The sequence below is a fragment of the Lissotriton vulgaris genome, chromosome 10, assembly GCF_964263255.1.
Source record: "Lissotriton vulgaris chromosome 10, aLisVul1.2, whole genome shotgun sequence".
Classification (NCBI taxonomy): domain Eukaryota; kingdom Metazoa; phylum Chordata; class Amphibia; order Caudata; family Salamandridae; genus Lissotriton; species Lissotriton vulgaris.
Genome location: NC_141698.1, coordinates 689,239,200 through 689,311,288, shown reverse-complemented (window position 1 = coordinate 689,311,288; position 72,089 = coordinate 689,239,200).

Below are 72,089 nucleotides of genomic sequence, written 5' to 3'. Positions count from 1 at the left end.
AAACATACAGTCACTGGATGTTGTCATCAGTGATGTCATCAGTGATGTCATTTGAGATGTCATCAGTGATGTCATCAGTGATGTCACTAACCATGTCATGAATTATGTAATATGTGACATCATCAGCAGTGGATTGCGGGTGCGCGATATATAGTTAGTGGAACTAACTATATATGAAATTTCAATGGTTTTGTGTGAGTAAAATAAGGTTTTGAAAAGGCTAATCCCTAACTATATATGGTCTATAACCAATGGTTTTTTCAGTGAATATATATATATATATATATTACCTACTGGCGGTCGCCAGTAGGTAGTTATAGTTAGGATCTACTTTCCATAGGAAATCTGCAACATTCTATTGGGAATAACTTTGGCGCCGGTGGACGAATCTTCGTGAATTTCTCAAAGAAGGTGGCCCGCTCCGCTCCGCTCCTTCCCTAAAAATGTGGGGGGGATTCGTCAAGCGGGGGCCGAGATAAAAGGGGGTCCCAAAACGTGTTTTCTCCATGTTAATTTCCATAGGGCGGTCGAACTCACTTTTAGCCCGAACGGCTGAATGGATTTCCACCAAACTTGGCAAAATTGTAGGGACTGGTAGCCCGATGTGCCTTTGCTATGTCTCAAGATATGTGCTCCAGTAGATTTTGAATAATTTAGGTTAAAAAAAATATATATCTATAAGCGCGCCGCGGTACGCGCACCAGGGAGCGCAGCGGGCGCCACACGCGAGGTGCGCACGGAAAGCTGATTGGCTCTCGGGTGTCTGTAAACATTCGAAACAGTCCGGAACGGCCGCCATCTTGTGTCTCGGTAGGATAGAGACACAAGAGGTGGAAAAAAAAGGGGGAAATGATCATAAGGGGCAGGGTAGACCCCCCCTGACCCCCTAGGTTTGATGTGCGGGACATAGAAGGGCCCCGGCGCTGAAAATAAAAAAATAAAAATTCGATTTTCGCGGGGGGAGCGACCGGTACGTGCCCCGGTACGCGCACCGGGGAGCGTACCGTGGAGAAAAAAGCATGACAGAGTTTCCCAAAGAAGTTGCTTTTTTTATACATTAGAGGTAGTTCTAAAAAGAACTGTTGTTTTTATTCTTTTTGTTGTTTTATATTTTTTTATTGTTTTTTGAACATTTGTTTACTTTTTTTGAATTTTCTGAACAGTTTTATATTTTTTTTGTATTTTTTAAGGGGTGAAACAAAAAACAGGGAATTCTAAAGGGCTCAACAGGAGCAAAAAAAAAGCGGAAAAAATTAATGTTTCCTTGGGCACTTGTGGTTATCCCAAGCACGGTTAATAAGTGTGATGCATTTCTCTCCATAGCTTATTGTTTGTCCACAAAAAATACAAACCATTTTAAAATTGGAAAACTTGGTATGTATGGTGGAGCACATCTCCCTAACTTCCGGTCCCAATGGGGTGGAAACATTAGTTTGGGAGGTGCTGGCAGAAGATTGGACAGGGTTTCTGGCCAGTTCCCTGACCTCTGCCATAGCATAGTTATTTGGATGCTTCCGTTGCATATGCCTGATCATGGTGTGGTTGCCAAAGGAGTATTTTTTGTTGGGATTCCCCCTAGACAGCTCCTGATGACATATTAAGCAGGTTGCCTTAGGCGCATTTACATTTTTTTTGTCGTTGGGGATTGAAAAAAACTGCCAGATGATGTGCTCTTTAGGTTTGTAGGTGATATTGTCCTCTGGGACGAATCTCCTCTCCTCCTCTTCCTCATCCTCCTCCTCTTCTTGATCTCCACCACTGTAAAGTTGTGGTGGTCCTTGTGGTGGTGGTGGTGGTCCAGAAGATCCAGCAGCTGCAGCTAATGTAGCCATTTTCTACTGAAATAGCTGCAGGTCTTCCTCTCTCAAAGCACAAAGGTAGAATGAGGAAATAAGGTGGGGTCTTTCATCATTTGGAAAAGAAAACTGTTCTGAACCAATGAAAAGTGTTATTTTTAGGTCACCTGACCTGGCCTTACATCATTAGGAAACCAAAAGTGAAATGAACCAATAAAAAGTTTTATTTTCAGGTCACATGACCCGACGCGCTGACACTACGCCCGTAGTCGCGCCCCGGAGCGCGCCCGGGAGCGCGTAGCGTAAGCGCGTCAGGACGTTGCTCGATCATATGCGCTCGCGTGCTCCCAGGTGCGCTTACGCAGTGCGTCATATGATGCATCACGCAGTTACGCGAAACGTCACGATGTTGTTTTCGTACGCGACAATAGCGCTAATGGGACGCTCACCGGGGCGCGCCAAAGCACTGCGCTTACCCGTGCGTTCACCGGTACGCGCCCCGGGAGCGCTCTGAGGCAAAAAATAAATATTACATAATTATACAATATAAAATTTGTTATAAAAATTTTTACTTTTTATACCTGTAGAGAAATGCTATTAAAAAACCATTGAAATTCACTGAAAAAAACATAGGTTTCACACCAGTTATAGTTAGGAATTAGCATTTAAAAACCAGTTATAGTTAGATGGAAATTTTACTGACATAAAACCATTGAAATTCCCACGTTATAGTTAGTTGGACTCACTATAACTTGCGCGTGTAATGCACTGCTGATGACATCACATATTACATCACTCATGACATGGTCAGTGATATCACTCATGACATCACTGACTCAATATATCACTTTTTAAATGCTTAAGCAATCCTATCTATAGAGCTCCATGGATGCGTTTATTCTAGCACAAAGAACCTTTGATATGTCAAAATCAAAGACGAAAGACAGCCGCAAAGGAGAAATGTTGTTACCGTAAGGGTAGACCCAATTAGAGTCCCTGGGACCTGGGTATTTAACAGTATAGTATGGGAGTGGTCCCAGTACAAAATTATTTACAATGAGCACAACATACAACGAAATCAAAAAGGCAATAAATGTAGTTCACTGTTATTTAATCACAATGAACACACAATGGAATCAGAACAACATTTGGATGAACAGAGTGCCCCAAGTGAAGAAGGGAGGGTTTGAGGTTCAAGTGATGATTGTGCAAGTGGACAGGTATAGAGCAAAGGTTAAAGTAAAATACAGATCTCGTGATCCTCATCTGAAAACCCATAAATGGCTTTACTTGAAGCAACACAAAAACAAACAATGTTATGAAATTACAAAGCCATGCTTAAAAACAGTCTCAGTTTCAAATCACTGATACGTAAGCTGGCAAGTCCAGAAGATGTTGCCGTTTCAACCCCACAGGGTTGTAGGGTTCTCAAAACCTTACGGGGGTCTTCCTCAGGACAGGGAGGAGTGGAGGGTGTGGGGGCACCTAGGATTAAAAACGGAGGGACTTAGTAGTCATATACAAAATGGAAATCAGGATTTAAAAACTTATATGAGTGACTAGGATTACTTTGCACAAAGCTCACAGTGGGGGAATCATAGGAAATGGGCGCTTAGGCTCCAAAACAAATGAGAGCGGAGGGAGAACACAGCACCTGAAGTACATAATACAGATTATCAGCAGGGCCATACTCGAAACTACATCTCAGTAAAATGTGGGCCAGAAATGCATGGCAGTAGCCCAAGACACAACTTACTCAAGGGGATAGTCACTTGTATGTCCCTTCAAACCATCAATACAAAAGGCCACCTTACTTGACTTGCCCAACCATATGAATCTGTAAGAACAAAAATGACAGGATCTATTCAAAGTAAGAAAGAATAAAAGTAAACACCCACAGGACCGACAACCCAATGGGTTGCCCGACCAGGTATTACCTTAAGACGAAGAAGAGAGGTCGTCCGGTTGGGATTCGCCACCTGGAAGGTAAAGGGCAAAATGTTCTGAGGCTGGGCACAAAGGTGAAAGAACTGGGGCCTAAGTAGTCAGTATTGTGAGTAGACGTGCTGGCGCCACTTACCAGAGTCCGCCATTGGCTGCTTCGACCAAGGAAAGGGAAGCGGAGGTGTAACGAGGCAGCTCTTATACGTAGCATAGCGCCATGCGTGCACGTAGTCCTACGGTGTCCGCCGCCGGTAACTAAGGAAACGTGAGTCCCGGAGCAGAAAAAGGGAGGAAAGGCTCGACCGGGATTCTTGAGGGAACAGTGTCAGTGACTAGAACGCCAACTTAATGGAGTAGCATAAACAAGAGATACTGAGTTGGTTCCATACCACAAACTGTCCGGGTGGCAAAAAAGCAGTCTATTAATAAAAATGGGCATTGACCTCTCACATATGGGGAGAAGAAAAACCTGACAAATCAATCATTAGGCAATAGTGACATAGGTATATAAGCACAGCATGTCCACGTGCAAAGGTGTCACTGATACCAGATTGTCACATAACTCTCAGATAGGAGGATAAGAAATGTGTCAAATGCCATAGCATACCATAGGTTGAAACATGTCAAAAACGAAAGGTTAAAGTAGGTGCCACGTACCTCTTGCACAGGAGGGTAAAGGTGTCAGATGAGTAAAACGAAGTAGTCAGGATCCGCGAGGCTACGAAACATATTCGTATGGCAATGAAGATGCCTGACGTGTACCTCTTACACAGAAGGGTAAGGTGTCAGGAAAGGCACTCAAATTGGCGCAGGTGTTGAATAACAGATATGTACACTGTACCCTCATACGCTGTTAAGTGCAAGGAGCGTCCCTAGTGGAACATTTCACAATGGGCAAACATGGTCCTGATGATTTACAGTGGTTGGTTTTGGGGAAAACGACCCTGGGACCTAGAGGGTCTTAGGTTGTATCCTGAACATCAGAGAATGCAAGTGGATGTCCCTTCTGGACTCTATACTAAATGGTCTCATTGAGGTCGATAGCAGTCATGCTTGTTTAGCAAACCCTGATTAAAGAAAAAGGAGTGACCCTGTCTCCCTCAGAACCTTGGTAATTATGGTTAAGTACAATAGTGGTTCTGTTGGGTAAGGCAAATCACTTTGAAAATGCTAATAAATGCAACTCAAACGTTTAGAAAATCTCTGAAACACATATGCAATGAGGAAATAAATACTCAAGCAATCTACTGAATCAGAATTCATTCATGTTACATCCGAATAATTTCATTGAATGGTAACATTAGATTCATAAAGAAAGACCGTCAAACACAAGTGAAAATTATGTGACAATTGGTGAAAAGTGATCGGTGCATGAAGCAATGTATAGTGAAATCAAGTAATATATATATATATTACCTACTGGCGGTCGCCAGTAGGTATATATAGTTAGGATTTTTTCTCTATGGGATTTTTGAAAATTCTATGTCTAATAACTTTGGCGTTTGTGGACGGAATTGGCTGAAATTTTCAGGAAAATGGAACATTTTGTTTCTGAGCAGCTCCTGACAATTTGGGGGGGTTTCATCAAGGGGGTGCCGAGAAAAAAGGGGGGTCCCAAAACGCGTTTTTCCCATGTTAATTTCCATAGGGCGGTTGGCCTCACTTTTAGCTCGAACGGCTGAATGGATTTGCACGAAACTTGGCAAAATTGTAGGGACTGTTAGCCCGATGTGCCTTTGCTAGGTCTCAATATATGTGCTCCAGTGGATTTTGAGTAATTTAGGTTCAAAAAAAGATATATATCTGGGCGGAGCCTAACCACACATCTGATCTGATTGGCTGTCAGCACTTCATCCAAGAAGTGTTGGCAGCCATCTTGGGACCACTATACATGATAGCACCTCATTAAAAAGCATTGTAATTAATAGAGGGTTTTAGGACTTTAGTTACATTATAAATCATTTGTTGATGGTACCATACTCGTTTTAGGAATTGTGGTGGGTTCTAAGGTGATTTTACCATGTGAAAAAACCTTCTGCTGTGATATCATGAATATTGTTTGAAAGAAAACTAATATCTCATGATTTTCCCACAGTGGTTTGGAAGGGGATCTATAAGCTAAACTGAAAGCATATTTTCTGTAAATTCACATTATCTTTCTCTGTCATGTGAAAATGAAGTCTGACATTCTCAGTAAAACATGTACATCCAACAAGGACAGAGACTGTCAGTTGATTCCTTTGTGTTCTACTGCAGCCTCCTAGAGTGTTCTAAAGAACAACTAGAGCGCTAACAGTCCTACTTATTACAAAGGTATGGCACACCTGAAGCCATCTTGATTGGAATAAAGTGGTAACTCTTAAAACATTTAATTTAAAAAGAAACAACATGAGGGGGTATATTTTGCCATAGAAAGTATGATTAGTGCTGCAGAATGAAAAATTAGGGCACATTTTGAGTGACTTCTCAAATCCTTTTCTATTTCATTAAAACATTCTGACATGCAGTCTCCCAAAATGGCCACCAGAGACAAAAGAGCCCAAATGTAGCCCAAATATCACCCAGATGTAGCCCAAGTATAGCCCAATGACAGAATGTCCCAGAGTGTTCTAAAGAACAACTAGAGCGCTAACAGTCCTACTTATTACAAAGGTATGGCACACCTGAAGCCATCTTGATTGGAATAAAGTGGTAACTCTTAAAACATTTAATTTAAAAAGAAACAACATGAGGGGGTATATTTTGCCATAGAAAGTATGATTAGTGCTGCAGAATGAAAAATTAGGGCACATTTTGAGTGACTTCTCAAATCCTTTTCTATTTCATTAAAACATTCTGACATGCAGTCTCCCAAAATGGCCACCAGAGACAAAAGAGCCCAAATGTAGCCCAAATATCACCCAGATGTAGCCCAAGTATAGCCCAATGACAGAATGTCCCAGAGTGTTCTAAAGAACAACTAGAGCGCTAACAGTCCTACTTATTACAAAGGTATAGCACACCTGGAGCCATCGTGATGGGAATAAAGTGGTAACTCTTAAAACATTTAATTTAAAAAGGAACAAAATGAGGGGGTATATTATGCAATAGAAGGAATTATTAGTGCTGCAGAAAGAAAAATTAGGGCACATTTTGAGTGACTTTTCAAATCCTCTTCTATTTCATTAAAACATTCTGACATGCAGTCTCCCAAAATGGCCACCAGAGACAAAAGAGCCCAAATGTAGCCCAAATATCACCCAGATGTAGCCCAAGTATAGCCCAATGACAGAATGTCCCAGAGTGTTCTAAAGAACAACTAGAGCGCTAACAGTCCTACTTATTACAAAGGTATGGCACACCTGAAGCCATCTTGATTGGAATAAAGTGGTAACTCTTAAAACATTTAATTTAAAAAGGAACAAAATGAGGGGGTATATTTTGCCATATGAATTATGATTAGTGCTGCAGAAAGAAAAATTAGGGCACATTTTGAGTGACTTCTCAAACCCTCTTCAATTTCATTAAAAAAATTCTGACATGCAGACTGAAACATGCACTTTGAATACCAGCAGCAGACGTCCTTGGTGAGCAGTAGCTTTACTACAGTGATCTAATGTGCAACTAGAGTGCTAACATTCAGAATTTATGGCAAATGTGTGACACATCTGAATGCCTTCTTGATGGAACCAAAGTAAACAAGCATTGAAAATGCAATAGATCTCGCCCTCGTTTAAGTTAAAGCCATTCTGTTTGTAATGAGGTGGCTTTTTAGCTTTGCTTTTATTAGTGTTTTTTCAACTTTCATGTAAATAACATGCATCTGTATGCATATAAGTATATGTATGCATGCATTTATGTTTGTATTTATATAGATATACAGATGATATATGTTTATATATGTATGTATATATATATATTCACTGAAAAAACCATAGGTTATAGACCATATATAGTTAGGAATTAGCATTTACAAAACCTTGAAAATTCACTGAAAAAACCATAGGTTATAGACCATATATAGTTAGGAATTAGCATTTACAAAACCTTGAAAATTCACTGAAAAAACCATAGGTTATAGACCATATATAGTTAGGAATTCGCATTTACAAAACCTTATTTTACTCACACAAAACCATTGAAATTCCATATATAGTTAGTTGCACTAACTATATATCGCGCACCCGCAATCCACTGCTGATGATGTCACATATTACATCATTCATGACATGGTCAGTGACATCACTGATGACATCACTGATGACATCTCAAATGACATCACTGATGACATCACTGATGACAACATCCAGTGACTGTATGTTTCTGTAAAGTTAAAATATGTCTTACATATTGAAGAATGAGTGGATGTATAAGTGTCTGGATGAAGGATTTAGTAGGTGCATGACTGACTGTATGAGTGAGTGATTAAATGTGTCTCACTGAGTGCATGGGTTAGTGACTAAACTGTCTTAATTTGTGCATCATTATGTCTGTTGTTCTGTAAACTGTTGCATGTGTTGATAAGTAGCTATATGAGTAACTATATGGGTTATTGATTGGTTGCCCAAGTATTTGTATGGGAGACTGAGTGTGTGTGTGGGTGGCTGGGAGGTGTATGACTCTGTGCATAGATGTGTGAGCAGTTGATTCACTAGATGTATGGTTTCAAAAGTGCATGTGGAAACAGCTGTATGGGCGGTTGACTGTGTGCATGAGTGTATTGGTGAGTGAATGGATATCTCAGTGCTACATGTCAAAGTAAGTACATATGTAAAACACAGTACATGTCAGAGTTGACATATATAAATAACTGTGCATAAGAGCCAGTGAATGTGTGAGTGGCTGTATGGATCATTGTGAACTTGTATCAGGGATTGTATAAGAGAGTAAATATGTGTTAGTATATGTTTGAATAAGTAAAGTTTGTATAACTGTATAGTTGAGGAAATGGAGGTGTGATTTATTCTTTGCATGACTGACTAGGTGTGTGAGTAACTCCATGGATGAGTGACAGTCTGTGAGTGTCTGTTTACACTGATTGTATCTAAGGTTATATTAGAGTCTGAAGAGGTTCATCGTATTATCACATGAATGATATCATCAGTGATGTGATCAGTAATGTCAAATGAGATGTCATCAGTGATGTCATCAGTGATGTCATTTGAGATGTCATCAGTGATGTCATTTGAGATGTCATCAGTGATGTCATCAGTGATGTCACTGACCATGTCATGAATGATGTAATATGTGACATCATCAGCAGTGGATTGCGGGTGCGCGATATATAGTTAGTGCAACTAACTATATATGGAATTTCAATGGTTTTGTGTGAGTAAAATAAGGTTTTGTAAATGCGAATTCCTAACTATATATGGTCTATAACCTATGGTTTTTTCAGTGAATATATATATATACAATTATATACAAGGGTTAAATTGGCCAGAATCTATTTCACAACCAAGGAGTCATAGTTTTCATGTAATGGCTCCTGGAGTTTCTGGACCACAGTGACCCTGGGCCTAATGGAAGCAAGCAAGGCAAACTGGGTGCAGGCCTGAGCACACTGCCTGGCTTCAAAATGGCTCCTTGACCCCCAGCCACATGGCCAGGCCCTGCCTGGACCCGGCCTCAAAATGGCCCCCACTCACATGGCCAGGCCCCAACACCACCTCAAAAAAAGGCGAAAAACACACAAAAATCACCACAATCCAATGCCATCCATGCCCTCAATGATGTTTAAAATAAAGACGCCCCACAGAAAGACTTGGTCCATGCACCACTCACTGCCCCATGGCCTAATGGAAGAAAGCAAGGCAAACTGGGTGCAGGCCTGAGCACACTGCCTGGCTTCAAAATGGCTCCTTGACCCCCAGCCATATGGTCAGGCAATGCCTGGACCAGGACTCAAAATGGCCCCCAGACCACCCCAAAAAGTAAAAAAACACACAAAAATCACCACAATCCAATGCCATCCATGCCCTCAATGATGTTTAAATTCAAGACGCCCCACAGAAAAACTTGGTCCATGCACCACTCACTACCCCTAGGCCTAATGGAAGAAAGCAAGGTAAACTGGGTGCAGACCTGAGCACACTGCCTGGCTTCAAAATGGCTCCTTGACCCCCGAAACGTCGACGCTCACCTGTGGTCCAGAAACTCCAGGAGCCACTACATGAACACTATGACTCCTTGGACATCCCTCGCCAAGATCACATCACCGGACACCTAAAAGACCTCCACTGGCGTCCCGTCAACAAGAGAATTACATTCCGTCTTCTCACCCACGCACACAAAGCCCTCTACAAACTAGGACCAGATGCCTCAACACTCGACTGTCCTTCTACACACCCACCCGCCAACTTAGATCGTCCAATCAAGCCCTCGCCGCAGTCCCGCGCATCCAAAAATCCACCATGGGTGGCAGATCCTTCTCCTTCCTGGCAGCCAAGACCTGGAACTCACTCCCCACTCACCTCCGCCTCACTCAAAACCACATCTCCTTCAGAAAAGAACTTAAAACCTGGCTATTCGACAAAAATTGAACCCCCCTTCCCCTTCCCCAAGCGCCTTGAGACCCTCTGGGTGAGTAGTGCGCTATATAAATCCCTGAACCTGAACCTGAACCAGTGTTGTAATATCCTGATTTTTATTTTTCGCTGGGTCTGGCTAATGTAGATTAGGTCACAGGGGCACAGGATCCCAGAGATGACATTGCAGGTGTTGCAGTTGGTGTATGACTTAAGGTGGATCGTATACTGTTTATAGTTTAATTGTTTAGTCTGCATTGTGGTGGCATGTGCCTTACACTGACCACATCTCTAATGCTCCAGCATGGGTTGCTGGTTACACAAGGATTGCAGAGTTGGAGTATCTGGGTTGTCTAGAAATGATCAGACAATGTGATCTTTGATACTTTTAGCCTTCTTGTATGAGTGCATAGGTAGGGTCTCCTGTTGCATGTCATCCGATATCAGGTCCCAATGTTCGTTAATTACCTTTTTGAAGGTATTACTCTTGGTTGAGAAGGTTTTGACACATATCATCCTCTGTGTCGTGATGCCCCCTTTCTGTTTGGGTTGCTGTAAAGTTTCACAAGGGTTAAACCAAACCCGTTTTCTTGCTTTTTTAATTAACACACAGGCAAGGGGTCATCCTTCACAAAGGACTTCACCACTGAACTGGGCAGTCTTACACCAGCACACAACAAACATCATAGGTGCATAGTCACGTCCTAGTACAAGAATGAAGAAAGTGCATGGTGCTGACAGTGCTCATTGGTGCTGAAAAGTCCAGGACACTAGGTAGGTAGAAGCGTCCTTTATTTGGCTATTGACACCAATTCCCCTAGGCATCAACTGTCACACCAGGAATTCTCCTCACCTCAACATTCCCCAGCCCAACATTCCAAACACCCACAAGAATCAACAAATTACTGCATTCTTCATGGAAATTTGAATTTTGAATTTTTAGTTATTTGTAAAGCGCGCATTCACTGAGCAGTTTCTTGGCGCTATAGGATTTCAGGACTGAGGAGGACAACAGGGACTATGGACTGAAAGCTTGCTGGAATAGGAAGGTTTTTAGAGCTTTACGAAACTCCAAGTAGGAGGGGGAGGAACTGAGGGGAAGGAGAAGGGAGTTCCAAAAGGTAGGTGCGAGTACTGAAAATGTCTGACCTCCGGAACTTTTTTTCTTGAACCGGGGAATGACTAGCAAAGATTTGGCCGTGGAACGTAGGTCTCTAGCAGGGCAGTAGTTGATGATGGCGGAATTGATGTACGCAGGGGCAGTGCCTGCCCGGGCTTGGAAGGTAAGGTAGCCTAGTTTGAAAAGGGCTCTTTGTTTGATTGGTAGCCAGTGAAGGTTGATGAGGAGGGGGGAGGAGTGGTGATATTTCGGTAGGCCATACACCAGGCGAGCTGCCTGGTTCTGCACCGTCTGAAGACGTTGAAGTGCATAGGCGGGGACGCCATTAAAAATGATGTTCCTGTAGTCGATCTTGGATAAGACCATGGCCATCCCAATCAGCTTGAGTGCTGAGGGAGAGAAAAACTGGGACACTTTCCTGATTATACGTAAGGTGAAAAAGCAAGAAGAAACAATAGTGCTAATGTGGGTGTGAAGTGTCAGATGGTGGTTGAGCATGATTCCAAGGGTCTTAACAGAATGGGAAGGAGTGGGAGGGGGACCAAAGGAAGAGGGCCAAAAGGAAGGTGACCAGGGATTGCTGCCACCTCCAGTCAGAATCAGCTCTGTTTTATCCGGGTTGAGTTTGAGATGGTTTGCATTCATCCAAGCCCGGATAAACAGCAGGACAGACTGGAAGCGGGAGGCTCCTAAAGAGGGGTCGGAAAAATAAAAAATGAGTTGGAGGTCGTCAGCATAATTGTAAACTGTGACCTCCATTTGTTGAAGTGCAAAAATGAGAGGAAAAATATAAAGATTAAATAAAAGAGGGGAAAGAGAAGAGCCCTGGGGAACCCTGCATTTCACCCTGCTAGGTGGGGCCAAAAATTCGGCAAGGTGTACCGCCTGAGTGCTCCCCTCCAGGAAGGATCAAATCCAGGTAAGAGCCTCGTCCCCTATGCCCGCCGCCCTGACACGGGACAGGAGGATGGAGTGGTCCACCGTGTCGAAGGCGGCAGACAGATCGAGGAGGACCAGGGCCTGGGGGATGTTGGTGTCGAGTTTTTCCCTGAGCTGGTCCATGACTGAGATGACCACCTTCTCAGTGGAGTGACGGGGGCGGAAGCCCGCCTGGCAGGGTGCGAGATAGTTGCTGCTCTCTATAAAGGAGCTTAGTGCCTGGGTGACGTGGGACTCTGCTACTTTTCCCAGATAAGGGAGGAGGGAAATGGGGCGGTAGTTAGCAGGGAGAGAAGGGTCAGCTCCTGGTTTTTTTAATATGGGGAGAATAGTAGCAGTCTTGAAGGGGGCCGGAACAATGCCGGAGGTAAAACAATTGTTCAGAAGGGCAATGGCAGGGGAGGGGCACGCAGAGAAGAGCTGACAAAGAATACGTGCTGGGCCAATGTCGGCTGGAGAGCCCGACTTAACACGCCTAAGTAGCAAAAGCATGGATTCTCTCGTGAGTGGGGGGATAGTGGTAAAAAACCGGTTATTGTCGGGGGGTTGGGGGGAGAAAAAGTGGGGGGGGGGAATGTTGGCTTTGATGAGGGCGATCTTGTCAATGAAGAACTCGTTGAGCGAGTCACATAAAGCCTGGGAGGGGGGATCTTGGGTGCGGTTCTGTCTGAGGATGCCAGTTCGTGAACGGTGGAGAAAATCTCACGGGATTGACATTCGGCTGCTAAGATGCGCCCCGAAAAGTACTCTTTCTTGGCTGTTAGAATGGCGGTTTTATATTCTTTGAGCACAGTGGTAAAATGCTGTCTGTGGACGGGACAATATGCTCTTCTCCAAGCTCGTTCGGCCTGCCTTAGCTCCAGTTTTTTTGGCTTTGAGAGTGGCGCTGAACCATTTGTTGGCATTGTGAGTGCGATTGATGGTGGTACGCTTCAGAGGGGCCACCAGATCGCAAGTGTTAGTAAGCCACTGATCTAGTGTGGCGGCCTGGGAGCAAGGGTCCGAGCCCAGAAGGTCTGGGCAGGTAGCGGCTAGCGAGTTGCAGAGAGAAGGAATATCGACTTTATGCCAGTTCCTAGCCCAGATGTTTTTGGGAAGGGGGGGGATATTGTATGGCTCAAGTCCAAGGAGAAGGTAAGCAGGGAATGATCCGACCAGGAGCAGGGCGAGATGGTAGGAATGGACATTGGGATGTTAAGTTACCAGATCTGATCTAGGGTGTGACCCCGGATGTGGGTGGGGCCTTGGACGTGTTGAGTAAAATTGAGACTGAGGAGCAGTTGGGTAAAGTCTTTAGAGGCGAGATCCTCAGCAGGATCAGTGGGCCAATGTTTGCACATATACCTTTCAAATGCGCTGCAGTCAGTGTATGTGTGTGTTATTTCTTTCTTGCTCTTGAAACTAATACATTGTGTTTTAAATAGGAGCAATGAAGCAATAAAATGCCTATCTAGGGTCAGCATTCAAATCCATGCATGTGCATGTAAAGACAGGCAAAGATCATATCAATAGCTTTATGTTGAACATTTTTAATTCCAACTCATACAGTTTATTTTAGAATCAGTGGCTGAGGAAATCCTTCAGTGTTGTTTCATACCAAACAGTTTTTGCTGCTTTTCAAAAACAGACAATCAACGGGTTGTGTAGAGAGTGAAGATCAGCTCTACATCACTTATTTCATGTAAAAAAATATATGGTACCAATGTGGTATTCGGAAATTGGAATAGGAGTGAGCACTCACAAAATAGCATGAAATTCCAGGTTTATTTAAAATATTATGGCTGCGAAAGAATTAGGGGTTTCTAATTTAGAAGTCTAAATTACTGAATTTTTACAAAACAAAACTTTAAATTCATTCAAATATTTTAAAAGGTGAGTCCGATTGCTTCACAATTAAAAACAACTATTATGACTGTATGGTTTTAGCAACTAAACCCAACTTTTCAAAATTCTAAACATTAATAACCAGTAGAACATTACAGTATTGCATAATACAATATTTAGCAACCAAAACCAACTACCACTGTAACACTAATTCCAATTATTATTTTTTTTGTTTTGGAACTCCTACGGAGGTCCACAAAAACACACCATCAGATAAAAAAAGAAACAAACTATACATACAACACAAAATTCTTCCTTATACGTTGCTATGGGAATTCTTATATCAAACATACTGAAAGGTGTGCCAATAGTGCTAAGATACAAAATACAGTCAAATAACTGACCTGTAAATTTCTTTTATCGACATAATGAATAATGTGCAAATAGTGCTATAGATACAAAAGACAATAAAAGAAATTCCTAATAAATAGGCAGAAATATTTTTTAAAAGGTATATATCTTAAAACAGACCATTTCATTTGGGGGAGACAGAACCAAAGATCATGCTTCCTGGGCAGAGTGGATATTACATGTAATAAAATCTGACTGCAAAAACAGTTGCCAAGCACTTTGCAGCTTTGGGCATGCAAAAAGCACATGATTAAGATCTTGCATTTACAACTGGCACAATTCACATATTCTCGTCTCTCTAGGTGTTTTATCCCAGGTACCAGTGACATCTCTTAGAGGCAGCAAATTAAATATCAGTAGGAGTATCAGCCTTTTAATCCCGTAAGGGATATTGCAAGTTAAGTATGGCTGTAGTTTGTTCCCCAAAGCACTCCCTATGACTGCCTCATTACTGTACCTGAATTGGCTGGAGGCCGCATTTCTCACCAAACTAATAGGGAATCTAAACTTCTTTAGAAGTTGTTTCAATACAAGTTTCGACATAGGAGAAGCGGGAGTCAAACTAATGCCGAATGTGTCCTATGCACACACAAAGGACCTAAAAAATGTTGATTGTTCTTTTTGCATGTCAAAAATTTCTATTCTCAAGGTGGCTCTACGTGTGCCCTCCTCCCCCAAAATAAGGGAATTACCCCACCTAAGAACTTCAGCCAGAGATAGTGTAAAGGATAAGACTAATCCAAATTCGGGCCGTAGTGCATGTAGGGCTGCCAAGGAATATAAATTGCAAATTTGACACAGGAATCGTCCTTCCGCCTAATCGAAAGAAAGCCAATAATTCATGTCCAGTACCTCGCAGAATATATATTAATGCGGGAGGACACCTCTTACTGCGAATAGAATGAAACCTTTATTTATGTTTTCCGATCCAACAAAGATTTTAATGTTAAAAATGTTAACTGAAAATTCCAGCTATTCCAGATATTAATACAGGGCCAGTTATGCAAGCCTTTTTTGCATTCTGAACGACCCATTTTACAGAATGTAAAAAGGCATTTTGGTATGTACAAAACCCAAAATTGCAAATGGCAATTTGGGTTTGTGACTGCATACCGATTCTGTATTTGGAAGGGTCGTGTTTAGGGAATGCCTTGCAAATTCTGAATCTCTGGGGGATCTAATAATGTTTTGTGAACAAAATGTCTTAGCAAACCACTGATGTTTTACCAAATACTGAATGGTAATGATAAGGCATTTGCAAACAGGAAGGGGTCTACAAATAACCCCTTACCCTTTGTGAATGTTGAAAACAATATTTTTAAGAGTAGCGAGTGGTCAAATGGACCACTGTCTACCCTTAAAGCATATTAGTTACAAATAATGTTAGCTAAACGTTATATATTTTTAGGTCTCGCTTGCCAATGCTCTTGCGCATTCGAGCTGGCGAGAGATATAGGGGCTTATCCAGAGTTTAACCAAAATGGCGATGTGATGCTGTGCCCGTGTGCTTTTTAGGTCAATGCGCAAGCGCATTGACCTAAAAAGCGCGTGCACATCAAAGCCAGCCATCTGTTCCCTAGCTTGTTGCCGCCAGCAGCTCTTCCTGCTCCGCACCCTGCTGCATCAAAGCCTTTCATTCCCCCCAGCGTGCGCTCTGACTCAGCCATTTCTCCTCCCCTAATTATTCACGGCCGGCCGGCCGTACTTTCAGTTTCACGGCCGCTAGGCCTTGTCTCCTTTTATTTTAACTTTTTTAAAAAAAATATTTTTTAGTTACCACGGGTTCTATCCATTCCACCTCTCTCCCTTTCCTTTCTTCGGCAAAACTGGAAGCTTGGCTGATGATAAATTAATCAGTACATTTACGTAATATACCCAATTTTCACTGCCCGTTTCCGTACAATTGTCAATTTTAAGCAATGTACCTCCGCTATCGAACACTAATAGGGGCTGACTTTATTCACACATATTGGCACCTAATCGCCAGTTTTAGTTAATGACCAGTATGAGATAATGAGTCTTTCACCACTCATATAGTCTTTCCTCACTTTTTGCCGCTCTTTTGATTTAACACAATTGCGGTTGACGCTCCAGCTCTTACATATGTCCTCAACCAATAAGCTTTCAGAGACTTCCATTTTATTCACTTCCTGGTTCCAGCCCTCACTCGTCCACTATCTGGTACCGAGTGATTTGTTGTGGGGCTGCAACTTTGCTGTATACTTTATGAAGGTAAGATTCACTGTGTCTTGCGCGGTAATTTTGGTAGTTTCATCGTTATTGTAGAAAACCTGAGCCAAACGCCATGTATTTGATGTTGTGAACACACGCTACCCACTCGGGAGTAACATGGTTTTAGCGGTGGTTTGCTCACGATTTTCTGAAGACAAGTTGTCGTGTTTTGGTGAAATGGGGTCAACACAACAACAGGTCTGTTATGCATAAAAAAGAAGGTAGAAGTGAAGCCAAGCAAATGCATTCCTATTTGTGAGAGCAATAGCAAGCTGTGGCGTGGATTTTTTTTTTTAAACCATCTTTTCGTTTGCCTTTCAAAGAACTGAGCTTGAAAGTATTGCATGTTGCTTCTGTTATGTATTATTCAATTACGGCTTTCTTGCATGGTAACTAATTTCTGTATTGTCTTCATAAGTATTTCTTTATCCACTTTGGTAGAAAATATACTTCTGCATATAACTAAAGAGAATCGTATTAATTGCTCTTGAATCAAAAACAATAGTTATGTGTACTTTGCGGCTAGTTTGTTAATTGCCCCTCTTTTCAACTGTGATTTCTTCCTGTAAACTCATTGGCCAGTACTTAACTTTATTGGAGGGATACCATGTAGAAAACGAACATTTTGAAACTCAAAGGCATACAGACTGTGCACCTTAAAATCTGATTGCTGTCTTGCAATTAAGACCGTTCAAAGCTATAAATGGACTGCCATGAATTGGTATGCTGCACCCGGTTCTCACTCTCTCCTCCAATATCCCTCTCACTGCTTTCCTCTCTCTCTCTCTCCCACTCTCTCACTCCAATCCTACCACAGCACCACTCAGCACCACCACAGTCCAACTCAACACCACCACAGCATCACTCAGCACCACCACATTAACACTCAGCTCCACCGCAGCACCACTCAGTGCCACCACAGAACCACCACACGACCACACTGAACCACCACAGCACCAATCTGCACCACTCTGCACCACCACAGCATCACTCAGCACCACCCCAGCAACAGTGAGCACCACCACAGCACCACTCAACACCACACCATCATCACTCAGCACCACCACAGCATCACTCATTGCAAATACAGCATCACTCAGCGCAACCACAGCAACACTCAGCGTAACAACAGCATCACTCAGCGCAACCACAGCATCACTCAGCACAACCACAGCATCACTCAGCACCACCACAGCATCACTGGTTGAAATATGTTCTTTCAATGTTTCAAGCTGTTTTCAAGCGTTCCAGCTTTATTACAAATCACAAAAAGATGTTAATATTTCACTTTTGTTCTTGGATTTTCGTCACAATAAAAAACACTGAACATAATCTTCACAAAAGTTATTTTCAAAACTTAAAGCTATTGACATTACAAATTAAATTAATTATTTTAGTATTAATTATTTAAAAAAATTAAAATCCATTGTTATTTGTAATATCAATACATCTAAGTCACGTAAATACAAAACATGTTGCATTACAAATGCTATAGGTGTCACATTTGCAAAAGTTATAACTATTGGCATTGTAAATGACAAAGCTATTAATTTAGCTATTTTCAAAAACAACACAGAAATTTAAAAAAAGTCATTAATAAGACCAATAGCTCAAACTTTCCTAATGCGAGACCTATTGCATTTCCAATGCTTGTTTAAAGGAATTTAGTTTTCCTTTATTTGAAACCAATCACAGACATGGTGGTCTGATGACCTCAGCAGGACCCCAGACCTGTGATGGCTGCGTTTCATGGCAGACCACAATTTGCAACCTACTTAATTAATATTCATGAGGTAGTTTGAATTGTCACCCACTTTAAATATGGTATTTGCAAAGAAACCTATTAGTACAGAGATTGGTTCTCAAAAACAGAATGGGTTTGTTAAAAGTTGTGAGCAATTTGCGACCCCATTTACCGAATCCATTGTTAGTACATCAAGGGTCATAAGTATCATGTATTTTACTGGCCCCAACTATGAATCGGGCCATTTGGGACCAGTATAATGCATTTAGGTATGTATGCATTCCAATTTGTGATTCGTTACCATGTTACCGAATCGCAATTTGGAATTGCGAATACATACCGATTCGGTATTAGGAAGGGGCATGTTGATGGCGTCTTTCCCTAATACCGAATTGCAGCAGTATGTTTTTTGACCGAAATGCAGTTGCAAAACATTCGTATTTTACCACCTACTTCAAGTAGGTGATAATCTATTTGCATATGGGAAGTGGTCCCTAAGGGACCCCTTACCATTTGGGAATGGTAGCGAAAATTTGTTTTCAGAGCTGGCAGTGGTCCCACGGACCACTGCCTGCTCTTAAAAAATTTAAAGAAAACTGGCTACGTTTTTTTTAAAGCGCTTTATTTAAAAGCAATCACAGACATGGTGCTCTGCTGGCCCCAGAAGGCCACCATCTCCGCGATTTTAGCGATTTATAATGGGTTGCATATTGCGACCTACCTCATTAATACTCTAGGCTAGGTCGATTTGCGATCCACTAGAAATCGCTAGAAATAGTGATTACCTAATTGTGGTTCGCAGAGCATCACAATTAGGTAGTCACTATTTCCATTAGTTATACATATGACCCCTAGCCCATAATCTCCAAAATTTAAATTGAAACATTGTCTTAGATTCGGAAGCATCGTAACACTTATACATTTCTTTTATACCTTAAAGCAATTTGATAAATTGGTATTTAAAGTCCTGTAATTGTTTAATCAGACACATTGCTTTCTTAACAGACAATGACTATTTCAAACGTGCAGTTAATATAAATAACTTTTGTATATACTTCCAAATTATCCCAATTTTCGGAAATGTAACACGTAAAATAAGCTATCAAACTTTTGCAAGCTATGTAATACTTGTATATTCAAAGAAATTTGAGCTTCTCTATGATATTTATACGGATTTCGTGTGATATTTCCCTACCCATAACAACATTCAGTCGCAAAAGCCAACTTTGTTCTGCACCAGTAATTGTAATAAGCAGAAACATGGATTTGCAGTTATTAGCAACTATGATAAACATATGTCAATGTTTTTCGAAGTTAATAAGTATCATTTCTGTTCCAATATTTTAATCATTGAAACAACTTCCAACACTTTACAAAATGTTGGATTGAGTGTTCTACAATGGACTCCTGTGGAACGCTGTGCAGCTTGCAGTGGAAAGCCTTCAATCTTTGTTTAAATTTTAGTGAGACTTTCTCACACATATTCTAACCTGACTGATCATTGTCTCCTCTCCTACAGAATTCCAGTCCGTTACTTCTATCAGCAAGTGGGAGCAAGTAGTGTTTTACCATATTATGATACCGTTTTTAAGTTTAAAGTATTGTCAAATATTAAGCAACCAAGCTCAACTTTTTAATATTCCCAGAACCTATTGGTCGATGCCGACTTTATCACTCCTGGTAATTACCGGGTGTGAGTAAGTACCCCAACTGATAATTCTGATCCTTGAGTGAACAGGAGTTTGCATAAAAGTTGGAATTTTCTGGCCAGCCCACTCTTAATAAGGGCCTGAATTTTTACATAATTTTGAAGCTACTAAACAACATTGTCCAATTTATTGACAGTTGTCACTTTATCCCGGAATCAGGGTCGGAGTAGGATATTGGACAATCAGGCATTCCCCGATGGGTTGGCCTGACAGGTCAACAAGTGGGTCAGTTTTGTTGCTGTTTGTGGGCCTGTTTTATGGTCTATAGTGCTGGGTTGTACTGTTAATTTCCCTGACATCAAAATAAACATTGCCTGCAACAAGCTCAAATACACGCAGTCTTTTATACCTCGCAAAACACTCACACAGAGGGGTATATTCACAAGAACATGTGATAACTACCCAAAGAGTAGCGTAACGCAACTTTCAACATCGCAGCCTATTGCAGGAAAATTACCCAGTGACAACGTGGAATTCACAACAAGGCGGTAGCATGCGACAGTCTGCCGAACCCGCGGACAATGTCGGCATTACAACCACCTTGATGGAGACAAAAACACAAACCACAAAACCAAAAAGCCTGCAATGGGCCAAAGCACACTGAGGAATTCACCGATAAGCAGCGCCAGGCCTGCAACGCACACCTGGCAGGTGGGAAAAATCACCATAAAAGTAGAAAAAACACAAACTGACCAACACCCAAGCACCATGGAGGCAGCCGGAGCAGGCGCTGAGGACGAGCGCAACCTCACAAGCCCCCCGGACGACCAGCCCGGGCCCTAGGGGACAGGGAAGGGCATGGTCAAGAAGAAGAGGTAGACGAAGTTCAGTCCGCATGGGAACAGGATCACAGTCAAGGAGGTGATGGAACACCATCAACAACTGTTCGTCACCTCCAACGTGTCTTTGGGCACCAAAAATGGAATTTGGCGGGACATTGTGGACAAGGTGAATGCCGTCGGAGAGCACAAGAGGACAATGGACGAGGTCAAGAGGTGATGGAATGACATCAAGCGGAAGACCAAGGAGAAACTCTCCACCAACTAGAAGGCAGCAACACAGACTGGAGGTGGGGGCCCAGCGCCACAGCTCGTGCTGGATGACATGGAGGAGCAGCTGTCAACAGTCATCAGTGTGGAGTCTGTGGCTGGCGTCAGGGGATCGGACATTGCTCGACAGGACACAACAAAACTGCATCAGGGTGAGTGACCACCAGGTACTGAGGGGATAGGTTGAGATGGGCACAATGGCACACATGCACAATCAAGTAGAGCACAGTGCACACCCACAATGACTCTGGGTCCTCGCCCAGATCTACAGACTATCACAATGTACAATGCCATGGTGTCTGAATGTTAACATGTACCATGTGCGAACAAAAAAAACCCAAAGGAAATGATGAACGGAGCGTTGACAATACAAGCACTCACCCTCTGTCAACTGATCTGGGTTTAAGCCATCACAGTTCCTTAGCCCACTCTGCCATCCCAGTTCAGACATGGCCATATGCAAATCAGTCTGACCCTGTGCCTCATGGGAACAGTCCAACCAGAACTGCCAAGCCATGCCTTCCCTGAACCGGAAACAAGCTACCGAGGATCGGTTTCTGGCATTTCAGCCGTCTTCAGCCCGGCTTGCTTGAATCCAGTGGCAACCATGCGCTACATACATGTGAACACATTGTAATACACCATCTCTCCTTCACATCGCAGGGGCACCGTCAAAACCTCCTGCAGAGCAGTCCCAGCCACTCTTCACTGATGACGAGGAGGACAACACCAGCATCGATACCCAAACCATCCAAGACATCATTGACCTTATCTGCCACTCACCTCCAGGATCAGGGCAGGCCAGCTGCATTGAGAAGAGCCCACACACTACCGAAACCACACCGCAGGAGGCACCCACAGCTCCAGCACTCTTCCAAGACCCCCAGGAACAACACATGGCCTTCCAACACCGTGTGCAGGAGTGCCAGAAGGAATCGGCTGAGCAGGTGTGGTTGGGCTTCGGCCTCATGGCAACCAAACTTGACGCCATCCTTGGGTGTGTAGGCCCGCTCCATGGTCTCCAACAAGCACTGACTGACATTACTGGAGTCATGATGTGGAAAGAAGAACACATGTCCGCTCAGACTGGCTCCAGCAATACAAGCCGTGAGCTGGCAAACAAGTGGAGGCTCATGAAGGATATGGTGCGGATGGAGGTGGAAAGGATGGCAGGCACTGCTGCACATCAGCGGAATGTATCTGCGATCTACTATGCCCTGCAGATCCTCATCATGGCATTGCTGCCACAAGGTTTGGCGATGATTTATGCTGGTGCCCCCACACCATCCACATCTCAGCCCCCTGGTGTGTCAGTGCCTCCTAGTGTGGCAGGCCTATCCACTCCGGCACCTGATGTGTCAGTGGCACACAGTGCCGCAGCTGGCATAGCAACACCCACAGGTGGGGAAGAGCACTCATCCGGGATGAGGACAAGGGTGGGTCTGTAATCAGAAGGACTCAGTAGCATTAATTTCCGCTACCTGGCCTGTTTCTGCTTGGTCCCGCACATGGCCTCATGACCTTCCACTGAACCCCGATTCACTCAGATGCACTCATCTTGGACAGCGACATGGACTGCCACATCCTGTTTGATGATCAATGACATGATGACCAGACTGTGGACTGTCCCGTTCCTCTTCCGCAGTGCTTGTCATCCCCGGATTGACTCTGGCTGGCCCTCCACGGGCCCATATTGTGTAGTGTGCTCGGCATCGACCTGTTCCTCTCCAGCTGCAGAACTGCATTTCCCTTGCATCAATGATGCTCATCCTGTGGGATGCCAGTCAGAGGGTGCTACATAGCAATTTGTGTAACAGGTCCCATGGACACCACAACAGGGACACACGCATCAGCCGCTTCCTTGTCCGTATATGGACTGAACCACGCCCAGAGTCCAGAGTCATAGTTGCAAGCCCTGCGCTGTTTCGGCGTACCGCAGGCCAGACCACTCCACTAACGCTCCGAAGGGGTCTCATTTCTACCCGTCGCAGGCGTACTCGCTGGTGGTGTGCAGGTCACTGGTCTAGTTGTCAGCATGTCACAGCCACTCCCAGAGGGCAGGTTTGCACACACACCACTCCCATCTGGCACAGGCATCACAGGTGATGTGACCTTGCAAATGTAATGGGCTCACAACGTCACATTCCCCTCTGCCGGTGGTGACTGGATGACGGACGCTCCACGGTTCTCAATCATAAAGGGCCCATGATTTGCTGCGCACAGGGTTTGTGGCACACAGGGCATTGCAGCCGACACTGGCCTACCACCACGTGGCGCTGTTTGGGGTTGAACAAGGTTCGTGGCACACAGTGCATTATGGCCGGCACAGGCATTCCGCTACAGGATGCTGACTAGGGTTGAACAGGGTTAGTGCCACACGGTGCATTGCGGCCGGCACAGGCATCCCGCCACGGGACGCTGACTGGAGTTAAACAGGATTAGTGGCACATGCTGCATTGCAGCCAGCACAGTCACCCCACCACGGGATGGTGACTTTAGGTGCAATGATTCATTGGCACCTTAAGCTGCTGAGCGGGTGTGCAGCTTGCGATAATGCCCCGTCCCAACGATCCTGACAGCTCAGGTTTTGTGTGTCCTGCTGGACCACAGTGTAGGCCAGAGCCAGCGGGCAGAGTTAGTGTCACCCATTGGGCTAAGCAGGTGTGCAGCCAGCGATGGTTCACGGGGTGCTCTGGTATGTCCTATGCCATGGAGTAATCAAGACCCATCACTAGATTTGAGACTTGGTGCGGAGGGTGCGATGTCCGCGGGCCCCATGCTTGTGGCTTGCAGCGTCATGTTGTGGGACCTCCTGTCTACACGCTGATGGCAGAAGGTGAGCAGTGAGGCCTGGGTGTGCATGGGTGGGCATGCTCTGATGGGCGGCAGGAAGAGCTGGGGGTGCCTCTGCCTGGGTGTGCATGGGCGTTGTGGGCGATGGTTGTCCTATGCAACTGTGTTTAATGTGCCAGTGATGTATCTGGACTCTGTTTCAGATGACAGCTCTGACTCTGGTGTGTGACCTGGTGTACTGCTAGTCATACCGGTAAGTGGTTGGAGACACGCCGGTGGCAGCAAGTGAGAAGTGTGGCCTGGGGTTGCAGGGGCGGCACTCTCTCTCTCTCCCTCTCTTCTTCTCTCTCCCCTCTTCTTCTTCTCTCTCCCTCTCTCTCCCCTCTCTTCTCCTCTCTCTCTCACCCGGCTCTTCTTCTCTCTCTTCTCTTTTCCTCTCTCTTCTTCTCTCTGTCTCCCTCTCTTTTTCTCTCTCTCAATCTCCCCCACTCTTCTTCTCTCTCTCTCCGTCGCTCTCTCTCTGTCCTTTGATGTACACAGGACACACCTTCTCATCATGCTCTTTTGTCTTGCAGGCAGTGACCTACAGATTGTCCTGAGGGAGCCGCCATGTGTCTTCATTTCATTTCAGTATTCATTTCAATAAAGTTTCATTGGTTGATTTGAAAGTGAATGTGTGATACTCATCTCTGTGACGACACATGCATGTCACCAGTTGTGATTGTGCACATCAGGCTGATTATTTTGTACATGTTTAGGTGTAGCTGATGTGGCATGTCTTTGATCAGGGAAGTGCCAGGGAGGGGTGGTCCTGGGTGTTAGTTCGATGGGTGTTGTGGCCCTCTTTAGTGTCGTGCTGTATGCTCAGTTGCTCCATGGTATCTGTTTGTCTTCAGGTGTGGTGCTGGGCTGTGCTCCTTTTTGTGGTGCAGGCTTGTAGTACGGCTTTACACCAGGTCTGAGCAGGTGTTAATTTCCTGCTCCTAATGCGCCTTATCACATGTTTTGTGTTCTTATTGCAGATCTGGCTGGTCATTGAGAATGTTGCGGAGTGTGTTGTCACAGCTTTTGGCACGGGAATGCCTACTCTGAATCTCATTGAGTCATCCGTGGTGATGTTTGTTGCGGATGCTAACGCAGGAAATGTGGTGCTGTGGGCTGTTTGCACCGGCTTGTGAATGGGGAGGTAAATTTATCATGACTTTGGCTGCGCTAACGTGACGATAATTCGGCAATAGCTCCTTGTGAATATCCCCCAGAGTGTATTCACTAGTGCAAAACTGCCTAATTTGCAAATATAGATGACTTTTTTAGCTTTCTAACGCTAATAGGGACCACTTTTATTTTGGTGCCCGGGCCAATTTTCTATGCCAGTACGACTCTGCCAGGAATGTTCAACACATATCTTTATAGAAAAGTTACCTTCTTTTGAATATGATATACTATAGGCAGAGACAAGTATTCTCAGTGTAACCTGAAATGCACAGGATAAGAAAATAAAGTATCAGCACATGTTGATGACAAATACTGTGTTCTTCTTTGGTGACCAACTATTAGAATCTGAGAAGAATGCAAATGTATATGGATACACAATACAATAGCTGTTAATAACCACTTTGGCATGTTCTCTTGTAGATGGTTTTATTATCCTGTATGATATTGCGCAGGCCAACATAATGATAGTGTCATTAAGGTTACTCGATAAATAGCTATGGCAATTTAAAAAGCAACTAGAAAAATAGCATTGCAGGCAATTACCATTGATGAAAAATGTTCTATTCATTAACTATTTGACATGCAATTAAATTACACTGGTGTTAATGATAGTGTATACATTTCATGAACTTGGTAAGCTTCACGTGTAACTTGGTTTTGATGTTCAGAGCAATATTAAAAAGTTTGGTACATGACCTAGCTGGGGCTAGAAAAAAAGTGTAAATGAATCATGAAGATGGCTTGTCCACTTTGTTTCCAGGAAATAAGAGAATTTAAGGTGTGGTGGAACAGGAGCACTGCCACAAATTTAAGGGGATTTTGCCCCTCCAGATTTGTATGCCTCCACCCTATTTATAGCTGGGGGAATTTTAGCTTGTGCACCATCTATCAAGAGGATGCCACTTTAAGCACATTGGGCAATCCTTACGGGAAGATTTTCCCGGCCCATGACCCAACCTTGAGGCCTGGTAGGGTCAAGCAGGAACAACTAACAAAGTGGTTTACAACCAGTAGGGGAAACTTCCTTTTGCTTCAGGGCCATTCATTTTTATTTTTCAGAAACAAGCCCCTTCATTGTTTCTGAAAAGTAAAAAAGAATCCCAAGGAGACCCCTATGACATGGCGGCCTGTTTCACGTTAATTTCTGGAGCCAGTGCTCCCTCTTTCTTGATGGGAGACATACAACCCTAAATAGAGTGGGCAGGGTGTTGCAGGGTGAGTGGAAGCAGGGCATTTAGTGCACACTGATTTGCAGTCCACCCACCAGGGTGAAAACAACCTAGAAATCTGAGGCTTCTGATTATTGATCTGGCTCCACAGGTCTGTAACGATCAGGCATATCACCTGCTCAGGAATCTTCACAAGAGTGACTGGGTCAATGGGGATCTCCAAGTCAGCCATAGAGCACTGGATCTCACTGGCCAATATTTGAGGAAACTCACATTGGTCAGACCCACATTGGTCCCAACACTTCTGTGATCACCAAGGAAGCAGACTTCAGTCCAAAAAGACACCCTCCAAATGAAAATATCAGGGAAAGAGCCAGAACCATAAACAATTCCTGTCATTCCTCTGGTTCACAATATGGAAATGTGCACACTCCAGGTTCAAGAAAACCAGAAATCCAATGTCTTAAAATCTTCTCCACAAGCATATTAACTGTTTATTGAATATTGATCAGTGCATCAGAAGAGAGTGAGCACACTTCTCATGTCACGTTACAACACGTTATATAGTAAGTACTTGGATGAGATGAGAAATAAAGCAGCAGTGAGTTTCAGAGAGCAGGTGCTGAAGGTACTTTCTTACCTTTGGTGTTCCACTTAAAAATCACAGTGGCCTAAAAAACTTGCTGTATCACATTGTATTATGTTATTAGAATTTGTGTGGCACGCTAATTACCAGCAAGGGCATCCAGGCATTCTAGATGCAAGCTGGTTTGTCTAAGAGAAGCCTAGTGGAAGAGCCAGGTGTTCAATTATCTTCTAAGTTTGAGGAGGGATCTGGCTACTCTGATGGGGAGGGTAAGCCTATTTCAGGTGCTGTGGGCAATGTGAGAAAAGGTGAGCCCTCCCATTTTAGAGTGCCAGATATTGGGGATGTGGGCGAGGAGTACACCAGCCGATCTGAGTTATCTGCACAGAATGTGGAAGTGGATGCAATCTTTCAGCTTAGCTTGTGTAGTGCCTTGCAGGTGAAGGTGAGAGGATTGAACAACATGCGTTTCTGGGCAGGGAGCCAGTGGAGATTTTTAGTGGCTTTGATATGTGTGTTTGTGAAGAAACGATGAATGTGAGTTTGGTAACAGCGTTTTGTACTACTTGGAGTCCATTGGTGAGTCTAATAGAGATGCTTACATACAGAGCATTACTGTAGTTTAGTCTACTGATGATGAGGATTTGTGTTACTCTTCTGAAGGTATCCAGAGAAAGCTATCTCAGCATCTTGAGGGTGTGGAAGCATATTGCTGCTACTGTGTTGACTTCACCAGACATGTAGATTTGTCTTTTGATTATGATACCCAGATTCCTGTTCCCGTTGGGGGAAGGATGCTGGTCTGAGTTCGTCAAGCCATCAGTTCAGCGACCATAGAGAGGTGTATTTGATAAACAGCGTGACTTCGGGTTTGTTACTGTTGAGCTTGAAGGAGCTTCTGTTGAACCATTTTGCAAAGTTGGTCACGTATGTGATGAAGCTGGATTGTGTGATGGACGTGCCTTCTGAGAGCAAGAGGATGAGCTGTGTGTCATATGTATAGAAGATGATGCTGCCAAGGGGGGGCATATAGATGTTGAAAAGGGCAGGGATCAGGTAGGGGACTTAAAGGATTATACAGATCAGCTTGGTAGCGGCTAACAGGAAAAGGGCTTGGCAGACTGGTTAAGATCGACCAGTGAGGTAGGTGTGAATCCATATAGGGCAGGTTCAATGGATTCAAGCCTCCTGTAGTTTCTGGATGAGGATGGTGTAAAGGATGATGTTGAAGGCTTCTGCAAGGTCCAATAGGATGAGGGCATCCATGTCTCCTTGTAGTTGGTGGCCATTAGGACTGTCTTAGTGATGTGGTTGACTCTGAAGCCTGATTGAGAAGAGTTAAGGAGGCAGGATGGGGTAGAAGGGAAGCCGAAATTCATAAATTTACAAAAGACAGCCTAATCTTACATACAGGTAAGAATACACTGGAACTTGGTTGCAGGGTACACTGAACAATGCATTCACTTCAAGTGAGACAAAACATAAATTGGCAATACTATAAATTTCAAAGCTAGCAAATGCAGAATGGCAACAACTATGGTAGACTCTGAAACCCAAAGTGGCCAAAGAATAATTTTGGATCTTGGAATGCTGTGTAGGCAGGAAGTGGGAGAACTTGCAGAGAGTCTAACAATAGAGATTGTGTACATACATCCTCCAATGATATTTACATAACTGCATACATGTTTACAACATTCTTGAAAACGAATTAATAAAGACTTAAATTCCTCTGTATGAACCTCCTATAATTATTGAGACAATCAATCAAGCAATCAATCATAGCATTTGTAAAGCGCACTACATACCCGTGAGGGTCTCAAGGCACTGCGGGGTGGGAGCTGCTACTGTTCGAAGAGCCAGGTCTTGAGGAGTCTCCTGAAGGTAAGGAGGTCTTCGGTCTGCCGTAGGTGGATAGTGAGGGTATTCCACGTCTTGGCGACGAGGTGAGAAAATGATCTGCCGTCGGCGGTCACTCTTCGGAAGTGGGGAATGGTGGCGAGGGCGTAGTCTGCGGAGCGGAGCTGGCAGGCGGGGGTGTAGAGGCTGAGTCGGCTGTTGAGGTACGCTGGTCCGGTGTCGTGGAGTGCTTTGTGTGGGTGGGTGAGGAGCTTGAAGGTTATCCTCTTGTTGATGGGAAACCAGTGCAGGTCTTTCAGGTGGGGTGTGATGTGGCTGTGGTGGGGGATGTCGAAGATCAGGCGTATGGAGGCGTTCTGGATGCGTTGAAGTTGTTTCAGGAGTTTGGCTGGGGCTCCTGCGTAGAGTGCGTTGCCGTAGTCCAGTCTGCTGCTGACGAGGGCCTGGGTGACTGTCCTTCTAGTTGCGGTGGGGATCCACTTGAAAATCCTGTGAAGCATGCAAAGGGTGTTGAAGCAGGAGGAGGAGACGGTGTTGACCTGGTTTGTCATGGAGAGTGTGGAGTCAAAGATGATCCCCAGGTTTTGTGCATGGTTGGTGGGAGTAGGGGGTGCTCCTAGTGCCGTCGGCCACCAGGAGTCGTCCCAGGCCGAGGGGGTGGAACCGAGGATGAGGACCTCCGTCTTGTCCGAGTTCAGCTTCAGACAGCTGTTCCTCATCCAGTCGGCGATGTCCTTCATTCTTTCGTGGATGTTGGTTTTGGCGGTGTGGCGGTCCTTTGTGAATGAGAGGATAAGCTGGGTGTCATTGGCGTAGGAGATAATGTTGAGATTGTGTTGTCAGGCGACGTGGGCGAGTGGTGCCATGTAGACGTGGAACAGCGTTGGGCTGAGGGATGAGCCTTGGGGAACGTCGCAGATGATCTTGGTGGCTTCGGAGCGGAAGGGGGGGAGGCGGACGCTCTAGTTCTTCTGGAGAGGAAGGAGGCGGTCCAGTCCAGGGCCTTCTCTTGGATTCTGGCATCGTGGAGGCGTGCTCTTAGTGTGCGGTGGCAGACTGTGTCGAACGCGGCTGACAGGTCCAGGAGGATGTGGGCCGCGGTTTCTCCGTTGTTGAGTAGGATCCTGATGTCGTCGGTAGCGGCGATGAGGGCAGTTTTGGTGCTGTGGTTGCTGCGGAACCCGGACTGAGACGGATCGAGGATTTTGTTCTCTTTGAGGAAGTTGGTCAGTTGTTTGTTGACGGCCTTTTTGATGACCTTCACCGGGAACGGGAGCAGGGAGATGGACCGGAAGTTCTTGAGGTCCTTGGGTTTCTTTAGTAGGGCGTTGATCTCTGTGTGCTTCCAGCTCTCTGGGAAGGTCGCTGTCTGGAAGGAGGTAGTGATAGTTTTCCAGAGGTAGGGTGCGATGATGCTGCTGGCTTTGTTGTAGATGTGGTGTGGGCAGGGGTCTTCCGGGGATCCGGAGTGGACGGTTTTCATGATCTTGATGGTGTCGTCAACGTCGATGTTCGTCCTGGCGAGCAGGTGATTGGTGCGTGGGGTGGTCGTGGGAGCGGGGGTGTCGGTGGTTGCCGGGGTGGTGACGGCATTGAAGCTGTCGTGAATGTCTGCGATCTTGCGATGGAAGAAGGTGGCCAGTGAGTCACACAGATCTTGTGACGGTGAGATGTTGTTGGTGTTGAAGCTGGGGTTGGAGAGTTCCTTCAGGATGCTGAATAGCTCTTTGCTGTTGTGTGCGTTGTTGTCTATGCGGTCTCAGAAGGAGGTCCTTTTGGCGGATCTGATGAGCTGGTGGTGTTGGCGGGTAGCGTTCCTGTGGGCTGAGTAGCTTTCTAGTTTTCTTTCACAGGTCAAGTTTTTTTCTAGTTTTCGGCAGGTTCGCTTGGAGGCCTGGAGGTCCTCAGTGAACCAACTGGCTCTCTTGCTAGTGTGGGTGTTGGGGGCTTCTTGAGCAGGGCAAGGGTGTTGGCGCAGTCATTGATCCATTGTCTGAGGCTGCGGGCTGCGGTGTCTGAGTCGGCCGGGTCTGCAGGTGGGCTCTGGGCGAGGGTGGGGGTTAGCTGGTCCTCTGTGATCTTGCCCCAGCTGCTGCGGGGCACCTGCTGGGTGTGGTGGTGTATGGTGGGTTTCCGGAATGTGAAGTGGATGCAACGGTGGTCAGTCCAGTGGAGTTCGGTGGAGCGGTCGAAGAAGACATGAGTGCTTGCTGAGAAGATGGGGTCAAGCGTGTGGCCGGCAGAGTGAGTGGGTGTTGTGACGAGTTGTCTGAGTCCGAGGTTACCGAGGTTGTCGATCAGGGCGGAGGAGTTGGCTTCGTTGTTGTTCTTGAGGTGGAAGTTTAGGTCCCCGAGGAAGATGTAGTCCGTGGAGGCGTGGGCATGTGTGCTGATGAAGTCAGCGATGGAGTCGCTGAACTGCGGTCGTGGTCCAGAGGGCCTGTAGATGAGGGTCCCTCTGAGGGTGGTGTTGGGTCGGTGTGGATCTCAAAGTTCAGGTGTTCGGCGGTGTTGAGAGTGTCGTCGGCATGTGTCGAGATTTTGAGAGTGTTCCTGTGGACGATGGCAATTCCTCCTCCTATTCTGTTGGTGCATTCCTTGCGGGTGATCATGTAGCCTCCCGGAATGGCTATGGCGATGTCAGGTGCCAAGGAGGGGGTCAGCCAGGTCTCCGTCAGGAATGCGACGTCTGGGGTGTTGGTGTCGAGTAGATTCCAGTGTTCAACTGTGTGTTTACGAGCAGATCTGAGGTAGTTGAGTCCTTCAGTGGGTGAGTTGGCGGGCTGGATGCTGGTGAAGCTGCAGTTCTGGCAGGCAAAGGGTCCTTGGGTGCGCTTCGGGGTGGCCCGGTAGCAGGTGTGTGAACTTCCAGTGTTGAGTGCATGGAGAGTGTTGGAGTCATAGTGGAGGCCGGCATCGTGGTGGGTGTGGGGCCAGCGGTCCTGGCGCTGGGTGCAGTCCAGGCCCAGACGGGTGCGGATAGGCTTGCCTTAGGCGCTCCTTTGCGTGCCAGCAGTGCGGCCCCTGCGTGGCCTCCATATGAGGGGATGAGGGAGGGAGGAGCAGCTGGGAGGCAGGAGCGGGGTGGCGGGCTGCACTTGATGCAGCGGCAGGAACACGGAGTGGGGAGCGGGCGGGGGTTACAAGAGGCAGGGGGGCACAGGAAAAAGAGGGGCACAAGAGAGAATGGGCACACGGGAGTAAGAGAAAAGAAAACAGAAGGCACAGTTCTTACAAAGTGCTACAGGCAGGCAGTGTTTAGCGGGGACAGTCAGTTACGAGCAGTAGCAGCAGGGGCTGAGGTCACACAGGGGGGGCTGTGTGGTGGTGAGGGGAGTGACCTGCCCGGTGACAGGGTCATGGGTCAAGACAGTGCTGAGAATGAACGTCATCGCCGTGATGGATGCAGTTTGGTCATTCTGCAATGTGTGTGCAGTATGCACAAGGCTGAATCCCTGGAAGAATGTCTACCCTATGCAATATACACTGGTTTTCTAACTGGCAGTTGTGGAGCAAGCTGGCCACTGTTTTGCTACATAATAATTACAAGACATTGTCTTGCAAAGCATCAAATGAAGAGACATATATTCTGCTGGTCATGCACGCTTATGCTGCTACTTAGTCCTTCAGAGAGGAAGGTTGTTTTTCCTGGGGTTCTGCTAGTTCTATCTTATCTAGAATTATTGCACCATTTCAACTCATTTGCATCCATTTATTTAAATGCATATTACTGCTCATTAACCATTTTTCATTACAAAGAACAAAGCAACAACCCAGACTCTGGTCTGTTAATGACTAATTTCCACATGTGTCTGAAGGCTGGCATTTTATGACACTGGCACATACTTTTTTCCTTTTCCAACTGATCATGCTGCCTTTACTTGAGCTATATCAGGTACTTCCTTTATCGTGGTTGGAGCACTCTTTACAGTTTTTCCCTTTCTCTTATGACTCATTGAAGGAGACTTTTGAAAGCATCTTATGTGTGAAGATTACAGTGCATATGAAAGTGCTGAATGACATCGTACAGAGTACACGTTGCCTGTTTGGGGCATTTCAATGAATAAAAATTATTTTGGATGGGATTATTGTTTCCTCCATTTGTGTAGTTTGAGACCTTGTTCTAGTCAATGAATAGTTAGCAGATGTAAGGGAGTCTCCTCATTTTGGTGGAAATGCAATATTTGAGAAGAAGTTTCGAGGGGGAGAGTTTTTTGACATTGGAGTTTTGAGGGCACTTGTTGGATTTACAGTTTGCTGCACAGTTAATTGTTTGCTTAGCACTGCTGGATGGGGAAGGGATTCAGAGATACTCCTAGAAGTAAGTGTTTCTATAGGGCACATGGTTTATTAAAATAAAGCTATTGTCCTCTTTAATGCTATTGTACGATATGTATTGCCCCAGTAGTCCAATGACGAGGTCCTCATACTTTTCTCTCATTTGTACAATCTCAAATATGATATGTTATTTTTGTTTTTACAAAACACATACTGCTTTCTTTGTACTTTTACCACAATTAGGTATTCTCTCCTAACATAGCCACCGAAACAACATTCCTGGTTTTCTAATTCACTGATATGATACACCTTGACCTCCATGATAAGAATATAGCCGAAGGAGCAAACAGCACCTCCAACTATTCAAGCACATGAAATACTTAGGGCCTGAGTCTGGTGGACTGGATACTCTGGCATAAACGTGATGGATATCTTGTGTGCAATATTACAAGTGTCATAGGATATAATGCACTTGTGATAAGGTAGGCAGGATATTTGTTACATTTGTGATGGAGTATCTCCTGCACAAAACTTAAAATCATGCCCTAAATCTCTCAGTATACTTAAGACAGCAGTCAAAGCATTGATTATTGCAGGATAGTTTCCATATCATTGCGCCAAAATATCTACCGTGCAGCATCTTAGTTCACCATTACTGCGAACAGCATCTTTTTTTCCATTAGAGTCTTGTTTACTTGGCTTTTGGAGGTGCTATGACAGCTTAGTTGTTTTGTAGCTATCACATGCTTAAAAGCATTGAAAAAACCTATAGATCTTGCTTGTTTTAAGTTCATGTATTTTTTGTAATGGTCTTGCAATTTTATATGAAAGGTTTAGATGCAGTAACATAAAAAAACACACACAGACACCCATATAATGATGAGGATCATGTACTCTTATGAAGTGTGCTATTACTACTATTGGTGCCCTGCTGATGTGGCTTATTGGAGTCTACAAAAGTCTTGATGTAGAAGAGGAGAACATTCTAATTTTGAGGACTTTTTGAAATAAGAGTTGGTCGGACCGCCATGAAAAGGTAGTCGGAATGGGACATGATAATGCCTACGGTGGTGCCTGACCAGGCACCACCCCTTTTTAGAATATTATGTTCCGACTGCTGGTCGGACGGGTTCCTTGAGCCCATCGGAAGTGTCAGACGGTCCCTTTGTCCATTGCGTCCAACCACCACACATCATATTTTCAGCGGTCGGACAAAGGTACCATATGTCGGACGGACCGCCATCGACAGGCCGTCGGTGACGGTCTGTCCGACATCGTAATTGGGCTCGAAGACTAGGAGTGAAAAGATATGAGTAGGAATGAAAAAGGTCGTAAGTGAGAGTGTTAGATAGTAGCAGAGCATCTTAAGGCCTTATCTCTGGAGGGTGGCCTGTGGTTTAGGAATTCTGCAGGATTTCACAAGAGTTGGGGAAGGGGACTAGGATGAGGATGCCAGGGACTAGATCCTGGAAAGGAAGAGGTGTAGGTAGGAGAGGTGATGAGTTGGATTACAAAGTAATGAGAGAAATGGTAAAGACAACGAACAGTGTTAGTGAGAGAAATATTGTAATTGCAGTTTATTTTTTAAGGCAACTTCTCGTTATGATTCATTTGACTGCTTAATGTCTCCATTTGAGATTGTTTTACCACTGCGAATTTCAGGACCGTTTGTCTCTTCTCAAGAGAGCCTGGTTTGCAGATATGCTCGCATAGACACAACCAAGATAGCAACACTAGTGGAATTACTTCCTGATTCATCGGTCTAGTTTGGATGATCCCACACAATTCCCTTTTCCAAAAGAATACGAATAATATTACCTAAATATGAATTGCATGCTACTGTCTGTTTCATGTTGTACTAGCCGTTGAAACATGACAACATTTCACACCTTCTGTGCCTTGAAGAAACAGCAAAGGCATCCATCATTCTTATCAGACATTTGCAGAATAGCCCTTCTCTTCTCCTCTGGCAGTCACCATATCATCACCTAGACAGGCTGCAGTGATAGGTCACTGTGTCATGCAGTACTTGCACACACTAAACAAAATAGATTGATTTGAGGAAATTATTCTTCGGCAATGGAGAAAAACTCTATCATTGCAGTGGTAAAAATAATGAAAATTAAATCTCACTTGCAAAAAATGATTACTACAACTTCTGTGTCTGTATGTGTCTCAGTACAGGTTACACATACAAACGCACACACAATGTTTATCTGACAAACCAATAATGGCATTTTGTATGTTTCCAATTGTGGAGTGCATATTCAATACATACAATACTAACATTGTAATAAAAATAATGTTTGCTATGTCAGTGAAGCAAGGAGATACATCATTCCGACTATATAGGCATCAGTGTTTACGAGGTATTCTTCATGTTATTACAATACCATGTTTGCTATCATTATGTATTAATTTGAATGTGGATGTGGGATTTTGGTCTCTCAAAGCAACTGTCTTTTCTATTAGAAAAATAAAAATGTGCCCATACGAGTCCTGCTGGGCATCCAGACATACCCAGGAGACCTCCGGTGGTCAAGTCCTGTACTGTTTGCGAGCAGTGACTGATACCCACCCTAAGCATTCCATTTCTTTTCCCCTGCTTATATCGAGATGCCCCAAAGCGATCTTGTGGAACATGGTTTTGAGTAGACTGTGTAGAGCTGAACCACTCTGCAAATCAAACTGCAAAGGGATGAGGAAGATGATTTTTGAGAACTCATGCAAATTGTGACCTCATTTTAGCTTTCGAGAGCACTAGCAAGAATTTCTATGACAAAAAGAAACCCTTCACTTTTTATTTTCGGCAGTATCCTCTGTAGGAAATGCTTTCAAAATTGATTCCATCAAGATGGCGTCCAGGTGTGCCACACTTTTATCATATGTACAGAATGTTGGCACTCTAGTAGCTCATTATAAGATTGTGGTAAAGAAGGAGTTGATCACAAGGGAGTTAACTGATAGGCTACTGCTGGTGTTGGAAGTACATGTTTTTCTCTGCATGTCCCAATGTTTTACTGAAACGGAATAAGAAGATATTTGAGAATTCATAGAAAATGTGGTGTCATTTTAGCTTCCTAGAGCCGTTACCATCATTTCTATTAAAAAAATAATTCTCTCATTTTGTTTATTTTTAAAGGAAATGCTTTTGGCTTTACTGCTTAGATTCCATCAAGATGGCTTCAGGTATGCCACACATTTGTCATAAACACAGAATGTTAGCGCTCTAATTGGTTTATTAGACCACAGTGGAAAACTGCAGTTGGTTTCTACTGACAGACTGGTGCTAATGTTGGAAATACATTTTTAGGGCTCGGGCCTAGCGTACACTGCGCATGCAGTGTCGCGCAGTGAAAGTCCTTTTCCCGGCGGTTTTAAAAATGGACCTGGAAATTCCACCCAGCTCGTACGTGTTATTTCCAAGGTCCATTTTCATTGGCCTTCGGGTGCGTGCTGTTTTTTAACAGAGCACTCAATAGGCCATAGGCGGTCGCGTAGCTCCGCCTATGGCCTATTGGTGTCTGTTACGCGCACCAGAGGCCATATGTTTTGAATTATCGTGGCTTGACAGCCGCGTTAATTAAAAACATATGCTCGCAGTGGAGCACCCTTCGCAGGCTTTTTTTTTTTTTAGTTCGCAATCACTTTTGATCGCTTTCTTTTCTCGTTGTGTTTGCAATGTGACCTTTGTCACGGCAGAGACACCTGCCTGGCACATGGAAGGATACAGGATGGCAGCTCTGTTTATAATCTCTGCTGCAGCGAGAAACGCGAGGGAGGCGGCGCGTGCACCATTCATATAGAAACCTCCTTTACCAATCGACAGTCAACAAGGCAACCGATGACTTGCTCCAGCTAAAGCACTGCCATTGATTGGGTGACGTGTAATTACTTCCAGGTGGTGCGACACGTCACTGAGGAACCGCCCCTAGTCAGTGCAGGGAGAAGACCTGCGTGCTTGGAAGCGCACCACTCGCGTTCAGAGGCGCTATGAACGCTCCAGTCCGTCAGAATGGGGTTGTAGGATCTTTCTGCTTCCAGAGTATCTCATAGAGTCATAGAACCCTACCTGCAGCATAATAAAAACAATGACGCACAGGACCTGTAGAGTAAATTATTATATCTACTAGCCTACTACATTTATATTTTACACCAATCACGATGCTTGGTGATGCGACCCAAGGCAATATAAGAGCACCTCTTGGTCACTCACTACACCAGAAAACTTTCCATATTGGGAATATACTCTGCCAGCCATACATTCCCCATGGGGTAGTGTGCTACCCGTTTGGAATTGTGTTTCAGGTGACTACAGTAGGCAGTGACATCACTGCTGTGGCATCAGATCAGCGACTCACTTGGTTAACTACAGTGACGTCACATTGGAAACTGCGCTTAAAGCTGGATATCTTACATTTGTAAGTTGCCCTCACAACAGTGACATAATATTTGCTGCTCCGAAGTGACTCTGCAAACTGCCCTCAGTGCAGTGACCTTACCTTGGGAGCTACAACCATTTTGGGGGCAATACACTGGGTGGTGGTGGCGTTACTTACACTGGTAGGTGCCTACACACGATTGATAGACGGCAGTCGCGGGTGGCATGAAGTCATCTGGTACCTTTTGACTACCAACAAAGCACACTTTTTCAATTCGCCTGACACAGTGACAAGCATCATTTTGGGCTTTTAGGGAGAATGTGTTACTAATATTGACTAATAATCTATTCAGCTAAATAACCTTGTCAAACCATGCACTTTAAATAATTTGCTATGTGGTAAAATGTGTCCTCGCTGAACCGGAGATGCATGGATCGATTTAATCAATGGTAATCAATGGTGTAGGATGCGCTATTGTCAGTAGGTGTTAATCTGCCAATGTAAGGAATGGAGCAAACATTTCATATTGGTCCCTCTTACGTATTGGAAAACGGGAATTTCCGAATTGGTTATTTCACAATTAAAAGAGTGTTTTTTCTCTATGGTCTGTGATTGCTCTGTGAAAGCAAAAAAAAGTATCTACTCTTGGGACTGAATAAATAACAATTTTCCGCCGTGTGAAGTGCTTGCAGGTGCTGCACAAACAATGGGCAGATAGGGACATCCCGCACTTTCATTCATCCGCGGCGTAAAATGGAAATACGGCTCTGCCCTGCACCCGGAAATCTCTTTCACTCATACTATAACCACCTGAGGAAGACCCTTTGTGACCCTGCAAGCCAAAACTATAGCTGTGTGTTAGCCCAATAAAGGTATCATCTTTGCAAGATGTTTAAAAAAAAATAAAACATTGTACTTTCTGTTGACGCACAGCTGTGCTGCTCCGAGAGAACTGACTTCATAGCAGAAAGGGAACAACAACTTGTGAAGAGTGTTTGCGCGTGGCAAAAAGTTATTGAACTGCCTGTCATTTCTATCAGAAAGATTGAGCATGGTGGTACACAGGGCCCAAGTCAATTTAGACAGGTTCATTTAGGGATAGGTACGGAATGTTAAGTGATTGAGCGCCAATGACAAACACATTATGAGAGTGACAGCACTGTGAGAATGACAGCAGTGTGAGAGTGACAGCAGAGTGAGAGTGACATCCGAGTGAGAGTGACAGCAGAGTGAGAGTGAGAGTGACAGCCGAGTGAGAGTGAGAGTGACAGCAGAGTGAGAGTGACAGCAGGTTGAGAGTGACAGCAGGGTGAGCGTGACAGCAGGGTGAGAGTGACAGCAGGGTGAGAGTTAGACAGCAGAGTGAGAGTGAGACAGCAGAGTGAGAGTGACAGCAGAGTGAGACAGACAGCCGAGTGAGACAGACAGCAGAGTGAGACAGCAGAGGGAGAGTAACAGCAGAGTGAGAGTGATAGCAGAGTGAGACAGACAGCCGAGTGAGACAGACAGCAGAGTGAGACAGCAGAGGGAGAGTGACAGCAGAGTTAGAGTGACAGCAGAGTGAGTGACAGCAGAGTGAGTGACAGCAGAGTGAGAGTGACAGCAGAGTGAGAGTGACAGCATGAGAGACAGTAGAGTGAGAGTGACAGCATGAGAGACAGCAGAGTGAGGGTGACAGCAGAGTGAGAGTAGAGTGAGAGAGACAGCAGAGTGAAAGTAGAGTGAGAGAGACAGCAGAGTGAGAGACAGCAGAGTGAGAGACAGCAGATTGAGAGTAGAGTGAGAGAGACAGTCGAGTGAGAGACAGCAGAGTGAGAGACAGCAGTGAGAGTGACAGCAGAGTGAGAGTGACTGCAGAGTGAGAGTGACAGCAGATTGAGAGAGACTCAGCAGTGTGAGAGACTCAGCAGTGTGAGTGTTCCAGAGAAAGCAGGGTATACTTGTGCGCTTACACGGTCCACTGACACACAGGAGCTAAAACAAAGAACAGCTGAGCACGTGTCTTGGGAGCTTAATGGAGGCAGCCGGCCCTCCGTGAGGGGAGCAGCAAGGAGGGGACGCCCCAACCAATAAAACGCAACTACTCACAACCTACTGTACAATTACAACACAGGCCAAAGGGCAAAGCTAGGTCTTTTCATATTACGTAGGGTGAGCAGTGTGTGAATGTGTAGGGTGAGCAGAGTGTGAGTATGCAGGGTTAACAGTGTGTGAGCGTGCAGGGTGAACATTCTGTGAGTGTGTAGGTTGAGCAGTTTATGAGTGTGCAGGGTGAACATTGTGTGAGTGTGTAGGGTGAGCAGTGTGTGAGTGTGTAGGGTGAGCAGTGTGTGAGTGTGTAGGGTGAGCAGTGTGTGAGTGTTCAGGGTGAACATTGTGTGAGTGTGTAGGGTGAGCAGTGTGTGAGTGTGCAGGGTGAGCAGTGTGTGAGTGTGTTGGGTGAGCAGTGTGTGAGTGTGCAGGGTGAGCAGTGTGTCAGTGTGCAGGGTGAGCACTGTGTGAGTGTGCAGGGTGAACATTGTGTGAGTGTGTAGGGTGAGCAGTGTGTGAGTGTGTAGGGGCAGTGTGTGAGTGTGCAGGGTACAAAAACTCGAACTAAGTCCACCACACACACACACACATAACACCACACACATAACACCACACACAAAAGACTACACACATAAGACCACACACACACCATACACACACCACACACACACCACACACACAACACCACACACACACCACCACACACACACCACCACACACTCACCACCACACACTCCCCACCACACACACAACCACACCTGCAACCACACACACTCACAAACCACACCGTCAGTGCACGCTTTCACCGGGCACAAACACCACCAGCCGTCAGTGCACGCTTTTACTGAGCACAAATACCACCAAACGTCAGTACAGCCTTCCACCAGGCACACACCACCAGCCGGCAGTGCACACTTCCACCAGGCACACACACAACACCGGCCATCAGTGCACAATTTCTACAGGCATACACACCACCAGCCATCAGTGCACACATCAATTGTTAATGCATCCACAATTAACTATTGTAGCAATCGCAGTATGGTGCACTTTACTTTTAAACATGTTCATCTAAAGCGCAGCATGCCACCATTGCTACAATTCCAATCCAACCCACATAATTCCACTACACACCACATGCATACGCTCCATAACGCATGGCTAAAAGACATTGCCATTTACAATGCAATTAGCTCTAACTCAAATAAATCCGAGACCTATTGCATTTCCAATGCTTGTTAACTCTTAATGTCGTCTGCCGTCTGCCCCTCCATCTCTGAGACCTTTTCTTTTCCACTCTGGTCCACTCTTTTCAGTCTAAAGCTCCAGGATACCCGTGGGGTGACAGCATGCGCTATAGAAGTATTACAATCAATCAAAATCATTAATGTCTGCATGTTTTACTAAAAGGGATGAGGGAGATATTTGAGAAATGTGTTTTTGTTTTAGCTTCCTAGAGCACTAATCATAATTCTAATGACAAATTGAACTCCCTAATTTGTTCTTTTGTTCATGAATTTCTGTAGGTTTTACAGCTTTGATTCCATCAAGATGCGTTTATATGTGCCACAATTGTGTCATAAGTACAGGTTGTAGGAAGGTGGACATCTGACTATAGTTACCCCCAAACTTTTTGCCTGGTGTTTAGCTGGTTTTTTGACATAGTTGGCCCGGGATCCTGCTATTCAGGGCCCCAGGCTGATTGCTCTCTCCTTAAAATGGACTCCATGTACCTTAGGTGCATACACAATTGGAACTGGTTCAGCTTATTGGCCCCTGTAACAGTGTACCCTAGGTACCCAGGGCATAGGTGTTTCCAAGGCCTACCAGGGGCTGCAGCATGTATTGTGCCACCCCTGGCCTGGGCTCCATATTTGACACAACTGGCTGATCACTCAGCTGGGGTAAGTTGGTGTAATCGCCTCTTACTTAGATATAGTATTCCTATATCTAACCTTAACTGGACACATATGTTCCTATCAGCCACTCCTATGGAAGGCCTCATCAATCCTGGAGGCAGAATGCTTGGAAATATGTGAGATGGTGCTCTAACATGAGCTGAGCCTGTCTGCAGCTGTCGGGAACCACTCCTTTAGCTGTTCCGGGATATTGCCATACCATATACTCTTAAGTGCATTATAATCCTTGCGGTTATATGCTAACTTTGGTTTGGCTTTATCAAAACATGTCGAGTAAGGTGTCATACGATTTGGAATACTATCCCGTCGACAGTTCTGTCGACGGGGATAGCATTCCACCCTTCTAGAGGGACACGACATGTGTGTAGCCTTAACCCCGGTTAAAGTTAACCAGAGCCTCAGCGTCACAAAATGGACGCTGCCACCACAGACACAAGTCTGACCTCATGCTGCTGGGAGTCCTTCCAGCGAGGGAGGCTTGGACAAAGGGTTTCCTGCCTTGGGAGGTGCGAGCACCACCCCAGACAGGATTTTGTGTATTAAGTAGGACAGGGCTAAATAGATTGAGAAATGCCCGGGGCACACAAGGTGTCCCCGTGCATAAGCCAGTCCAAACCGGTCCTGGGACTTTCCAGACCCAGGCCTGCCGAGGATCTGGACAAAGGAACGGGTGGTGTAACCGCCCCCCTTCCTTATCCCACCCAGAGGAGGGACCTAGCAGGTGATCCACCCCTCAGATTGGGAATAAGAGTGGGAGCAGTGCCAGAGCACCTCAGATCATCCTGAATCAACTTGAAACTAAGAAGACGACTGGACTTCGACATTCTGCTGCACAGAAGACTGAAGAGCATCTCCCTTGTGGCCTAGGAGTGGCCACCCAGGGAATACAGGTACCAACCAGCGACTCGACGTCTGCTTTGCCGCCGCCTCCTGCCGGAGCCCGAGCCCAGAGCCTAACAAGACCCAAACTCCCAGACTTCTCACAGCCCGATCCACAGTCCCTGCAAAGAAGGGACCCGTGGAGGCACCGAGAGACGTGGGACTGGACATCTTGGAAGACACCCGAAGAGCTGACTGCACAGCATCAGAGGCATCCTCGACGTTGTGCTTTGGGGACTGAAAACCCCCACCACCGAGCAGCCCTTGCACCGAAGATCAGCCCCCCAGCATCTCCACGATCTGCGTGGGGCCCTTTTGCATCGTGCCACTCAACGCGCCATGCCAGCCACTAGCCACGTGCTCAGCGGCCATCTTGGTGACAAAACCGAAGAACTACACTGCGGGTCTGGTTGCTCCAGACTTGCCCTCACTCCTGTAAAAAGGAGCACCCACTCTGACCTTGCTGGTCCGAGTGATAAGCCTTTTTTGACTTCTGTGTGGCTTGCATTAGCCAAGGCCTGTTTAGTTCAATCAAGTTGCTGACACCGCCAACAGTGAGAAACTTGCGTGGGACAGCTCATGACCGACTCCTGGACGTCCTCAACCCCCGGTGTCCACGTGGCTGTAGAGAGAAGCTACACCTCAATGCCTGTTTGCACCCGACATCGCCTGGTTCCAATCTGGTTCCACGGAAGTCACTGGCTAGTGACTTTGAACATTGTCCCCTCTGCTTTCAGGTCTTCACAACTTCAGATCCACCCTTGGATCCATTGGAACTCTTCACATCGAGCCGCCTGCAGCATCTTCAGCTCCAAGCACCATCGACCAGCGTGACGAAACCCGACACTACTTCGACCCTATGCACCCGCTTCCTGTGGGTAAGGTAACTCAGCAACGCCGGTGTTCCCACACTGGTACACACGTCTAGGGCCTGTGTCTCAAGTTTCAGCTTTCTAGGTCACTCGGAAGGTTACTAACTAACTAACTTTCTAACTTTTACGCACCATAGTCCACACAGCTCCAGCGATTCCCAAGGCCCTAGGCCTGTTTCCTTTTAGATTGGTATCTCTTATACCACTTTCTTAGTATATGGTTTAGGTGGCCCCTAGGGCTCATCCATATTGTGCAACTTTTGTGTATTTTAAACTGTGTTTTGTTTAACGCTTGTGCTTCTGTGCTCATAAAGAGTTCAGGGGATATTTGTAGTTAATAAGTATATATATATTTTCAATATATATCTGTGTGGTGTCCTTTCATCTGGTATTCAAGGGGGTTGTGTGTGGTAATACAGCTGGCTTCACATGCCTTTCAGAGTTTAGCCTAAGACTGCTTTGTCCACGTTACCACTAGGATAACTGGTCTATAAGGTTGACTTACAACCGATCATCATAAGGGTTGCTTGGCATGGTACAGGGTGATCACTAGAATTAGAGTAGAAAAGGAAACCAATATCTGGGTTCAGGGACCTGTCTTGTGTGGTGGCTACCTTAAAATGGTGTATTAGTGTAACTCTTAAAGAAAGAAAAAAATGTTCTTTCTTGTTTTCCCCTCACTCACCGGAGTTTCCTCACGGTGACATGCTTCATCATTGGGGTCATCCCAGTTCTCTACGAAAAGGGGCGTGCTACGACTTGCGTACTACGTAGGAGCACTGTTAAAGTGAAGGACTATGTGTGGTGTGAAGAGAGTGGAGTGGATGTGTGTGTGAGTGTTAAAAATACAGTGCTAGTGGGCCTCAATGTTTTATTCTGCTCCTAGACCGGTATGTTAAAAGTGGGGTTTATACTGTGTACCAACCAGTGATGTAGGTGGGTTCAGTATATGGTCAACATGTTTCACGCTACCCCTAGCGTTTCGTTAGGATCCATACAGGGACCAGCCCTGTATAATACCACTCCTAAAAAACCTAGATTTAGGATTAAAGAATTTATAAGTGCGAAAATATTTACAGTGGATGACGCTGTTCCTACTTGGCACACGCGTGGTTCAGAGTACATACGCTTGGCTTTTTAGGCGGATGTATTGCTCAATGGTGAACCTATAAAAGAGATGAATAGAACAAAGTTAAGAAACACCTTGCCCCTATCTCAGCCGAGATTGGGGACTTTTCGTCATTCAAGACGTATGTTATCAATACACGTACAAACATGCAGATGGTCTATATGGTGTTGTTTCACCATATTGGTGCGTGCACGCTTTCAAAGTCCGATGTCTGATCGTTAGTTTACACTGGAAGTGAAAATAACGTGAAAAAATCGTGACAGACATACAAGGTGACTATACAGAAAACAGTGAACACACAGTTTGACACACAACCAGAGAAAAAATTCCGAATATTTACATTTGTAGGTGCTTAATGGCACATCATGGTCTCTTTTCGAGCGTATTTTACCTTAAATAATGTGTAGGAAACGCGATCTCGTGTTCCCAAGTCTAGTCTCCGAACCCGCAAACCAAAGTATACAAAAACCGAACCCACGGACCACTCTGCAAGATGCGGTCCGTGGGGAAGCAGCTAGGTAATACCACGCGGCATTGCTGACTAGGAAGTAAGTTTAAACCATCTGGGCCCATACGCTTGGGAACACGAGATCGCGTTTCCTACACATTATTTAAGGTAAAATACGCTCGAAAACTAATTACGTGTTTTACAACTCTACAAACTTTTTTAGCATTGTTTCCTTCGAGGCGATACCGCCCCCCTAAGGGACCATGATGTGCCATTAAGCACCTACAAATGTAAATATTCAGAATTTTTTCTCTGTGAGCCTGGCTGAAGATCACATATTGTGCCCATTCCCTACTGTGCAATACCAAGGACTGTGCAGGGTTGACCACCTGTGGAGGTTTTAGCACAAAAATAGATCATAGGTTAAGCCATGCAGCTGTTAATTTCCAAAGTTGTAGAGCTATGGAGGCCCCTGGTGTGAATGTAGAGTGATTCACCACTAGATGTAGGAATCGAAGGAGGAACAGAGAAAGGAGTAAGAAAGGAATGTTGAACTGGCTTCCATACTCCTTCAGGGTTCATCTGTTCCAATGGACTGCACCACTCTTTCTTTGAGGTTATGGAATGGGTAGATCTTCACTTGCAGGAAGATAAAGGAGAGATGGTAAATAAGCAATCCAGCTGGTAACCAAATGATATGGTTACAGATGGACTTATGCTTACCAGTTCTAGCAGCTGGTAGTGCTGTCACGAGCCTGAAGCAGACCAGGGTACAAACAGAAGGCCCCAGGACACTGTAGCAAAGCACCGGTAAAGACTCTACAGGAAAAAGAGTAAGAGAGCACAAAAGAGCTCAAGGCAAAGCAGGAGCATAAGAAGGAAACTGGGAAACGAAAAAGTGGTCTAGTGCTTTGCAACTTCCACTGCCCACAGAGATGTTTTAGGGCATGGGCAAAGTGGGCTGCGGACGAGGGCCCCAGCCTTTCTGGGGCCCCCTGATAGGCCTATCTCTGTTATGCTGTGAGCCTTGCGTAATGAGCTTGAATAATTCTTACACAGATTGTTTTAAATGCCATTTAACTTTAATTTATGTTTTTAGTGTGAGCGTCTATTACAGAGGTTTTGCAGGAAAATGCTGTGTTTATGTTTTATGCAACATCCATAAAAACTTTTCTTTTAGATCAAAATGGGACTTCACATATAAGAAATGGGATTATGTCACAGAGATTATTTGCAGTGATGTTAGGGAGTTGCTATTGTATTACAATATTGAAAGCATGTACCGCTATCCCTGAATATTTGATGTATACACAGTTTGAATTTGGACGAGTGTGCCTGTGCGCTGTCAGTTAAGTGGCCAAAGAGGGTTTGAAAGAGGTGAAACCGGATCATAAATTCAAAGCTGCCTGTTGTAATCCACACTTGGTATGCCCCGCCACCCCTCTGCCCTCCACCCCAGTGGTACATACCAGGCAAGAATGTGTGAACATTCCACAGCTGATGCCAGCTGACTGGAACCTGTGATGGTGTGTGGTGTTAAGACGAAATAAAGATGACTCTTCAAATCACCATGTACGTCTCTTTATTGTAACACTGGTCACAAAGGGGATCCCAAACTATGTTTGGAGCAGGACCCCCAGAATGCCTAAAACGTCCCTTACTGCCCGCTCTCCCGCATCTACTGGTTCCTGCATTTGCCTTTTCCCCTGATTCCTCAAAGTAGCCAACCAATGATGTGCTAAGCAAAAGGAAGTGAGCAGCTGAGGGGGGCTGCCCACAGAGGTTTGAACACAGTGCCTGGTACTTGAGATCAACACCTGCTGCGATCAGCGAAAGACCCTGCAATGTGGGGGTTGGCAGTATATGGAGGGAGTGGCTTTTGCAAAAGATTAAAGCAGTAAGCTATTAAAAACCCCGAAAATCACGTAAAAAAGACTTTAAGTGCAACTATGGCTACAAAACGAAAGTGAAACAACATGGAACTCTCCAGTTATAGTTCGCCCCGCAAACCATAGCTTCTACACCTGACATGCAAACAGTAACTCACACAAACATGCAGTGATTATGACTGCAGAATATTTACAACAATAAATAAAAGATATTCACAACATATCTTAAATGACATAGTGAACAAAAAAATCATAGTACATTTATTGGCTTACCTTTCAGAATAATATTGAAACGGTAATCCGACATGTCAATAGTGAAATCATGTATGTCATTTGGGAAGTCATCTATTTCATTAAGGGTGATTTGTGTGTAACCATAACTGCACTTTAACTAATACTGACCCTTCCCGAGCCATTACAATTAGCAACCATTGGAATCTGTTTCAGTTACCTACCTGTCCAATTAGTGATTTAAACATTGTTTTGGCAACTCTGTATGTCACCTCTATCCTCACATTTCCTTTCATGATGTCACTTCAATGAAAAGCCATTCTGGTCATTTAGGAATATATATTGGAATTTGTGTCCAGTTCTACAATAAATTCACTGTATATGTGACTGCTGATGAAATGTAAGTGAATGGACACCCAGTATTGCTTAGTAGATAAGAATCCAGTTCAAGCAAAGAAATAAAGAACAATGGGTCTTGAGAGGAAAAAGCAACACAGGAAAAGCCTGCCTGGTGTTGGTGTTGCATGTGTCACAGGTACAATATGTTATCAGGAAATACATGCGCACTCCATTGTCAACTTGTCCCTAAGGAACTGACCCTTACACGCAGCTGTAATGAAGAGGACACGCCTGTTGTTATTGAATAGGATGAGTAAGCATTTGTGCCACGACGAGAAATACCAGCGAGGCTTGTAATTTGCGGTCGCCAGTGAGGTCCTCTAAGCACTGATCTTCAGATGAAGTTCTCAACACGACGTGAGTTGGCCCAGCTGATTTCCGTTCCTGCTGCTGCTCATAAAGAGGACACCGCCATCTTGGAATGAAAGCTGAGGTGTAACTTCCCCTGGCCTTGTTTGTGATTGAGAGTACTTACTCAAAAATTATACTGACGCAGATGTTTTTTTTTTGTATTTATTTAAAGTTTGCAGTAAAAAAAAAAGCGTGAACAGAGGTACATAGAGCGTTCAAAAGTACGTTTATTGTGAGTCAGACGCATCCTTAGCTGATTATAGTACGAGCATGCAGAGACAAGATACAACAGGGTTAATGACAGGCGTTTGTTTCCATATACATAGAGCACCTGCCGGCTAGAGCGTCCGGGTAACATTGTGTATTCCACTGTAATATCGTCATTGCAACATCCAAGAAATCTGACTCCTACTCGGTGCTTAATTTGAACCGGTGGGGGCCACCAGCACTCACTTTTGGGAATCGGCATTTATTTGTTTGAATCAGAGATTCACAAGAGCAAGCGGGGTAAAACATACAAGACGGAAAGTAAAACGAAGAGAAAGATGGAAACACCGTAACAAAGGGACAAAGCAGGAACCTGCAAAGTGAGATAAACAATCACAGAGTGTCGGGTACTGGAATAAAGAGATGCCTAAGGTGGTTTTGGACTTCACATTCTTGGTATTGAGCGTGCCAACATTCAATTCACAGTCAGCGGGCTTTTGGAGCAGAGCGCTGGGTACCGGAACTCATTCCTTTACAAGTTCAGCCTTCATTCTAATTGTCCCCTATCATGGTCCACTTATCTATCAGATGCTTGATCAGATAGATACGACTGTAATAGCGCCCATATATCGCTGGTTCTCGACTTGGCAGGCATAAGCATACTAAAATGATCAGACAAAGTATTGCAGTATACCGATTTTTTCAGCCAGTCCACTATTTTCCGAAGGGAGTCTTTCCCCTTCTAGCATTTCTTGCTCAAGGAAACCCTAGTGCTGTGTATTTACATAGGGTGGGTGTGAAATTTCGTTCCGCTTGCGGAAATTCCTATAATTTGACATTTTCGTGTTCCGCGGAAAGCGCGAAAATGTCAAAATTTCCGCAATCCGCATCTTAGCGGAAATTTTTGTCTTGCTGTAAAAAATACATTCTCGCGTGCACGCGATCGTCTTACCTGAATCCCAGCGTTCGCCGACAAGTTTTCCCAATCCAGTCGCATTCTCCACGAGATGTTGGATTGTGGTAGCCATTTGCTCTATCTCGCGATAGTTCGTGCCCACATTAACGTCATTTATCGCGCAATCACATCATTCGTCGCGCGATCAAGTCTTTCTTCTCGTGATCATGCACAGCAAGAGTATGAGATGATCGAGTTCTCTAACACGTCATTCTCCACCGCGAGTGAGAGCGTGAGGACGCGGACACGTCATATCGAACGCAACAAGGAGCGAGAGAACCCGAACACGTCATATCCAACGTGACAAGGGAGCAAGAAAACGCGATCACGTCATTTTTGACGCACCGGCGGAAGTAATGTGATGTTCGAGAACCCGAACATATGAAATTTTCAATTTGGAGAAGAATATCAGCTCTCGCAGCATGAAACCTTCTGCAAATGATGATTTAGATGAAAAAAACTTTACATTTAAAAAGGTGGGGAGGGGAGGAAGTGCCACAGAATCTCCAACTTCCTGTGTCTTTTCAGCAGGCTCCTCCCAGTGCTTTGTCTATCCCCTGGTCATTCTGCATTTGGATTTTGAGCTGGAAAGATCACTCTTTTTGTCTGCTGCATCATTGCAATTGGATTTGAGGATGTAAGTAAGTAAGTAAAATATCTTTATTCGATTGTTTGCATATAACAATCATAAAAGTACATTTCAAAAACATTTATCACAAAGTACAGTTTATGCGGAAAAAAAAAAGTTTGTTGCCATATAGACACGAGCACAAGCAAAAAGTTACAAGTTTGTAATCTAAAAACAGTAAAAATACAATGTTAATTTAAAAAAGGATTCATATCAGGAGCAAAGTTAATTAGCCTTCCATGCTTTTCCTATGTTTAAGTGCAAGTTTTAAGAAACTACATAAAAACAGGGTGCAGTCGCTATTTAGCATTTGAAGGAAATAAAGTGCTGGTCTGAATTGTGCAAAATGGAGCCGTTGTAGTAAAGGTTTTGAGGATGTTTTAATTATATATTTTACAAGTAAGTGGTTGTTGTGTCTGTTTAATTGGGGGCATTGCAGTTGTTGCAACTACAATTTAATTTTGGTAACTATCATTCCTTTATTTTTAAATGTTGTGGGTAGGGGTAGTCAGTAGTAGGCCCGAGCTAGTCATGGTTTCATGGGTGTGTGCACGATGAAGCAACTGTTCCTTTGGTGTTATTTTAATGTATTTCATTTTCAAGCATCATTTAGGGCCTGGATGGCATTGGATCGAGTTGGGGAATGTGTTTTTTTGGGATGGGCTTTCTGTTGTTGGGCCTGGCCTTGTGGCTGGTGGCCATTTAGTAGCCTAGGCCTGCAAGCTTGTCTGGCCTTGTCTGCCAACAGGCCTGCTTTCATCCAGTAGGCTCAGAGCAGGTAGCCACAGCTGTATTAATCAAGTGTTTCAGTGTGGTCTGTTGAATTTAGACATCAGTTAGGGCATGGATGGCATTGGATTGAGTTGGGAAGTGTGTTTTTTGGTGGTGGGCTTTCTGATGTTGTTGGGCCTGGCCATGTGGCTGGTGGCCCTTTTGAAGACTAGGCCTGCAAGCTTCTATGGCCTTGTCTGCCAAGAGGCCTGCTTTCATCCAGTAGGCTCTGAGCAGGTAGCCACAGCTTTATTAATCAAGTGTTTCTGTGTGGTCTGTTGAATTTAGACATCATTTAGGGCATGGATGGCATTGGATTGAGTTGGGAAGTGTGTTTTTTGGTGGTGGGCTTTCTGATGTTGTTGGCCCTGGCCATGTGGCTGGTGGTCATTTTGAAGCTTAGGCCTGGAAGCTTGTCTGGCCTTGTCTCTGCCAACAGATCTGCTTTCATCCAGTAGGCTCAAAGCAGGTAGCCACAGCTTTATTAATCAAGTGTTGCTGTGTGGTCTGTTGAATTTAGACATCATTTAGGGCCTGGATGCAATTGGATTGAGTTGGGAAGTATGTTTTTTGGTGGTGGGCTTTCTGATGTTGTTAGTCCTGGCCATGTGGCTGGTGGTCATTTTGAGGCTTCGGCCGGCAAGCTTGTCTGGCCTTGTCTGCCAACAGGCCTGCTTTCATCTAGTGGGCTCACATCAGGTATCAACATCTTTAATATTCAAGTGTTTCTGTGTGGTCTGTTGAATTTTTTATAGACATCATTTAGGGCATGGATGGCACTGGATTGAGTTGGGAAGTGTGTTTTTTGGTGGTGGGCTTTCTGATGTTGTTGGGCCTGGCCATGTGGCTGGTGGCCATTTTGAAGCCTAGGCCTGCAAGCTTGTCTGGCCTTGTCTCTGCCAACAGGACTGCTTTCATCCAGTAGGCTCAGAGCAGGTAGCCACAGCTTTAATGATCAAGTGTTTCTGTGTGGTCTGTTGAATTTGAACATAATTTAGGGCATGGATGGCATTGGATTGAGTTGGGAAGTGTGCGTTTTGGTGGTGGGCTTTCTGATGTTGTTGGGCCTGGCCATGTGGCTGGTGGCCATTTTGAAGCCTAGGCCTGCAAGTTTGTCTGGCCTTGTCTCTGCCAACAGGTCTGCTTTCATCCAGTAGGCTCAGAGCAGGTAGCCACAGCTGTATTAATCAAGTGTTTCTGTGTGGCCTGTTTAATTTAGACATCATTAAGGGCATGGATGGCATTGGATTGAGTTGGGAAGTGTGTTTTTTGGTGGTGGGCTTTCTGATGTTGTTGGGCCTGGCCATGTGGCTGGTGGTCATTTTGAAGCTTAGGCCTAGAAGCATGTCTGGCCTTGTCTCTGCCAACAGGCCTGCTTTCATCCAGTAGGCTCAGAGCAGGTAGCCACAGCTTTATTAATCAAGTGTTGCTGTGTGGTCTGTTGAATTTAGACATCATTTAGGGAATGGATGCAATTGGATTTTGTTGGGAAGTGTGTTTTTTGGTGGTGGGCTTTCTGATGTTGTTGGGCCTCGCCATGTGGCTGGTGGCCATTTTGAAGCTTAGGCCTGCAAGCTTGTCTGGCCTTGTCTCTTCCAACAGGCCTGCTTTCATCCAGTAGGTTCAGAGCAGGTACCCCCAGCTTTATTAATCAAGTGTTTCTTTGTGGTCAGTTGAATTTGTTTAGACATCATTTAGGGCATGGATGGCATTGGATTGAGTTGGGAAGTGTGTTTTTTGGTGGTTGGCTTTCTGATGTTGTTGGGCCTGGCCATGTGGCTGGAGGCCATTTTGAAGCCTATTTGCTTGCTGCATCCATCCATACATCCCCTTTGCCAGCAGCAGCTCCATGAATGATGTGATGCTCTAATAATTTAATGGCAAATAGGGCCCACCCCACTTTCATTACATTTTTAATTTGGTGGTTCTTATTCTCTTTCCTATCCTTCCTGAGAGTGTAGTGTGTGTATACACAGTAGTATAAAATAGCCCTTGTTGACAAAGTCTCAGAAATGGCTAGACTATATCTTTTGTACAGTAGTAAGTAACTGAACCACAACAACAAATGCAACATTTCACTGATGTTCTTCTCCTGGCTTATTTGCTTTAGGTGCACAAAAAGCCAGAGGAGGAGGTGTCATCATCATCACTCGTTGAACTGCCAGCCAGACAGAAGTCCTGCTGCGAATCATGTCCACTTGTGAACACAACTTGTTGTGCATCTGCGTCCTGCCTGACATCTGAAGTAGATGGCCCCAAAGAAAGGTACCAGGTCCAGTACCAAGAAAGTTGCTGGTGAGAAGAAGGAACAGAAAAAGGAAGTGCCATTAACCACGACTGGTGTGCCGGCCAATGTTTTTTTGAGAGCAAAAAAGTTATGCCTGCAGCAGCGTTGTCCGGGAACCAAGCTGGGAGCAGCACCTACGCACCAGCAGTCCAACCCCACCAACCTAGGCCCAAGCCCTTGAGTGTTGCAGAGGTAGCCAGTCTACTAACGAGCAGCGATGTTGAAATGTCATCATCGCAAAGTAGTACACAATCAACGCAGGCAACTCAGCAGATAAGTGTGCAGCCGCAACAACAACAACAACAGCAGCAGCCACAACAACAACAGCAGCAGCCGCAACAACAGCTGAAGCCGCAAGAACAACAGCAGCAGCCGCAAGAACAACAGCAGCAGCCGCAAGAACAACAGCAGCAGCCGCAAGAACAGCCCACAATAGTAGTTGTTGCTTCTGACGTAGGGGCATTCCAGGAAATCGATCTTCCTGCAGACAAGGTGGAGCAAGCCATTGTTTCGGAAGATCTATTGTCTTCCAGACCACCAGCAAGGAAAAGGAGGCTTAGTCCATCATCTTCTTCTTCAAGCCCCGCTTCTGATGACCGTGATGCCACTTGGCAGCCACCAGCCCAGTCTGAGAGTGATGCACGCCACAAGACAATGCTTCTGAAAAGAAAGGTTCCCGAAAAACTTACAGTTATGGAAGTAGATGTAGCTACTCATCACGCACATCACTCCCGTCCCAAAGGGGATGGAGACAAACATTCTCACCCTATCCAGAAAGGCTGCTACTGAGCGGGATGTAGCACGAATACCACTAATACAGGTTACATCACCACGACCTCCAGCTGCCATATTTTCCAAGGCCCAGCAGGGACCTACATCCAGCTCAACCATCTCAGTAGGTCCGTGGTTCCCAAACTGTGCGCCGCGGCGCCCTGGTGCGCCGTTATCAGTAGCCAGGGGCGCCGTGCACGATGTGGGAAAGATAGTGTCTGGCAGTGTGTAAGCAGACAATATTATGCGTCTTTTGAGGCCCTACCAGGGCCTGAATGCAGGATGAACGTATTGCAACTTATTAAAATGAAATCAGCTGATTTCGGCAGGGTTGGAGGTGCTGATATTGCGCTTGTAGTTTTAGAATCTGACAAGCTGGCTCTCACGCCAGGCACGGTCTTTAACTACCATGGAGAGGTTGGCAGGCTAGACACTTCAAAGATTTATGACTTCAGAGTCCGACATGGGAACATGTTTTTGGTAGCAGAGGGTGGCTAAAAAATGTAAAATGATTATCAAGTCTTTATACATGGATACAGTTTAATGATCTGAAGAATAACAGGCATCAAGCAGAGCTATGCGAAAAAAATCCGGATGGCAAATAACCTATAACGGTGAAATTAAAACCAAGAAATCATACCATCTGACTTGCAGAAATTTCAGGCGACTGTGCTACGAGGCGAAATACAAAATGCAGCCTCGGGAAACACTGAAAGGAATATGGCATTTTTATGAAACCGCTGTCACGTGCCACGCTATTTAATTTTCGGCAACTGTAAGCCGAGCTGTCTCACAAATGATTTAAAATGTTAGCATTATGTAGGTGCTGATTGACAGGCATTTTGTTATAGTAATACATTTTGGCAACAGCCAAGTCAGTTGTTTTTAACTAGCTAGCACTCGCCACAAGTTCGGCAATAATACAAAGTTTAATTTTGCATTCAAATACACGGTCTCCAGATGGCATGCTGAAACATATATTTGAGTTTTAAAGATCTCATAATAAAAAAGTAGAGGTGTAGATTTTTGATCATGCCCTTGGCCCTGTAAGTGAAAAGTTACTAAACAGATGCATTGCTTCATTTCAATCTGTTTACAAACTAATATTGATATGGAAATGTCCTCCAAAGAAAAGCAAGGATATTTTTTTCCTTTCTTCTTTTTTGTTTTGTTTTGCAGGACACTATTTTCAGTACATAGAGCAATTGTCTTATTAGTATTACTCTGGAATCAAACTTCGAATGGATAGCTTATATGTAAAAGATATGGCCTTGTAAGCTTGTAATCACACATTAAACAGGGGGCTGGAATAAGACTGCATGGCAGTCTGTATTTATGAGCAAGATTGTTGATATCCTTCAAAGGGTCTGGTGTTTTTATCTTCGGGCCTTGCATAGAATTGGCTGGTACAGGAATATCCTTCAGCATGTGAAGATATTCCTAATTCAGTAGAACAATTCACAAGTGGAATTTCCTTCAGCAAAGGAAGAGTACATAGAAGGAAAATATACACGTGGATTTTCATTCATTTTGTTCTTCCGTAAAAAAAAAAACAGTTGATAGTTATTGCTCAACCAATTCTGAATCAGGCTGTAAAGATTATGTTATCAGATAATTAGCATTGCGATATATGAATGGTGCAACAAACAAAATGGGTCCAAAGAGAATTATTATGGAAGGTGTGAAAGCATTTTATAAAGCAATAATGTGACTGGAATAAGGTTGCACTCATGTATTAGGTCAAAGTGCTGACTCAATCCACTGCCACTTTTTAGGTCAATGAAGGTCAATGAGGGGGAAACGACAGAAAAAGTACAAAAAAGAGTGGAAGGAAGACACAGAGGGCACAGGAGAGTGAAAGGGAGAAATTGAGATGAGGGTAAGAAACGGAGGGAAGACACAGAGGACACAGGAGAGTGAAAGGGGGAGATTGAGATGAGGGTAAAAAACGGAGGGAAGACACAGAGGACACAGGAGAGTGAAAGGGGGAGATTGAGATGAGGGTAAAAAACAAAGGGAAGACGCAGAGGACACAGGAGAGTGAAAGGGGGAGATTGAGATGAGGGTAAAAAACGGAGGGAAGACACAGAGGACACAGGAGAGTGAAAGGGGGAGATTGAGATGAGGGTAAAAAACAAAGGGAAGACGCAGAGGACACAGGAGAGTGAAAGGGGGAGATTGAGATGAGGGTAAAAAACGGAGGGAAGACACAGAGGACACAGGAGAGTGAAAGGGGGAGATTGAGTTGAGGGTAATAAACGGAGGGAAGACACAGAGGACACAGGAGAGTTAAAGGGGAAGATTGAGATGAGGGTAAAAAATGGAGGGAAGACACCGAGGACACAGGAGATTGAAAGGGGGAGCTTGAAATGAGGGGGAAACAGAAAGTGGAGGAAAGACCCAGAAGGAAAGAGAAATGGGGAGATAGAAGTGAGGAAAAAATGAGTGAAAAATGAGAGAAAAGCAGAGCAAGAGAATGGAGACAGAGGTCCACTGGATCACCAGGGATGAGGCGCAGGTGAAACCTGCAGGTCGAAGAGGGCCTTCAACACCAACACTCCAGAGTGCAGGGGCGTGGGTGGGGAAAGGCCTCACTTAATGGTGGAGCTGGGAGGGAGAGCAATTTCACTGACAATGAGTCAGTGATCATACCCCCACATCTGTAGCATCCACCGATGACCCTCGGCTATTGCATTTATTTGTTACAACTAGCAGCCAGGGTGAAATGCCAATGGCATGAGGTGGGAGAGTGGGCTCTGGGTGGGCCACCATGTCAGGTCAACCCAACAAATACGTGCACCACCGCAATATTTGAGTACATCCTGGATCTCACCCTTCCTAATGTGCATCTATAAAAAATATTTGTTGTGTTTACTTTCTAAATGAAAAAAGTGCTGTAGATGTGTACCGCAGGTCTTGCCAATATGCCACTTGTCACCTTTAATTTAAAGAAAAGGTGAAAAATCATCTGTCCAGTGTACCAAAATTTGCGCTGTGATGCTATTCGGGTATAGTTGATGTACTTGCAACACCTCTGAGATTGACTAATGGTCTGCTGGTAGTTTGTGAATAGCTAGCTAGTAGCTGCTATAATTTTTATCCCTAATACCTTCATTGCATCCCAATTAATTTAAGGAAGCCAACAGGAAGTATTCCCGAGGTCTCACTTACATCCCCCCACCCGTAAAAAAATGGTGGGGAGCCACGGCCAACTGCCAATTAGGTCAAGGGAGCCACGGGTAAAAAAAGTTTGGGAACCACTGCAGTAGGTAGTGGTAGTAAAAGTCACAGTGTAGCTACACAGTGTCATCATATTCCAAGCACGCACTCCAGTTCATCTGGTATTGAAAGTGGCACATCCATCAGTACCAGAAAGTTTTCCTCCCCAGTTTGGGACTTCTTTTCTGTTAGCACCAGGGAGGAGAACATTGCTATATGCTCAATTTGTCGCACTGCTGTTCGGCGCGGTAAGCTTAGTACAAACTATGGCACCGGAGGCCAAGCAAGTCATCTCAGAATACACCACACTATTATGTGGGAGAATCACCTACATCAGTTAAAACAAAGTACACAAACTCAACCCATTGTAGTTGGTCTGGAAGAATCAGGGGACAATATTATTGTGGTAGAAGGTGAAGGAGAGAAGTAGGCATTTCTAGCTATGTCCCCAGTAGTGTAGTGGTACCGCCCATATCCTCCTCAGTAACATCTGAGTGGCACTGCAGTAAGAGCCATACTCAGAGCCAGGCCGAGACACCAAGGTGACTGAGTACCGCAATGAGACAAACTGCGTTGTTGAGCCTAAGTGGGTTAATGAAAACAACAGCACCACAAAGGAAAATAACCCAGCCTACCATTGAGAGCATGCTTAGGTTGGAGGGGCAGTTCCAACGCAACCACCCAACGGCACGGTTGTACAATGCAAAGCTCGCTAAAATGTTAGCACTGGACCTTCTCCCTTTTCTTCATTTGTGGAAGGGGTGGGTTTCCTTGAATTTATGTCAGTCATCTGCCCTAATTCGAAGGTTCCCAGCCGTTCCTATTTCGCAAGAATTACTGTTACGGCACTACATTATGATGTGCTGGAATTGGTTGGAGAGCTGCTCACAATATCCAGCTGACAACAGACATGTGGACCAGTTGCCAAGCTACAGATTACATGTGCATCACTGCACACTGGGTCTCTTTTGTGGGGGTTAGAGATAAGCTATCTGAACGAGATGCTGTTGACACAGCTGAGATTTCTAAAGCTACTCGGAAATATGCAACTGTAGCCATGTTCACCATGGACAAATCTCATACTGCTGTAAACATTTTGCAAGAGTTTCGCAGCAAGGTTTTTGAATGGCTTCGCCCAAGAGGGCTTAGTATTGGTTTTGTTGCCACAGATAATGGCAGTTAAGTACTTAAGGCCATGGATCTTGGTTCCTATTTCAGGGTTCCGTGTTTGGCGCACTGCATAACCTTTATAGTTCAAGACTTTCTGAAAAAAGAACCCCTAGTCAGGAACTTACTGACCATCTGCCAAAGAATATACACTCATTTCAGCCATTCTTTTAAAGCTCGGAAGCAGCTGAGGATCATTCAGCATGAATATAGAATACCAGTCAAAGCACTCATCCAGGAGGTTGCAACACTTTGGAACTCGACATATTACATGCTTGATCGTCTGTTTGAACAGTACAGGACACTCAATGAATATGTCATGCAAAGAGGGGATGCCACTGTGAAAGGCATAACCCTTCAGATGGAGCAGTGGGGCCTAGTTAATTGCCTGACTGAGATGCTTCGTCCTTTTGAGGTCTTCACACGTGAAGTCAGCAAGGAGGACTGTACAGTGGGCCAAACTATCCCATTATTGCAAATGCTACAGCATCAGCTGAAGAAGGTGTCCGAATCATACAAAGTGTGGAGGACAAAAAGGAAGCCTAAGACTTGGTGGAGAGCTTAGCCCGTCAGTTAGCTGAAAATACAAGGATTGAAAATAAAATATTGTCACAAGAACATTACATTTCTGCCACAATTCTGGATCCATGGGCAAAATTGGGACTGAAGACATTCTTTCCTTTTTCAGAGATTGATGTTGCCCACTACAAAACTTGGATAGCTGAGGCAGCGAGTAAGTTGGAAAATTAACGGCTGTTAAATAAAGCCCGCAAGATCAACCCACAAGAAGTACTGCAGAAGGGCATGCAGCATCAAGTGCAACTTCGGAGGCGGAGGGCAGTGCGTTTGTATCACAACACTCGCCATCACTATCAACAACAGCAACAATAACTGGATTATTAGGCCAAGTAGAATCATTAGACAATTGTTATTTACAGTTGGGCATTAATAAGCAAAGTGCTGATGCACAGAGAAAAGAGCCCGTAAGGTTAGCAGCAGAACCCCTGAACATTGAGTGGATGGTCCAGGCCTATCTGGACGACCCAACAGAGGTGTACATTGATCAAAACCCATTGCAGTATTGGTATAGGAAAAGGGCTGAATGGCCACTGCTCAGCAGGCTGGCGATAATCTATCTGGCTTGCCCTGTTGCAAGTGTCTCTTCTAAACGTGTTTTCAGTGCTGCTGGTTTCATTGTAACAGTGAGAAGGACCAGTCTCTCACCCAAAAACATGGAGAGGTTAACAATGATCAAAATGAATCAGCACTTCATACCACCAAATTACACAATACATGAAGCAAGCGAGGGAGATGAGGAACGCGGCTCAGGTGATGGTAGTAGTGTGTCACATCATGATTACCTACTACTGGCTGAACCCCCAGAGTTTGAGGACAAGCTATACTTCCCTGACAATTAGGCTTGCACTTACTGTCTTCCTCCCTTTTTTTCCTTTTGACAATGCCGCCACGGAAAGGCATTCCAAAATGCAGATTATATGGCTGGCGGTGTGTTCAGACAACGCCACCATATTGAAACCTTTTCCGCCCGGTCGACATGTCGACTGTGCGGAAAATTGGCAGACGGTACCTATCCGCAGCGGACCCCCCAGCCGTAATATGGTGGGGTCTTTTCTACAGGGATGGCAGGAGGTTTGCCCCTGCGGGGTCGGCGGTGACTACTGCTGGCCCGGCAGGGGCAATCCACCCGTCATCCTAATGGGGCCCTAAGACTCAACAGTACAGTATGCATACAGTACACCCTTGCAGTGAGAGTAATGTCAACAATAGTTAAGGATTATGAATCTAATTTACCACCGCCCGCCACTGGTGCTGGCACTCCCCCTACCGCTCCATCAGTATCCTTAGCAACTGCTGCTTCCTCTCCCTCCGTGTCGCCTTGGCTGGCCCCAGCAATGGTGGTCGTGGTCGGTAGTGCGCCTAGAAAACATTACACATTTTTTAGGCATCATTTACACATCCCCCTATTGGTCAGTAGCTAGATTGAAAAATCAGTTAATAGTATATAACATACATCACTAGTACAAATCAGGTAGTAGTCGAATAGACACTAGTAGTTATATATGGTCCCTAGGGTCAATCTAGCCTTTGCTTAGCTAGCCCGAGCCATGCAACCATTTTACCTTTGTGTCTTTTATTTTTGCACATGTGATGTTACCTTGCAGCTTGTTATATAAGACACCTTTAAGCCCACATGACCTCACAATGCTACAGTCTAAGCGCTGTATACAAGCGGTCAACCAAAACATTAACAAGCCACTTTTTTATGAAGTTCTGGTGTACTGTTAGTCCATATTGCTTATCCATAAATGCTACACTTTTTGGCACGGCTGAGAAATGCTTGCAATATACTAACGCGCACCATTTAATTTTTCTCATTACAGACGGAAGATTCCCTTCTACGAACCAGAACTTTGCAGAGCTTATGATGCAACAACTACCAGTACTAGGTTCTTCTAAGGTGAGGGGTCCCTTCACTCCGAGATCTTCATTTATAAATGTATATAAACAAAATTCCTACCTAGGGGATGGTGGTGCTTCCACCACTGTTCAGTTATCATGATTTAATTAACAACTGTAAGTAAGTGTAACAATGTTTATTGTTTTAATGTTATTGATTTTCCTGTTGCTGCTGCATTATAATAGAACAACGTACAGAGCTTGTCAATAAACATTTTGAACTTACATAGACTTGGTGGTATCGGTGTGATGAGTGAGCAATTTAAAGGAATGATGTGCATTGCTTCCATGACTGAGAGGTTGGGTGTGTTATGTTCTGGGTTGTCTACTTGTTGGGTATCTTGGAGGGAGGGTTCATAGAGATAATAGTTGTGACAAGACACTACTATAACTAGTTGGGCAGGGGATTGTGGTGGGTTCTGATTCTGAACTTCTGATTGAGGTGTGTGAGGAAGGTCCAACCTACCATCACCAACATCCTATTTTCTTGTGCAAAGATCTGTATGTGTAAAATCCCTACAACAGTAGTAGCATGTCCTATCCTATCAAAATAGTAATAAATCTGCTTGGGCATTAGTTGGTGTGAATTGTCAAGGCCTCAAGATTAACAAAGACTCAAGATCAATAAGACTAGAAGTAGTACAAGAGAACGACCCAAAGGACTGGACTCAATGGCTAGAGCTACTGGTGAATCTGAGTTTTATTTACAACCTTTTAAATAAAGAGTGGCCAACTGGGCAAGCTTAGCTACTACAGTACAGACAGACTAATAGTAGTAGTAGTACAGAGAGTCATCTTAGCAGAGGCAGGGATTAACAAGATTTTCGAAATAGTACAGATCGAAGTACAATTGTTGGTAAAAAGTAGCAAGAGGAAACTGAAACAATAGTTCGTGAAAAATATGGTGCAGTAAAAGTTATGGAATAAGAATTATTATTAAAAATAAGAAGACTTACAAGGGCCAGCAGAGGAGCCCTCGTTGGTGTCCTCCTGATGTTCTTGTTCTCCCGCCGACTGAGTCCCACTCCCTGTCTGCCTTCCCCTGGGTGCTGAACAGAAAAGATATAAGAAAGAGACAAACATTGATGGATGGTGTCAAACAAATAAAATATTTTTAAAGAACGGTCAAAAACAACTTATGTAAACAACAATTGCAATAACTAAATTGACCGATCTCATCTGGTCAACAAGTAGTATCGTGGGATTCACAGATCGACTACTTCCTATTTGTCAACACTAATCCAGTCTTCCATTCTGATTCCCGAATTCTAACTAAGCATAAGTACGACGTACCATCCGCCCCAGCCCACCTATTCCAGGTGTGCCAATTGTACATTAAGTATGCATTTCCACTTCTTTTAATCCTCAACAATGCATATGGTCAAATGGAGGACACATGACTACATTTTTTGTATACACCAGATTTTGGGTTGATTGATTGATGCTGATGTTCTGCTAGTGATAAGCCTATTACCACCTCTCATTGAACAAACTAGAAAAGGTTGTAAAAAAGACTGGGGTACTAGCAGCACATGACATAACTGAGGGGGCATCATGCATACCACTAAAAAACTACAAACTCATACAAAGTAACTAAACCTAAGCATCAATCTGCCCCTATCTCTTAGTGACAGGACAAAGTAAGGACTATCAATCAATCATTCATAGTATTTGTATAGCGCTCTACTCACCCGGAGGGGTCTCAAAGCGCAGGGGGGAGGGGGGGTCTGCTACTGCTCGAAGAGCCAGGTCTTGAGTTGCTTTCTGAAGGATAGGTGGTCCTGGGTCTGCCAGAGGTGGATGGGGAGGGTGTTCCATGTCTTGGCAGCCAGGTAGGAGATGGATCTTCCTCTGGTGGTGGCTCTGCGGATGCGTGGAACGGCGGCGAGAGTGAGGCTGGTGGATCGCAGCTGGCGGGTGGGAGTGTAGAAGGTCAGGCGGTTGTTGAGGTACCTGGGGCCAAGGTCGTGGAGACCCTTGCGTGCGTGGGTGAGGAGTCTGAACATGATCCTCTTGCTGACGGGGAGCCAGTGCAGGTCTCTATGAATACAACAGAATACTGAGTGAAAGAGCTGGGTTGTGGGTAAATTAATATAAGGCGATTAATTGATGCGAGGCGAACAGAGCGGGGAAACAACTAGCCTCATACCTAAAATACAAGCAAAGACAGTTCACAATCTCGGCTATCACGGACACACACAGCAAAACCCACACCAGGCACTAACAAACCTGCAAAAATTCCAAGAATTCCACCAAGACTTTTATTAAGGTAGACCCAACCCTAGATCGGGAAGGAAGTGCAGGGTATCTAGACAAACTGTGCCGCCCTAAAATTACGAATGACGAGGCACAGGCGCTGGGGGAGGACAGAAGTGCAACGGAAATAGAAATGGCGGTTAGATCCCTAAAGGACAACAAGGCGCCAGGCCCCGATGGGTACACAGCCGCCTTCTACAAGGCACTGTTGCCATCCCTGGTACCCACCATGAAGAAGGTATTCAACCACTGTGCTAATGAGGGGCTAGTATCACAAACCATGGCCGAGGCTAACATAATTGTGATACCGAAGGAAGACGAAGACCCGCTACTCCCCAAGAACTACAGGCCCATATCCCTAATTAGTGTGGACTGCAAGATCTATGCGAAAAGTCTTACAACAAGACTAGGAAATATCCTACCAAAGCTGATCTCGAACTCACAGGCAGGATTTTTAAAGTCCAGCATGTCGCACGACAGCACAAGGCTAATATGTCACATACTAGAACATGCAAAAAAGCAGGTTCCCTTTTCGTGTGGTCTAGAGGAAGAGACATTCGTCTCTGGGGGTTCTTTTAGAAGGGGTTTGTGGTGAGCCAAAACACGTATTAAAGCTGTTCAGGGATCAACAAATTCACAATCAATTGCACACTTCATTTATTAAACAACATTTTGCCTCTCTTTGACCATAACATGAGGTAATGAGGATGTAAACACTATTTTTATTAAAAGAAATTCTTTATTGTTTTCTGTTCATACCATTTATTAGAGCAGGTTCATTTAAAAAATTTTTTTTAAAACAGTTACTGTGGCATTATGATCCACAAACATGAAAAATTCACAGTTTAAAATAATGGTTCTTTCAAAGCAACAAATTTATCATATAAAACAAAAACTTTGTCAAATTTATTACAAAAACACAAATTGTCGACGCGGCGTTTCGGTGATTTTATGTCTTCACCTTCTTCAGGACAGTGTGTAAGTTAAAAACTCTATAGAATTAAAACACAAAGGAAACATTTAGTGTACTTGGTCTGTGGTAGAACAGAATTTTCTTTTTAACTATACGGTATCTACAGCATACATCCTATGTTTACACCAATACATAGTGTTTAAGCATTGTAGGCAGTGTCGTTACCACTCTTTCTATTGTAAACATTTCCAAAAAACAAGCCTAATCGTTATTTGTAAATCCCACAACTTTAGTTTGGTCACACCTCATGGTTTACATCCCTTCATGCCTCTTATTATAGGGCGATGGGTTGAACGTTAACTTGTTAGTCATCATTTTTTATGCAGATGACATCATTTATAGCTATTTCTAAGATATGGGGTGTGTTGTTCAGTTCGTACATACCTCCAGTAAAGCTGTTGTTTGGTCAGTCGCTTTTTTAAGAAGAAATTGGCGAGTTGTGACCCTGTCAGATATCTTGACTTCGGTAAGAATAGTTAGATTTAGCGGGTCGTTAGATCACCTCTAAATGTTTTTTACATTTTTTTCTAGATATATCTTACTTCTAATTTCTTGTTACCTTGCTTTAGAGGGATTTCCTCTCACGTGAAATGGTGTTGGACCGCCTCTTCAATATTTTTTATCAAAGGCGTGCCTATCAAAAATTTTTATACTTTAGTAGTTGCTTCTAACTTATATCGCCCATTGTTGAGTTTTAGTATAACTAGCATTTTCCTGTAGTTGCTCTTAACTTTTACAGTAGAATAGAATTATCAGTACCTGGGATTCTCCACAGACTAGTCTTTGTCCTTGGATGGTATCAATTTTCTTCACCCGGTTTGTTTGGTGAGATGTTTTGTCTTACAGGGTCACAACTCGCCAATTTCTTCTTAAAAAAGCGACTGACCAAACAACAGCTTTACTGGAGGTATATACGAACTGAACAACACACCCCATATCTTAGAAATAGCTATAAATGATGTCATCTGCATAAAAAATGATGACTAACAAGTTAACGTTCAACCCATCGCCCTAGAATAAGAGGCATGAAGGGATGTAAACCATGAGGTGTGACCAAACTAAAGTTGTGGGATTTACAAATAACGATTAGGCTTGTTTTTTGGAAATGTTTACAATAGAAAGAGTGGTAACGACACTGCCTACAATGCTTAAACACTATGTATTGGTGTAAACATAGGATGTATGCTGTAGATACCGTATAGTTAAAAAGAAAATTCTGTTCTACCACAGACCAAGTACACTAAATGTTTCCTTTGTGTTTTGATTCTATAGAGTTTTTAACTTACACACTGTCCTGAAGAAGGTGAAGACATAAAATCACCGAAACGCCGCGTCGACAATTTGTGTTTTTGTAATAAATTTGACAAAGTTTTTGTTTTATATGATAAATTTGTTGCTTTGAAAGAACCATTATTTTAAACTGTGAATTTTTCATGTTTGTGGAGCATAATGCCACAGTAACTGTTTTTAATTTTTTTTTTAAATGAACCTGCTCTAATAAATGGTATGAACAGAAAACAATAAAGAATTTCTTTTAATAAAAATAGTGTTTACATCCTCATTACCTCATGTTATGGTCAAAGAGAGGCAAAATGTTGTTTATTAAATGAAGTGTGCAATTGATTGTGAATTTGTTGATCCCTGAACAGCTTTAATACGTGTTTTGGCTCACCACAAACCCCTTCTAAAAGAACCCCCAGAGACGAATGTCTCTTCCTCTAGACCACACGAAAAGGGAACCTGCTTTTTTGTCTCTTTTAAAAAAAAACCTTCCCTTTTCAATAAAGGGTTTCTCCTTCTGAGATTTGAAGACATACTAGAACATACCTCCAAATCAGACGAACCAGCGGTGGCCATCACACTGGACGCCGAGAAAGCATTTGACAGAGTATTCTGGGGCTTTCTGGAAGATTGCATGCAGTCATTTAACCTAGGTGAGGCATACACTAAGAAGGTAATGGCACTATATAGAGACCCCAAGGCGCACATTGTAGTCAATGGAGCTACCTCAGAACCCTTCGCCCTGCAGTGGGGCACAAGACAGGGATGTCCCCTCTCCCCCTCGCTCTTCCTGCTAGCCATGGAGCCCCTAATCAGGGACATCAAAGTAAACGAGGGAGTGAAAGGGATCTGCATCAATGATGTAGAGGTTAAACTAGCAGCATATGCAGACGACATCCTCATTGTGACTGAACAACCAAAGGACTCAATAGCGGCACTTATTAGATCGATAGAAAAATACTCTACCTACTCAAGGTACAAACTGAACAAAGATAAATCAGAGTGCAAACTCCTCAACATACACACACATAAAGATACATTGGGAGGATCAGGGCTGGCCTGGCAAACAGGGTGCATAAAATATCTGGGGATTGATTTCGGCAACGACCAGAAATCGACACTAGACATTAACGAGTCCCGCCTGTTAGCAAAGACAAAGACCCTTCTAGAGTCCTGGTTGCCCAAATTCATAACATGGTGGAGCAGAGTAGAAACAATAAAGATGATGGTCACACCTATGGTTAACTACTTACTAAACATGCTACCGCTCATGCTTACAGATGACCTCCACTGAAAATTGGACAAATTAATTAACAAATTTATATGGAGGGACAAAAGAGCCTGGATTACCATGAAAAAACTAAGATTAGATTAAAAAAACTGGGAGGACTGAACCTAGCAGACTTCAGAACGTTCCAAACAGCATTTATAGTGAAACAGGGCGCATACTGGCTGTCACCCCCTCAAGAATACACACCCGTATGGTTACAAATAGAACGATAATCTTAGACAACCTCGAACCAATGGCTCTACTCACAGCCAATAATCACTCACACATCACCAACCCAATATTCAAGAACACAAAAGCGGCCCTGCTCAAAGTAGATAAGAAAATGGAACACAGTATAATGGACTCGAAGTGGGAGTTCCTGTGGGGGAATAACAAGATCAGGTACAAAGGAAAGCCCCTACCCATAGAGACTTGGAGGAACTAGAAGAGGGGGACAGCACCACACCATTCAGCACACTAAAAGAGAAACACAACCTTGCAGACATCGAACTATACAGCTACCTAAAAATAAAAACAGCTCTAAAGAAGGCGAACATAGCCAGGCACAAACCATCAATCATTCCATACATGTCCAGGATCAATAGAGTAGGGCACCAAGTATCGCACCTGTATAAACTGCTGCACCCCACAGCTACCAAAATAAATGATAAGCTGGCAGAGTACTGGACAAAAGAGCACAATACAACACTGAGCGAACATGAACTGGAACTCCTATGGGCCTCCCCATCAAGAAACAAGATAACACCAGTTCTGGCACAGCAAAATTCTGGCTACTGCACAAAACATACTCAATCAATCAATAAATCAATCAGACAGATTTGTATAGCGTGCTACTCACCCGTTAGGGTCTCAAGGCGCTGGGACAGGGGGGGGTGGGAGCCGCTATTGCTCGAAGAGCCAGGTCTTGAGCTGTTTCCTGAAGGAGAGGTGGTCCTGGGTCAGAGGTAGGTGGGCGGGGAGGGAGTTCCATGTCTTGGTCGCCAGGTAGGAGAAGGATCTTCCTCCAGCGGTGGTTCTGCGAATGCGTGGGACAGTGGCGAGGGCGAGGCTGGCGGAACGGAGTTGGCAGGTGGATGTGTAGAATGTGAGGCAAGTGTTGAGGTATTTGGGGCCCATGTCGTAGAGAGACTTGTGTGCGTGGGTGAGTAGTCTGAACGTGATCCTCTTGCTGATGGGGAGCCAGTGCAGATCTCTCAGCAGGGGAGAAATGTGACTGTGGCGGGGGATGTCCAGGATGAGTCATGCAGAAGGGTTCTGTATGCGCTGGAGTCTTTTCTGGAGTTTGGCTGTGGTTCCAGCGTAGAGGGTGTTCCCGTAGTCCAGTTGGTTGGTGACGAGGGCCTGGGTGACCGTCTTCCTGGTGTCGGTGGGGATCCACCCGAAGATCTTACGGAGCATGCGCAGGGTGTTGAAACAGGATGACGAGACGGCGTTGACTTGCTTGGTCATCGTGAGGTAGGAGTCCAGGATGAAGCCCAGGTTGCGTGCATGATCCGTTGGTCAGGGGGCCACCAGGAGTCGTCCCAGACAGAGGAGGATGTTCCCAGGATGAGGACTTCCGTCTTGTCTGAGTTCAGTTTCAGGCGGCTGAGCTTCATCCATTCTGCGACGTCTTTCATTCCTTCCTGGAGGCTGGCTCTCGCGGTGGCGGGGTCATTGGTGAGGGAAAGGATCAGCTGGGTGTCACCTGAGTAGGAAATGATGTTTAAGTTGTGTTGGCGTGCGATGGCTGCGAGGGGGCTCATGTAGACGTTGAAGAGGGTGGGGCTGAGAGAGGATCCTTGCGGGACGCCGCAGATGACTTCGGTGGCCGTGGACTGGAACATGGGGAGGCGGACTCTCTGGGTTCTACTGGCGAGGAACGAGGTGATCCACTCCAAGGCCTTTCCTTGGATTCCGGTGTTGCTGAGGCGCTGTATCAGGGTGCGGTGGCATAGGGTATCGAAGGCTGCTGAGAGGTCCAGGAGGATGAGGGCAGCTGTTTCCCCGTTGTCGAGCAGGGACCTGATGACATCGGTAGCTGCGATGAGGACGGTCTCGGTGCTGTGGTTTGCTCGGAAGCTGGACTGCGAGGGGTCGAGGGATCCGTTTGTCTCGAGGAAGGCGGCAAGTTGTTTGTTGATGGTCTTCTCGATGACTTCGGCCAGAAAAGGGAGGAACGAGATGGGGCGGAAGTTTTTGAGGTTCGTGGGGTCCACAGTGGGTTTCTTCAGGAGGGCGCTGAGCTCGGCGTGTTTCCAGCTCTCCGGGAAGGTGGAGGATGTGAAGGAGCTGTTAATGATGTCCCGGAGTTGGGGTGCGATGATGGAGTCAGCTTTGTTGAAGATGTGGTGTGGGCACGGGTCGGTTGGGGAGCCGAAGTGGATGGTGATCATTGTGCTGGTGGTGTCTTTGGTACTGACCGAGGTCCAGGTGCAGAGGGTGGTGGTGGGGGTCACTGGTCCTGTGGTTGGGTGCGTAGTCTCTCAGGTGTCCGGAGATGTGGCTGCATCGGGGGTTGTTCAGGATGAGTCGTGCGGAGGCGTTCTGGAAACGTTGGAGTCTTTTCTGAAGTTTGGCTGTGGTTCCGGCGTAGAGGGTGTTTCCGTAGTCCAGTCGGCTGGTGACGAGTGCCTGGGTGACCGTCTACCTGGTTTCGGTGGGGATCCATCTGAAGATCTTTCGAAGCATACGCAGGGTGTATAAGCACGACGACGAGACGGCGTTGACTTGTCTGGTCATCGAGAGGGAGGAGTCCAGGATGATTGCCAGGTTCCCTACATGGTCCATTGGCTTGGGAGTGGTGCCCAGGGCAGGGGGCCACCAGGAGTCGTCCCAGGCGGAGGGCGATGATCCCAGGATGAGGACTTCCATCTTGTCTGAGTTCAGTTTCAGGCGGCTGTTCTTCATCCATTCGGCGAGGTTTTTCATCCCCTCATGTAGGCTGGTTCTGGCGGTGGCGGGGTCGTTTGTGAGGGAGAGGATCAGCTGGGTGTCCTCGGCATAGGAGATGATGTTGAGGTTGTGTTGGTGTGCGATGGCTGCGAGGGGGCTCATGTAGACATTGAAGAGGGTCGGGCTGAGTGATGATCCTTGTGGTACGCCGCAGATGACTTCGATGGCCTTGGATCTGAATGGGGGAGGCGGACCCTTTGGGTTCTTCCGGTGAGGAACGAGATGATCCAATCCAGTGCCTTCTCCTGGATTCCGATGTTGTTGAGGCGCTGCACTAGGGTGCGGTAGCAGACCGTATCGAACGCTGCGGAGAGGTCAAGGAGGATGAGGGCCGCTGTTTCCCCGTTGTCGAGCAGGGATCTGATGTCGTCTATGGCTGTGTTGAGGGCGGTCTTGGTGCTGTGGTTGGCTCGGAAGCTGGACTGCGAGTGGTCCAGGGATCCGTTCGTCTCAAGGAAGGCGGCAAGCTTTCTGTTGACGGTCTTCTCGATGACCTTGGCAGGAAAAGGGAGGAGCGAGATGGGACGGTTGTTCTTGAGGTCGGAGGGGTCCGCTGTTGGTTTCTTCAGGAGGGCGCTGATCTCGGCGTGCTTCCAGCTTTCCGGGAAGGTGGCGGTGTTGAAGGAGGTGTTGATGATCTCCCGGAGCTGGGGTGCGATGATGGAGCCGGCTTTGTTGAAGACGTGGTGGGGGCAGGGGTCGGTTGGTGATCCGGAGTGGATGGTGTTCATCACGCGGGTGGTGTCTTTGGTGCTGATCGGTGTCCAGGCGCGGAGGGTGGTGGTGGGGGCATTGGCTCGGTGGTTGGGTGCGTGGTCTGTGCGCCGAAGCTGTTGTGTATGTCGGCGATCTTGCTATGAAAGAATGAGGCGAGTGAGTCGCAGAGGTCTTGCAAGGGAGTGATGTCGTTGTTTCCCTCGCTGGGGTTGGAGAGCTCTTTGACGATGCTGAAGAGTTCCTTGCTGGTGTGGGCATTGTTGTCCAGTTGTTCCTTGAATGCTGTCTTCTTGGTGGTGCGGATCAGCTGGTGGTGTTTGCGGGTGGCGTGCTTGAGGGCAGTCATGTTGTCTGTGGTCTGGTTGTTGCTCCAGGCTTTTTCGAGGGTACGGCAGGTCTTCTTGGAGTTCTTGAGTTCGTCGGTGAACCAGGAGGCTTTCTTGCTGCTGGGTCTGCTGGGGGGGGTCTTCAGTGGTGCGAAGATGTCTGCGCAGTTGGTGATCCACTGAGTGAGGTCGCTGGCTGCTTCGCTGGGGTCTGTTGTGCTGGCGGGAGGGTTCTGGCTGAGGGAGGTGGTGATCTGGTCAGCGGTGATCTTGTTCCTGCTCCTGCGAACGGCCTGTTGCGGGTGGTGGTGGGTCGTGGCTCTTCTGAAGCTGAAGTGGACGCAGCTGTGGTCCGTCCAATGAAGTCCGGTGGAGTGGCTGAAGGAGATGTGCTTAATGGAGGAGAAGACGGGGTCAAGCGTGTGGCCGGCGTAGTAGGTGAGGGTGTTCACCAGTTGCTTGAGTCCGAGGTTGGCGAGGTTGTCCAGCAGGGTGGTGGTGTTGGTGTTGTTCTTGTTCTCCAAGTGGAAGTTGAAGTCCCCTAGGAGGATGTAGTCAGCCAAGGGGAGGGCGTGCGGGCTGATGAAGTCTGCAATGTCTTCGCTGAATTGTGTGCGTGGTCCCGGGGGTCTGTAGATGAGGGTGCCTCTGAGGGTGGTCTTGGGATCGGTGTGTATCTGAAAGTGGAAGTGTTCGGTGGCGGTGAAGGTGTCGTCGGAGTTGGTCGTGATGCGGATGGTGTTCTTGTGTATGATGGCGATGCCTCCTCCGGTCTGGTTGGCGCGGTCCCTTCTGGTGATCTTGTACCCGTCCGGGATGGTGATGGCGATTTTGGGGGGCCGAGGAGGCATTCATCCAGTTTTCCGTGAGGAAGGCGACGTCTGGTGAAGTTGTGTCGAGGAGGTTCCAGAGTTCCATGGCGTGTCTGTGGACGGCGCTGGTGTTGAGCAGGATGCACTTGAGGTGGTTGTTGCTGGTGCTTGGCTCGGTGGGTGCGGTGCAGGTTCTCAGGCAGGTGTACCGGCAGGCTTTGCAGGTGAAGGGTCCGTGGGTGCGTTTCGGGGTGGCTCGGTAGCAGGCGGAGTTCCAGACGGCATTGAGTGCGTTGAGGGTGGCGGCGTCGTAGGTCCGTTGGGTGGTCTTGCTTCGGTGGGGGCAGGGGTCCTGGCGCTGGGCGCAGGCCAGGCATGGACGGGCGCAGACGGGCTTGCCTTTGGCGCGCCTTTGGCACACAATCAACGCGCCCGCTGTGCGCGTACGCTGTGCGTACTCCGTGTGACCTCCATATGATGGGCTCAGGGAGGGAGGAGCAGCTGGGAGGGGAAAGCGGGGTGGCGAATGGGAGCTGTGGGGGGTTGGGCCGCAGGTAGCTGTGGCGGAAAAGCAGAGTGCGAGGCGGGAAGCGGGAGGGCACGGAAGGCAAGGGGGAGCGAGGGGAACAAAAAACAGGATACAGAGGCAAAAGGGGAACAAGGGGATCAGCAGAATACAGAGGCAAAATGGGACCGAGGGGAGCAAAACAAAACAGAATACAGAGGCGAAAAGGGGAGCGAGGAAAAAACGGCAAGTACAGGCACAAGGAACAAAAAATACAGTGAAAGCAATCCAGAAAAACAGCGGTGGCAGCACGCAGCACAGGGAGGTCCACGCGGTGGCTAGGGGGGTGACCTACCTGGTGGCAGGGTCAAGGGTTGCTCCGACTAGAGTCACTATAGCATTATGTAATTTAATTTCTCTAAAATAAACTCTTACATAATCACGCTAAGCTAGCACAAACGCAAAGTTGCAAACAAGTAAGATTAGTAGTAGCGCAGAGGAGCACCGGTGTCATAACAATCACAGAAGACTTTTAAACCTAATTAACCTGGAATGTGAGCAGGAACATTCTAGCTGGTTGGAAGAAAATAAGATATTTGTAATATATAATACAGAGCAGAAGAACAGACACAAAGTAGTAATAATTAAATAGTTACTCACCAAGACCCGGGACCTTCACTCCTAGCAGGTCCAGCAGGTCCTGCTCACGGTCCAGATGTCGGACCACCGGTGCGACAACTGCGCATGGGTGCACCGGACCCCAGAGCAGCGGAACACTGCCCTGCGCACCTTCCCCCAGCGCTGTCGAC